Here is a 71705-nt window from a genome sequence, read left to right as displayed (position 1 = left end):
AGTCAGGAGATTGAAAACCTCACGAGAGGAGGACAATCAGGAGTCTGAAAACAGCACGAGAGGTGAGCCAGTCGGGAGATTGAAAACAGCACGGGAGGAGAGACAGTTGGGAGATTGAAAACAGCGCGAGAGGAGGACAATCAGGAGTCTGAAAACAGCGTGAGAGGAGAGACAGTCGGTGGATTGAAAACAGTGCGAGAGGTGCGACAGTCAGGAGACTGAAAACAGCGCGAGAGGATAGCCAGTCAGGAGACTGAAAGCAGAGCCAGAGGAGAGACAATCAGGAGACTGAAAACAGTGCGAGAGGAGAGCCAGTCAGGAGACTGAAAACAGCGCGAGAGGAGGACAATCAGGAGTCTGAAAACAGCGTGAGAGGAGAGACAGTCGGTGGATTGAGAACAGTGCGAGAGGCGCGACAGTCAGGAGACTGAAAACAGCGCGAGAGGATAGCCAGTCAGGAGACTGAAAGCAGTGCGAGAGGAGAGACAATCAGGAGACTGAAAACAGCGCGAGAGGAGAGCCAGTCAGGAGATTGAAAACATCACGAGAGGAGGACAATCAGGAGTCTGAAAACAGCGTGAGAGGAGAGACAGTCGGTGGATTGAAAACAGTGCGAGAGGCACGACAGTCAGGAGACTGAAAACAGCGCAAGAGGAGAGACAGTCAGAAGACTGAAAGCAGCACGAGAGGAGAGACAGTCAGGAGATTGAAAACATCACCAGAGGAGAGAAAATCAGGAGTCTGAAAACAGCACGAGAGGTGAGCAAGTCAGGAGATTGAAAACAGCGTGAGTGGAGGAACTGTCGGGATATTGAAAACAGCGCGAGAGGAGAGACAGTTAGGAGATTAAAAACAGCGTGAGTGGAGAGGCAGTCGGGACATTGAAAACAGCGCGAGTGGAGGAACAATCGGAAGATTGAAAACAGCACGAATGCAGAGACAGCCGGGAGATTGAAAACAGCGTGAGTGGAGAGGCAGTCAGGAGATTGAAAACATCATGAGAGGAGAGATAGTCAGGAGATTGAAAACAGTGCGAGAGGAGAGACGGTCAGGAGATTTAAAAAAGCGCGAGGGGAGAGCCAGTCAGGAGATTGAAAACATCACGAGAGGAGGACAATCAGGAATCTGAAAACAGCGCATGAGGAGAGACAATTGGCATGAATGGAGATGCAGTCGAGAGATTGAAAACAGCGCAATTGTATGGACAATCAGGAGATTAAAAACAGCGCGAGAGGAGAGACAGTCAGGAGTCTGAAAACAGCGCGAGTGGAGGAACTGTCAGGAGATTGAAAACAGCACGAATGGAGAGACAGTCGGGAGATTGAAAACAGCGTGAGATGAGAGGAAGTCAGGAGATTGAAAACATCATGAGAGGAGAGATAGTCAGGTGATTGAAAACAGTGCGAGAGGAGAGACGGTCAGGAGATTTAAAAAAGCGCGAGGGGAGAGCCAGTCAGGAGATTGAAAACATCACGAGAGGAGGACAATCAGGAATCTGAAAACAGCGCGTGAGGAGAGACAATTGGCATGAATGGAGATGCAGTCGAGAGATTGAAAACAGCGCAATTGTATGGACAATCAGGAGATTAAAAACAGCGCGAGAGGAGAGACAGTCAGGAGTCTGAAAACAGCGCGAGTGGAGGAACTGTCAGGAGATTGAAAACAGCACGAATGGAGAGACAGTCGGGAGATTGAAAACAGCGTGAGATGAGAGACAGTCAGGACATTGAAAACATCACGAGAGGAGAGACAGTCAGGAGATTGAAAACATCACGAGAGGAGGACAATCAGGAGTCTGAAAACAGCGCGAGAGGAGAGACAGTCGGTGGATTGAGAACAGTGCGAGAGGCGCGACAGTCAGGAGACTGAAAACAGCGCGAGAGGATAGCCAGTCAGGAGACTGAAAGCAGTGCGAGAGGAGAGACAATCAGGAGACTGAAAACAGCGCGAGAGGAGAGCCAGTCAGGAGATTGAAAACATCACGAGAGGAGGACAATCAGGAGTCTGAAAACAGCGTGAGAGGAGAGACAGTCGGTGGATTGAAAACAGTGCGAGAGGCACGACAGTCAGGAGACTGAAAACAGCGCAAGAGGAGAGACAGTCAGAAGACTGAAAGCAGCACGAGAGGAGAGACAGTCAGGAGATTGAAAACATCACCAGAGGAGAGAAAATCAGGAGTCTGAAAACAGCACGAGAGGTGAGCAAGTCAGGAGATTGAAAACAGCGTGAGTGGAGGAACTGTCGGGATATTGAAAACAGCGCGAGAGGAGAGACAGTTAGGAGATTAAAAACAGCGTGAGTGGAGAGGCAGTCGGGACATTGAAAACAGCGCGAGTGGAGGAACAATCGGAAGATTGAAAACAGCACGAATGCAGAGACAGCCGGGAGATTGAAAACAGCGTGAGTGGAGAGGCAGTCAGGAGATTGAAAACATCATGAGAGGAGAGATAGTCAGGAGATTGAAAACAGTGCGAGAGGAGAGACGGTCAGGAGATTTAAAAAAGCGCGAGGGGAGAGCCAGTCAGGAGATTGAAAACATCACGAGAGGAGGACAATCAGGAATCTGAAAACAGCGCGTGAGGAGAGACAATTGGCATGAATGGAGATGCAGTCGAGAGATTGAAAACAGCGCAATTGTATGGACAATCAGGAGATTAAAAACAGCGCGAGAGGAGAGACAGTCAGGAGTCTGAAAACAGCGCGAGTGGAGGAACTGTCAGGAGATTGAAAACAGCACGAATGGAGAGACAGTCGGGAGATTGAAAACAGCGTGAGATGAGAGGAAGTCAGGAGATTGAAAACATCATGAGAGGAGAGATAGTCAGGTGATTGAAAACAGTGCGAGAGGAGAGACGGTCAGGAGATTTAAAAAAGCGCGAGGGGAGAGCCAGTCAGGAGATTGAAAACATCACGAGAGGAGGACAATCAGGAATCTGAAAACAGCGCGTGAGGAGAGACAATTGGCATGAATGGAGATGCAGTCGAGAGATTGAAAACAGCGCAATTGTATGGACAATCAGGAGATTAAAAACAGCGCGAGAGGAGAGACAGTCAGGAGTCTGAAAACAGCGCGAGTGGAGGAACTGTCAGGAGATTGAAAACAGCACGAATGGAGAGACAGTCGGGAGATTGAAAACAGCGTGAGATGAGAGACAGTCAGGACATTGAAAACATCACGAGAGGAGAGACAGTCAGGAGATTGAAAACATCACGAGAGGAGAGACAGTCAGGAGATTGAAAACCTCACGAGAGGAGGACAATCAGGAGTCTGAAAACAGCACGAGAGGTGAGCCAGTCAGGAGATTGAAAACAGCGTGACTGGAGGAACAATCGGAAGATTGAAAACAGCACGAATGGAGAGACAGCCGGGAGATTGAAAACAGCGTGAGTGGAGAGGAAGTCAGGAGATTGAAAACATCATGAGAGGAGAGATAGTCAGGAGATTGAAAACAGTGCGAGAGGAGAGACGGTCAGGAGATTTAAAAAAGCGCGAGGGGAGAGCCAGTCAGGAGATTGAAAACATCACGAGAGGAGGACAATCAGGAATCTGAAAACAGCGCGTGAGGAGAGACAATTGGCATGAATGGAGATGCAGTCGAGAGATTGAAAACAGCGCAATTGTATGGACAATCAGGAGATTAAAAACAGCGCGAGAGGAGAGACAGTCAGGAGTCTGAAAACAGCGCGAGTGGAGGAACTGTCAGGAGATTGAAAACAGCACGAATGGAGAGACAGTCGGGAGATTGAAAACAGCGTGAGATGAGAGACAGTCAGGACATTGAAAACATCACGAGAGGAGAGACAGTCAGGAGATTGAAAACATCACGAGAGGAGAGACAGTCAGGAGTCTGAAAACAGCGCGAGAGGAGAGACAGTCAGGAGATTGAAAACCTCACGAGAGGAGGACAATCAGGAGTCTGAAAACAGCACGAGAGGTGAGCCAGTCAGGAGATTGAAAACAGCGTGACTGGAGGAACAATCGGAAGATTGAAAACAGCACGAATGGAGAGACAGCCGGGAGACTGAAAACAGCGTGAGAGGAGAGCCAGTCAGGAGATTGAAAACAGCACGAGAGGAGAGACAATCAGGAGACTGAAAAGAGCGCGAGAGGAGAGACAATCAGGAGATTGAAAACCGCACGAGAGGAGAGACAATCAGGAGACTGAAAACAGCGCGAGAGGATGGCCAGTCAGGAGACTGAAAACAGTGCGAGACGAGAGACAATCAGGAGACTGAAAACAGCGCGAGAGGAGAGCCAGTCAGGAGACTGAAAACAGTGCGAGAGGAGAGACAATCAGGAGACTGAAAACAGTGCGAGAGGAGAGACAATCAGGAGTCTGAAAACAGCGCGGGAGGAGAGGCAGTCGGGAGATTGAAAACAGCGCGAGAGGAGAGACAGTCAGGAGATTGAAAACATCACAAGAGGAGAGACAGTCAGGAGTCTGAAAACAGAGCGGGAGGAGGGGCAGTCGGGAGATTGAAAACATCACGAGAGGATAGCCAGTCAGGAGATTGAAAACATCAGGAGAGGAGAGACAATCAGGAGTCTGAAAACAGCACAAGAGGTGAGCCAGTCAGGAGATTGAAAACAGCGTGAGTGGAAGAACTGTCGGGATATTGAAAGCAGTGTGGGTGGAGAGGCAGTCAGGAGTCTGAATACAGCGCGAGTGGAGGAACAATCGGAAGATTGAAAACAGCACGAATGGAGAGCCAGTCAGGAGATTGAAAACAGCGTGAGTGGAGAGGAAGTCAGGAGATTGAAAACATCATGAGAGGAGAGATAGTCAGGAGATTGAAAACAGTGCGAGAGGAGAGACGGTCAGGAGATTTAAAACAGCGCAAGGGGAGAGCCAGTCAGGAGATTGAAAACATCACGAGAGGAGGACAATCAGGAATCTGAAAACAGCGCGTGAGGAGAGACAATTGGCATGAATGGAGATGCAGTCGAGAGATTGAAAACAGCGCAAGTGTATGGACAGTCAGGAGATTAAAAACAGTGCGAGAGGAGAGACAGTCAGGAGATTGAAAACAGCGTGAGTGGAGGAACGGTCGGGATATTGAAAACAGCGTGAGTGGAGGAACGGTCGGGATATTGAAAACAGCGCGAGTGGAGGAACAATCGGAAGATTGAAAACAGCGTGGGAGGAGAGACAGTCAGGAGATTGAAAACATCACGAGAGGCGATACAGTCAGGAGATTGAAAACAGTGCGAGAGGAGAGAAGGTCAGGAGATTTAAAACAGCGCGAGAGGAGAGGCAGTCAGGACACTGAAACAGCGCGAGAGGAGAGACAATTGGCGTGAATGGAGAGGCTGTCGGGAGATTGAAAACAGCGCGATTGGAGAGAGAGTCAGGAGATTGAAAACAGCGCGAGAGGAGAGACAGGCAGGAGATTGAAAACAGCGTGAGTGGAGGAACTGTCGGGATATTGAAAACAGCGCAAGTGGCGAGGCAGTCGGGACATTGAAAACAGCGTGAGTGGAGGAACTGTCGGGATATTGAAAACAGTGCGAGAGGTGAGACAGTCAGGAGATTGAAAACGGCGCGAGAGGAGAGACAGTCAGGAGATTGAAAACAGTGCGAGAGGAGAGGCAGTCAGTAGATTGAAAACAGTGCGAGAGGAGAGACAGTCAGGACACTGAAAACAGCGCGAGAGGAGAGACAATTGGCGTGAATGGAGATGCAGTCGGGAGATTGAAAACAGCGTGATTGGAGAGAGAGTCAGGAGATTGAAAACAGCGTGAGTGGAGGAACTGTCGGGATATTGAAAACAACACGAGTGGAGGAACAATCGGAAGATTGAAAACAGCGTGAGAGGAGAGACAGTCGGGAGATTGAAAACAGCGTGAGAGGAGGGACAGTCGGAAGATTGAAAACAGCACGAATGGAGAGACAGTCAGGAGATTGAAAACATCACAAGAGGAGAGACAATCAGGAGTCTGAACACAGCGTGAGAGGAGAGGCAGTTGGGAGATTGAAAACAGTGCGAGAGGAGAGACAGTCAGGAGATTGGAAACATCACGAGAGGAGAGACAATCAGGAGTCTGAAAACAGCGCGAGAGGAGAGGCAGTCGGTAGATTGAAAACAGCGCGATTGGAGAGGCAGTCGGGAGATTGAAAATAGCTTGAGAGGAGAGGCAGTCGGTAGATTGAACCAGTGCAAGAGGAGAGACAATAAGGAGTCTGAAAGCAGTGCGAGAGGAGAGACAGTCGGTAGATTGAAAACAGCGTGAGAGGAGAGGAAGTCGGGAGATTGAAAACAGCGCGAGGTGAGACAGTCAGGAGATTGAAAACATCACGAGAGGAGAGACAATCAGGACTCTGAAAACAGCGCGGGAGGAGAGACAGTCGGGAGATTGAAAACAGCGCGAGAGGAGAGACAGTCAGGAGATTGAAAACATCAGGAGAGGAGAGACAATCAGAAGTCTGAAAACACCGCGAGAGGAGAGACAGTCAGGAGATTGAAAACAGCGCGAGTGGAGGGACAGTCAGGAGACTGAAAGCGCAACAGGAGAGACAATAGGCAGATTGAAAACAGTGTGAGTGGATGAACAGTCGGGATATTGAAAACAGCGCGGGAGGAGAGACAGTCGGGAGATTGAAAACAGCGCGAGAGGAGAGGCAGTCGGGAGATTGAAAATAGCGCGAGAGGAGAGGCAGTCGGGAGATTGAAAACATCGCGAGAGGAGAGACAATCAGGAATCTGAAAACAGCGCGGGGGGAGAGGCAGTCGGTAGATTGAAAACAGTGCGAGAGGAGAGACTGTCAGGAATCTGAAAACAGCGCGATTGGAGAGAGAGTCGGGACATTGAAAACAGCGCGAGCGGAGGAACAATCGGAGGATTGAAAACAGCACAAATGGAGAGACAGTCGGGTGATTGAAAAGAGCGTGAGTGGAGAGACAATCAGGAGTCTGAAAACAGCACGAGAGGAGAGATAGGAGATGTAAAACACCGTGAGAGGAGAGACAGTCAGGAGATTGAAAACCTCACGAGAGGGAGGACAATCAGGAATCTGATAACAGCGCGTGATGAGAGACAATTGGCGTGAATGGAGGTGCAGTCGGGGAATTTGAAAACAGCGCTAGTGTATGGACAGTCAGGAGATTAAAAACAGCGCGAGAGGAGAGAGAGTCAGGAGATTGAATACAGCGCGAGTGGAGGAACTGTCGGGAGATTGAAAACAGCACGACTGGAGAGGCAGTCGGGACATTGAAAACAACACAAGAGTAGAGGCAGTCAGGAGATTGAAAACATCACGAGAGGAGAGACATTCAGGAGTCTGAAAACAGCGCAGGAGCAGAGGCAGTCAGGAGATTGAAAACAGTGCGAGTAGAGGGACAGTCAGGAGATTGAAAACAGCGCAAGAGGAGAGACAATAAGGAGTCCGTAAACAGTGCGAGAGGAGAGGCAGTCAGGACACTGAAAACAACGCGAGAGAAGAGACAATTGGCGTGAATGGAGAGGCAGTCGGGAGATTGAAAACAGCATGAGTGGAGGAACCGTCGGGAGATTGAAAACAGCGTGAATGGAGAGGCAGTCGGGAGATTATGTCAGGAGAGACAATCAGGAGTCTGAAAACAGCACGGGAGGAGAGGCAGTCGGTAGATTGAAAACAGTGCTAGAGGAGAGACAGTTGGGAGATTGAAAACAGCGCAAGAGGAGAGACAATTGGCGTGAATGGAGAAGCAATCGGGAGATTGAAAACAGCACGAGCGGAGGAACAGTCGGGAGATTGAAAACAGCGTGAGAGGAGAGACAATTGGGAGATTGAAAACAGCGTGAGAGGAGAGACAATTGGGAGATTGAAAACATCGTGAGAGGATAGACAATTGGCGTGAATGGAGAGGCAATCGGGTGATTGAAAACAGCGCGAGGATAGGCAGTTGGGAGATTGAAAACAATGTGAGAGGAGAGGCAGTCGGGAGATTGAAAACATCACGAGAGGAGAGACAATCAGGAATCTAAAAACAGCACGGGAGGAGAGACAGTTGGGAGATTGAAAACAGCGTGAGAGGAGAGACAGTCAGGAGATTGAAAACATCACGAGAGGAGGACAATCAGGAGTCTGAAAACAGCGCGAGAGGAGAGACAGTCGGTGGATTGAAAACAGTGCGAGAGGCGCGACAGTCAGGAGACTGAAAACAGCGCGAGAGGCGAGACAGTCAGGAGATTAAAAACAGCATGAGAGGAGAGACAATCAGGAGACTGAAAACAGCGCGAGAGGATAGCCAGTCAGGAGACTGAAAGCAGTGCGAGAGGAGAGACAATCAGGAGACTGAAAACAGCGCGAGAGGAGAGCCAGTCAGGAGATTGAAAACATCACGAGAGGAGAGACAATCAGGAGTCTGAAAACAGCGCGAGAGGAGAGACAGTCAGAAGACTGAAAGCAGCGTGAGAGGAGAGACAATCAGGAGACTGAAAACAGCGCGAGAGGAGAGCCAGTCAGGAGATTGAAAACATCACAAGAGGAGAGACAGTCAGGAGTCTGAAAACAGCGCGGGAGGAGAGGCAGTCGGGAGATTGAAAACAGCGCGAGAGGAGAGACAGTCAGGAGATTGAAAACATCACGAGAGGAGGACAATCATGAGTCTGAAAACAGCGCGAGAGGAGAGACAGTCGGTGGATTGAAAACAGTGCGAGAGGCGCGACAGTCAGGAAACTGAAAACAGCGCAAGAGGAGAAGGAGTCGGTAGATTGAAAACAGCGCGATTGGAGAGGCAGTCGGGAGATTGAAAACATCACGAGAGGAGAGACAATAAGAGTCTGAAAAGAGTGCGGGAGGAGAGACTGTCAGGAGATTGAAAACAGCACGAGAGGAGAGACAGTCATGAGATTGAAAACATCACGAGAGGAGAGACAATCAGGATCATGAAAACAGCGCGGGAGGAGAGCCAGTCAGTAGATTGAAAACAGCGCGAGAGGAGAGACAGTCAGGACACTGAAAACAGCGCAAGAGGAGAGACAATTGGTGTGAATGGAGAGGCAGTTGGGAGATTGAAAACAGCGCAAGTGGATGGACAGTCAGGAGATTAAAAACAGCGCGATTGGAGAGAGAGCCAGGAGATTGAAAACAGCGCGAGAGGAGAGACAGTCCGGAGTCTGAAAACAGCGCGAGAGGTGAGACAGTCAGGCGTCTGAAAGCAGCGCGAGAGGAGAGACAGTCAGGAGTCTGAAAACAGCGCGGGAGGTGAGGCAGTCGGTGGATTGAAAACAGCGTGAGTGGAGGGACAGTCGGGACATTGAAAACAGCGGGAGAGGCGAGACAGTCAGGAGATTGAAAACGGCGTGAGTGGAGAGACAGTCAGGAGATTGAAAACAGTGCGAGAGGAGAGGCAGTCAGGAGATTGAAAACAGCACGAGAGGAGGACAATCAGGAGTCTGAAAACAGCGCGAGAGGAGAGACAGTCGGTGGATTGAAAACAGTGCGAGAGGCGCGACAGTCAGGAGACTGAAAACAGCACGAGAGGATAGCCAGTCAGGAGACTGAAAGCAGTGCGATAGGAGAGACAATCAGGAGACTGAAAACAGCGCGAGAGGAGAGCCAGTCAGGAGATTGAAAACATCACGAGAGGAGAGACAATCAGGAGTCTGAAAACAGCGCGAGTGGAGAGACAGTCAGAAGACTGAAAGCAGCGTGAGAGGAGAGACAATCAGGAGACTGAAAACAGCGCGAGAGGAGAGCCAGTCAGGAGATTGAAAACATCACAAGAGGAGAGACAGTCAGGAGTCTGAAAACAGCGCGGGAGGAGAGGCAGTCGGGAGATTGAAAACAGCGCGAGAGGAGAGACAGTCAGGAGATTGAAAACATCACGAGAGGAGGACAATCATGAGTCTGAAAACAGCGCGAGAGGAGAGACAGTCGGTGGATTGAAAACAGTGCGAGAGGCGCGACAGTCAGGAAACTGAAAACAGCGCAAGAGGAGAAGGAGTCGGTAGATTGAAAACAGCGCGATTGGAGAGGCAGTCGGGAGATTGAAAACATCACGAGAGGAGAGACAATAAGAGTCTGAAAAGAGTGCGGGAGGAGAGACTGTCAGGAGATTGAAAACAGCACGAGAGGAGAGACAGTCATGAGATTGAAAACATCACGAGAGGAGAGACAATCAGGAACATGAAAACAGCGCGGGAGGAGAGGCAGTCAGTAGATTGAAAACAGCGCGAGAGGAGAGACAGTCAGGACACTGAAAACAGCGCAAGAGGAGAGACAATTGGTGTGAATGGAGAGGCAGTTGGGAGATTGAAAACAGCGCAAGTGGATGGACAGTCAGGAGATTAAAAACAGCGCGATTGGAGAGAGAGCCAGGAGATTGAAAACAGCGCGAGAGGAGAGACAGTCCGGAGTCTGAAAACAGCGCGAGAGGTGAGACAGTCAGGCGTCTGAAAGCAGCGCGAGAGGAGAGACAGTCAGGAGTCTGAAAACAGCGCGGGAGGTGAGGCAGTCGGTGGATTGAAAACAGCGTGAGTGGAGGGACAGTCGGGACATTGAAAACAGCGGGAGAGGCGAGACAGTCAGGAGATTGAAAACGGCGTGAGTGGAGAGACAGTCAGGAGATTGAAAACAGTGCGAGAGGAGAGGCAGTCAGGAGATTGAAAACAGCACGAGAGGAGGACAATCAGGAGTCTGAAAACAGCGCGAGAGGAGAGACAGTCGGTGGATTGAAAACAGTGCGAGAGGCGCGACAGTCAGGAGACTGAAAACAGCACGAGAGGATAGCCAGTCAGGAGACTGAAAGCAGTGCGATAGGAGAGACAATCAGGAGACTGAAAACAGCGCGAGAGGAGAGCCAGTCAGGAGATTGAAAACATCACGAGAGGAGAGACAATCAGGAGTCTGAAAACAGCGCGAGTGGAGAGACAGTCAGAAGACTGAAAGCAGCGCGAGAGGAGAGACAATCAGGAGACTGAAAACAGCGCGAGAGGAGAGACAATCAGGAGACTGAAAACAGCGCGAGAGGGGAGCCAGTCAGGAGATTGAAAACATCACGAGAGGAGTGACAGTCAGGAGTCTGAAAACAGCGCGGGAGGAGAGGCAGTCAGGAGATTGAAAACATCACGAGAGGAGAGACAGTCAGGAGTCTGAAAACAGTGCGGGAGGAGGGGCAGTCGGGAGATTGAAAACATCACGAGAGGAGAGACAATCAGGAGTCTGAAAACAGCACGAGCGGTGAGCCAGTCAGGAGATTGAAAACAGCGCGAGTGGAGGAACTGTTGGGATATTGAAAACAGTGTGGGTGGAGAAGCAGTCGGGAGATTGAAAACATCATGAGAGGAGGGATAGTCAGGAGATTGAAAACAGTGCGAGAGGAGAGACGGTCAGGTGATTTGAAACAGCGTGAGGGGAGAGCCAGTCAGGAGATTGAAAACATCACGAGAGGAGAGACAGTCAGGAGTCTGAAAACAGCGCGAGAGGAGAAACAGTCGGTGGATTGAAAACAGTGTGAGAGGTGCGACAGTCAGGAGACTGAAAACAGCGCGAGAGGAGAGCCAATCAAGAGATTGATAACAGCATGAGAGGAGAGACAATCAGGAGACTGAAAACAGCGGGAGAGAATATCCAGTCAGGAGACTGAAAGCAGTGCGAGAGGAGAGACAATCAAAAGACTGAAAACAGCGCGAGAGGAGAGACAGTCAGGAGATTGAAAACATCACGAGAGGAGAGACAATCAGGAGACTGATAACAGCGCGAGAGGAGAGACAGAAGACTGAAAGCAGCGCGAGAGGAGAGACAATCAGGAGACTGAAAACAGCGCGAGAGGAGAGCCAGTCAGGAGATTGAAAACATCACGAGAGGAGAGACAGTCAGGAGTCTGAAAACAGCGCAGGAGGAGAGGCAGTCGGGAGATTGAAAACAACACGAGAGGAGAGGCAGTCAGGAGATTGAAAACATCACGATAGGAGAGACAATCAGGAATCTGAAAGCAGTGAGAGAGGAGAGACAGTTGGGAGACTGAGAACATCACGAGAGGAGAGACAATCAGGAGTCTGAAAACAGCGCGAGAGGAGAGACAGTCAGAAGACTGAAAGCAGCGCGAGAGGAGAGACAATCAGGAGACTGAAAACAGCGCGAGAGGAGAGACAATCAGGAGACTGAAAACAGCGCGAGAGGAGAGCCAGTCAGGAGATTGAAAACATCACGAGAGGAGAGACAGTCAGGAGTCTGAAAACAGCACGAGAGGAGAGACAATCAGGAGTCTGAAAACAGAGCGGGAGGAGAGGCAGTCGGGAGATTGAAAACATCACGAGAGGAGAGACAGTCAGGAGATTGAAAACATCACCAGAGGAGAGACAATCAGGAGTCTGAAAACAGCACGAGAGGTGAGCCAGTCAAGAGATTGAAAACAGCGTGAGTGGAGGAACTGTCGGGATATTGAAAATAGTGTGAGTGGAGAGGCAGTCGGGAGTCTGAATAAAGCGCTAGTGGAGGAACAATCGGAAGATTGAAAACAGCACGAATGGAGAGACGGTCAGGTGATTTAAAACAGCGTGAGTGGAGAGATAGTCAGGAGATTGAAAACATCACGAGAGGAGGATAATCAGGAATCTGAAAACAGCGCGTGAGGAGAGACAATTGGCATGAATGGAGATGCAGTCGAGAGATTGAAAACAGCGCAAGTGTATGGACAGTCAGGAGATTAAAAACAGCGCGAGAGGAGAGACAGTCAGGAGTCTGAAAAAAGCGCGAGTGGAGGAATTGTCAGGAGATTGAAAACAGCACGAATGGAGAGACAGTCGGGAGATTGAAAACAGCGTGAGATGAGAGGCAGTCAGGAGATTGAAAACAGTGCGAGAGGAGAGACAGTCAGGAGATTGAAAACAGTGCAGGAGGAGAGACAATCAGCAGTCAGAAAACAACGCGGGAGGAGAGGCAGTCAGGAGATTGAAAACAGCGCGACAGGTGAGGCAGTCAGGAGATTGAAAACAACACGAGGGGAGAGGCAGTCAGGAGATTGAAAACATCACGATAGGAGAGACAATCAGGAATCTGAAAGCAGTGTTAGAGGAGAGACAGTCAGGAGATTGAAAACAGCGCGAGAGGAGAGACAGTCAGGAGATTGAAAACATCACGAGAGAAGAGACAATCAGGAACCTGAAAACAGCGCGGGAGGAGAGGCAGTCGGTAGGTTGAAAACAGCGCGAGAGGAGAGACAGTCAGAACACTGAAAACAGCGCAAGAGGAGAGACAATTGGTGTGAATGGAGAGGCAGTCGGGAGATTGAAAACAGTGCAAGTGTATGGACAGTCAGGAGATTAAAAACAGCGCGATTGGAGAGAGAGTCAGGAGATTGAATACAGTGCGAGAGGAGAGACAGTCGGGATATTGAAAACAGCGTGAATGGAGAGACAGTCGGGAGATTGAAAACAGCGCAAAAGGAGAGGAAGTCGGGAGATTCAAAACAGCGCGAGAGGAGAGGCAGTCAGAAGCTTGAAAACATCACGAGAGGAGAGACAATCAGGAGTCTGAAAACAGCGCGAGAGGAGAGGCCGTCGGTAGATTGAAAACAGCGCGATTGGAGAGGCAGTCGGGAGATTGAAAACATCACGAGAGGAGAGACAATAAGAGTCTGAAAACAATGCGAGAGGAGAGACTGTCAGGAGATTGAAAACAGCGCGAGTGGAGGACCTGTCAGGAGATTGAAAACAGCACGAATGGAGAGACAGTCAGGAGATTGAAAACATCACGAGAGGAGAGACAGTCAGGAGTCTGAAAACATTGCGAGAGGAGAGACAGTCAGGAGATTGAAAACCTCACGAGAGGAGGACAATCAGGAATCTGAAAACAGCACGAGAGGTGAGCCAGTCAGGAGATTGAAAACAGCGCGAATGGAGGAACAATCGGAAGATTGAAAACAGCACGAATGGAGAGACAGCCGGGAGATGGAAAACATCACGAGAGGAGATACAATCAGGAATCTGAAAACAGTGCGAGAGGAGAGACAGTCAGGAGATTGAAAAGAGCGCGAGAGGAGAGGCAGTCGGGAGATTGAAAACAGTGTGGGTGGAGAGGCAGTCAGGAGTCTGAATACAGCGCGAGTGGAGGAACAATCGGAAGATTGAAAACAGCACGAATGGAGAGACAGCCGGGAGATTTGAAAACAGCACAAGTGTATGGACAGTCAGCAGATTAAAAACAGTGCGATTGGAGAGAGAGTCAGGAGATTGAAAACCTCACGAGAGGAGGACAATCAGGAATCTGAAAACAGCACGAGAGGTGAGCCAGTCAGGAGATTGAAAACAGAGCGGGAGGAGGGGCAGTCGGGAGATTGAAAACATCACAAGAGGAGAGACAGTCAGGAGATTGAAAACATCACCAGAGGAGAGACAATCAGGAGTCTGAAAACAGCACAAGAGGTGAGCCAGTCAGGAGATTGAAAACAGCGTGAGTGGAGGAACTGTCGGGATATTGAAAACAGTGTGGGTGGAGAGGCAGTCAGGAGTCTGAATACAGCGCGAGTGGAGGAACAATCGGAAGATTGAAAACAGCACGAATGGAGAGACAGCCGGGAGATTTGAAAACAGCACAAGTGTATGGACAGTCAGCAGATTAAAAACAGTGCGATTGGAGAGAGAGTCAGGAGATTGAATACTGTGGGAGAGGAGAGACAGTCGGGAGATTTGAAAACAGCACAAGTGTATGGACAGTCAGCAGATTAAAAACAGTGCGATTGGAGAGAGAGTCAGGAGATTGAATACTGTGGGAGAGGAGAGACAGTCAGGAGATTGAAAACAGCACGAGTGTATGGACAGTCAGGAGATTGAAAACAGCATGAGTGGAGGAACAGTCGGGATATTGAAAACAGCGTGAATGGAGAGGCAGTCGGGAGATTATGTCAGGAGAGACAATCAGGAGTCTGAAAACAGCACGGGAGGAGAGGCAGTCGGTAGATTGAAAACAGTGCTAGAGGAGAGACAGTCAGGAGATTGAAAACATCACGAGAGGAGGACAATCAGGAGTCTGAAAACAGCGCGAGAGGAGAGGCCGTCAGGAGATTGAAAACATCACAAGAGGAGGACAATCAGGAGTCTGAAAACAGCGCGAGAGTAGAGACAATCAAAAGACTGAAAACATCGCGAGAGGAGAGCCAGTCAGGAGATTGAAAACATCACGAGAGGAGAGACAATCAGGAGTCTGAAAACAGTGCGAGAGGAGAGACATTCAGAAGACTGAAAGCAGCGCGAGAGGAGAGACAATCAGGAGTCTGAAAACAGCGCGAGAGGAGAGACAATCAGGAGACTGAAAACAGCACGAGAGGAGAGCCAATCAGGAGATTGAAAACATCACGAGAGGAGAGACAGTCAGGAGTCTGAAAACAGCACGGGAGGAGAGGCAGTCGGGAGTTTGAAAACAGCGCGAGAGGAGAGACAGTCAGGAGATTGAAAACATCACGAGAGGAGAGACAGTCAGGAGTCTGAAAACAGAGCGGGAGGAGGGGCAGTCGGGAGATTGAAAACATCACAAGAGGAGAGACAGTCAGGAGATTGAAAACATCACCAGAGGAGAGACAATCAGGAGTCTGAAAACAGCACAAGAGGTGAGCCAGTCAGGAGATTGAAAACAGCGTGAGTGGAGGAACTGTCGGGATATTGAAAACAGTGTGGGTGGAGAGGCAGTCAGGAGTCTGAATACAGCGCGAGTGGAGGAACAATCGGAAGATTGAAAACAGCACGAATGGAGAGACAGCCGGGAGATTTGAAAACAGCACAAGTGTATGGACAGTCAGCAGATTAAAAACAGTGCGATTGGAGAGAGAGTCAGGAGATTGAATACTGTGGGAGAGGAGAGACAGTCGGGAGATTTGAAAACAGCACAAGTGTATGGACAGTCAGCAGATTAAAAACAGTGCGATTGGAGAGAGAGTCAGGAGATTGAATACTGTGGGAGAGGAGAGACAGTCAGGAGATTGAAAACAGCACGAGTGTATGGACAGTCAGGAGATTGAAAACAGCATGAGTGGAGGAACAGTCGGGATATTGAAAACAGCGTGAATGGAGAGGCAGTCGGGAGATTATGTCAGGAGAGACAATCAGGAGTCTGAAAACAGCACGGGAGGAGAGGCAGTCGGTAGATTGAAAACAGTGCTAGAGGAGAGACAGTTGGGAGATTGAAAACAGCGCGAGAGGAGAGACAATTGGCGTCAATGGAGAGGCAATTGGGAGATTGAAAACAGCAGGAGTGGAGGAACAGTCGGGAGATTGAAAACGGCGTGAGAGGAGAGACAATTGGGAGATTGAAAACAGCGTGAGAGGAGAGACAATTGGGAGATTGAAAACATCGTGAGAGGATAGACAATTGGCGTGAATGGAGAGGCAATCGGGTGATTGAAAACAGCGCGAGGATAGGCAGTTGGGAGATTGAAAACAACGTGAGAGAAGAGGCAGTCGGGAGATTGAAAACATTACGAGAGGAGAGACAATCAGGAGTCTGAAAACAGCGCGAGAGGAGAGACAGTCGGTGGATTGAAAACAGTGCGAGAGGCGCGACAGTCAGGAGACTGAAAACAGCGCGAGAGGCGAGCCAGTCAGGAGATTAAAAACAGCATGAGAGGAGAGACAATCAGGAGACTGAAAACAGCGCGAGAGGATAGCCAGTCAGGAGACTGAAAGCAGTGCGAGAGGAGAGACAATCAGGAGACTGAAAACAGCGCGAGAGGAGAGCCAGTCAGGAGATTGAAAACATCACGAGAGGAGAGACAATCAGGAGTCTGAAAACAGCGCGAGAGGAGAGACAGTCAGAAGACTGTAAGCAGCGTGAGAGGAGAGACAATCAGGAGACTGAAAACAGCGCGAGAGGAGAGCCAGTCAGGAGATTGAAAACATCACAAGAGGAGAGACAGTCAGGAGTCTGAAAACAGCGCGGGAGGAGAGGCAGTCGGGAGATTGAAAACAGCGCGAGAGGAGAGACAGTCAGGAGATTGAAAACATCACGAGAGGAGGACAATCAGGAGTCTGAAAACAGCGCGAGAGGAGAGACAGTCGGTGGATTGAAAACAGTGCGAGAGGCGCGACAGTCAGGAAACTGAAAACAGCGCAAGAGGAGAGGCAGTCGGGAGATTGAAAACATCACGAGAGGAGAGACAATAAGAGTCTGAAAAGATTTCGGGAGGAGAGACTGTCAGGAGATTGAAAACAGCACGAGAGGAGAGACAGTCAGGAGATTGAAAACATCACGAGAGGAGAGACTATCAGGAACATGAAAATAGCGCGGGAGGAGAGGCAGTCGGTAGATTGAAAACAGCGCGAGAGGAGAGACAGTCAGGACACTGAAAACAGCGCAAGAGGAGAGACAATTGGTGTGAATGGAGAGGCAGTTGGGAGATTGAAAACAGCGCAAGTGGATGGACAGTCAGGAGATTAAAAACAGCGCGATTGGAGAGAGAGCCAGGAGATTGAAAACAGCGCGAGAGGAGAGACAGTCAGGAGTCTGAAAACAGCGCGAGAGGTGAGACAGTCAGGCGTCTGAAAGCAGCGCGAGAGGAGAGACAGTCAGGAGTCTGAAAACAGCGCGGGAGGTGAGGCAGTCGGTGGATTGAAAACAGCGTGAGTGGAGGGACAGTCGGGACATTGAAAACAGCGGGAGAGGCGAGAAAGTCAGGAGATTGAAAACGGCGTGAGTGGAGGAACAGTCGGGAGATTGAAAAGAGCACGAATGGAGAGACAGTCAGGAGATTGAAAACAGTGCGAGAGGAGAGGCAGTCAGGAGATTGAAAACAGCACGAGAGGAGGACAATCAGGAGTCTGAAAACAGCGCGAGAGGAGAGACAGTCGGTGGATTGAAAACAGTGCGAGAGGCGCGACAGTCAGGAGACTGAAAACAGCGCGAGAGGATAGCCAGTCAGGAGACTGAAAGCAGTGCGAGAGGAGAGACAATCAGGAGACTGAAAACAGCGCGAGAGGAGAGACAGTCAGGAGATTGAAAACATCACAAGAGGAGAGACAATCAGGAGTCTGAAAACAGCGCGAGTGGAGTGACAGTCAGGAGTCTGAAAACAGCGCGGGAGGAGAGGCAGTCAGGAGATTGAAAACATCACAAGAGGAGAGACAGTCAGGAGTCTGAAAACAGTGCGGGAGGAGGGGCAGTCGGGAGATTGAAAACATCATGAGAGGAGAGACAATCAGGAGTCTGAAAACAGCACGAGAGGTGAGCCAGTCAGGAGATTGAAAACAGCGCGAGTGGAGGAACTGTTGGGATATTGAAAACAGTGTGGGTGGAGAAGCAGTCGGGAGATTGAAAACATCATGAGAGGATGGACAGTCAGGAGATTGAAAACAGTGCGAGAGGACAGACGGTCAGGTGATTTGAAACAGCGCGAGGGGAGAGCCAGTCAGGAGATTGAAAACATCACGAGAGGAGAGACAGTCAGGAGTCTGAAAACAGCGCGAGAGGAGAGACAGTCGGTGGATTGCAAACAGTGTGAGAGGTGCGACAGTCAGGAGACTGAAAACAGCGCGAGAGGAGAGCCAATCAGGAGATTGAAAACAGCATGAGAGGAGAGACAATCAGGAGACTGAAAACAGCGGGAGAGAATATCCAGTCAGGAGACTGAAAGCAGTGCGAGAGGAGAGACAATCAAAAGACTGAAAACAGCGCGAGAGGAGAGCCAGTCAGGAGATTGAAAACATCACGAGAGGAGAGACAATCAGGAGACTGAAAACAGCGCGAGAGGAGAGACAATCAGAAGACTGAAAGCAGCGCAAGAGGAGAGACAATCAGGAGATTGAAAACATCACGAGAGGAGAGACAGTCAGGTGTCTGAAAACAGCGCAGGAGGAGAGGCAGTCGGGAGTTTGAAAACAGCGCGAGAGGAGAGACAGTCAGGAGATTGAAAACATCACGAGAGGAGAGACAATCAGGAGTCTGAAAACAGCACGAGAGGAGAGGCAGTTGGGAGATTGAAAACAGTGCGAGAGGAGAGGCAGTCGGTAGATTGAAAACAGTGCGACAGGTGAGGCAGTCAGGAGATTGAAAACAACACGAGAGGAGAGGCAGTCAGGAGATTGAAAACATCACGATAGGAGAGACAATCAGGAATCTGAAAGCAGTGAGAGAGGAGAGACAGTTGGGAGACTGAGAACATCACGAGAGGAGAGACAATCAGGAGTCTGAAAACAGCGCGAGAGGAGAGACAGTCAGAAGACTGAAAGCAGCGCGAGAGGAGAGACAATCAGGAGTCTGAAAACAGCGCGAGAGGAGAGACAATCAGGAGACTGAAAACAGTGCGAGACGAGAGCCAGTCAGGAGATTGAAAACATCACGAGAGGAGAGACAGTCAGGAGATTGAAAACATCACGAGAGGAGAGACAGTCAGGAGTCTGAAAACAGCACGAATGGAGAGCCAGTCAGGAGATTGAAAACATCATGAGAGGAGAGATAGTCAGGAGATTGAAAACAGTGCGAGAGGAGAGACGGTCAGGAGATTTAAAACAGCACGAGGGGAGAGCCAGTCAGGAGATTGAAAACATCACGAGAGGAGGACAATCAGGAATCTGAAAACAGCGCGTGAGGAGAGACAATTGGCATGAATGGAGATGCAGTCGAGAGATTGAAAACAGCGCAAGTGTATGGACAGTCAGGAGATTAAAAACAGCGCGAGAGGAGAGACATTCAGGAGTCTGAAAACAGTGCGAGTGGAGGAACTGTAAGGAGATTGAAAACAGCACGAATGGAGAGACAGTCGGGAGATGGAAAACATCACGAGAGGAGAGACAATCAGGAATCTGAAAACAGTGCGAGAGGAGAGACAGTCAGGAGATTGAAAAGAGCGCGAGAGGAGAGGCAGTCGGGAGATTGAAAATATCACGAGAGGAGAGATAATCAGGAATCTAAAAACAGCACGGGAGGAGAGACAGTTGGGAGATTGAAAACAGCGTGAGAGGAGAGACAGTCAGGAGATTGAAAACATCACGAGAGGAGGACAATCAGGAGTCTGAAAACAGCGCGAGAGGAGAGGCCGTCAGGAGATTGAAAACATCACAAGAGGAGGACAATCAGGAGTCTGAAAACAGCGCGAGAGTAGAGACAATCAAAAGACTGAAAACATCGCGAGAGGAGAGCCAGTCAGGAGATTGAAAACATCACGAGAGGAGAGACAATCAGGAGTCTGAAAACAGTGCGAGAGGAGAGACATTCAGAAGACTGAAAGCAGCGCGAGAGGAGAGACAATCAGGAGTCTGAAAACAGCGCGAGAGGAGAGACAATCAGGAGACTGAAAACAGCGCGAGAGGAGAGCCAATCAGGAGATTGAAAACATCACGAGAGGAGAGACAGTCAGGAGTCTGAAAACAGCGCGGGAGGAGAGGCAGTCGGGAGATTGAAAACAGCGCGAGAGGAGAGACAGTCAGGAGATTGAAAACATCATGAGAGGAGAGACAGTCAGGAGTCTGAAAACAGAGCGGGAGGAGGGGCAGTCGGGTGATTGAAAACATCACGAGAGGAGAGACAGTCAGGAGATTGAAAACATCACCAGAGGAGAGACAATCAGGAGTCTGAAAACAGCACAAGAGGTGAGCCAGTCAGGAGATTGAAAACAGCGTGAGTGGAGGAACTGTCGGGATATTGAAAACAGTGTGGGTGGAGAGGCAGTCAGGAGTCTGAATACAGCGCGAGTGGAGGAACAATCGGAAGATTGAAAACAGCACGAATGGAGAGACAGCCGGGAGATTTGAAAACAGCACAAGTGTATGGACAGTCAGCAGATTAAAAACAGTGCGATTGGAGAGAGAGTCAGGAGATTGAATACTGTGGGAGAGGAGAGACAGTCGGGAGATTTGAAAACAGCACAAGTGTATGGACAGTCAGCAGATTAAAAACAGTGCGATTGGAGAGAGAGTCAGGAGATTGAATACTGTGGGAGAGGAGAGACAGTCAGGAGATTGAAAACAGCACGAGTGTATGGACAGTCAGGAGATTGAAAACAGCATGAGTGGAGGAACAGTCGGGATATTGAAAACAGCGTGAATGGAGAGGCAGTCGGGAGATTATGTCAGGAGAGACAATCAGGAGTCTGAAAACAGCGCGAGAGGAGAGACAATTGGCGTCAATGGAGAGGCAATTGGGAGATTGAAAACAGCACGAGTGGAGGAACAGTCGGGAGATTGAAAACAGCGTGAGAGGAGAGACAATTGGGAGATTGAAAACAGCGTGAGAGGAGAGACAATTGGGAGATTGAAAACAGCGTGAGAGGAGAGACAATTGGGAGATTGAAAACATCGTGAGAGGATAGACAATTGGCGTGAATGGAGAGGCAATCGGGTGATTGAAAACAGCGCGAGGATAGGCAGTTGGGAGATTGAAAACAACGTGAGAGAAGAGGCAGTCGGGAGATTGAAAACATCACGAGAGGAGAGACAATCAGGAGTCTGAAAACAGCGCGAGAGGAGAGACAGTCGGTGGATTGAAAACAGTGCGAGAGGCGCGACAGTCAGGAGACTGAAAACAGCGCGAGAGGAGAGCCAGTCAGGAGATTAAAAACAGCATGAGAGGAGAGACAATCAGGAGACTGAAAACAGCGCGAGAGGATAGCCAGTCAGGAGACTGAAAGCAGTGCGAGAGGAGAGACAATCAGGAGACTGAAAACAGCGCGAGAGGAGAGCCAGTCAGGAGATTGAAAACATCACGAGAGGAGAGACAATCAGGAGTCTGAAAACAGCGCGAGAGGAGAGACAGTCAGAAGACTGTAAGCAGCGTGAGAGGAGAGACAATCAGGAGACTGAAAACAGCGCGAGAGGAGAGCCAGTCAGGAGATTGAAAACATCACAAGAGGAGAGACAGTCAGGAGTCTGAAAACAGCGCGGGAGGAGAGGCAGTCGGGAGATTGAAAACAGCGCGAGAGGAGAGACAGTCAGGAGATTGAAAACATCACGAGAGGAGGACAATCAGGAGTCTGAAAACAGCGCGAGAGGAGAGACAGTCGGTGGATTGAAAACAGTGCGAGAGGCGCGACAGTCAGGAAACTGAAAACAGCGCAAGAGGAGAGGCAGTCGGGAGATTGAAAACATCACGAGAGGAGAGACAATAAGAGTCTGAAAAGATTTCGGGAGGAGAGACTGTCAGGAGATTGAAAACAGCACGAGAGGAGAGACAGTCAGGAGATTGAAAACATCACGAGAGGAGAGACTATCAGGAACATGAAAATAGCACGGGAGGAGAGGCAGTCGGTAGATTGAAAACAGCGCGAGAGGAGAGACAGTCAGGACACTGAAAACAGCGCAAGAGGAGAGACAATTGGTGTGAATGGAGAGGCAGTTGGGAGATTGAAAACAGCGCAAGTGGATGGACAGTCAGGAGATTAAAAACAGCGCGATTGGAGAGAGAGCCAGGAGATTGAAAACAGCACGAGAGGAGAGACAGTCAGGAGTCTGAAAACAGCGCGAGAGGTGAGACAGTCAGGCGTCTGAAAGCAGCGCGAGAGGAGAGACAGTCAGGAGTCTGAAAACAGCGCGGGAGGTGAGGCAGTCGGTGGATTGAAAACAGCGTGAGTGGAGGGACAGTCGGGACATTGAAAACAGCGGGAGAGGCGAGAAAGTCAGGAGATTGAAAACGGCGTGAGTGGAGGAACAGTCGGGAGATTGAAAAGAGCACGAATGGAGAGACAGTCAGGAGATTGAAAACAGTGCGAGAGGAGAGGCAGTCAGGAGATTGAAAACAGCACGAGAGGAGGACAATCAGGAGTCTGAAAACAGCGCGAGAGGAGAGACAGTCGGTGGATTGAAAACAGTGCGAGAGGCGCGACAGTCAGGAGACTGAAAACAGCGCGAGAGGATAGCCAGTCAGGAGACTGAAAGCAGTGCGAGAGGAGAGACAATCAGGAGACTGAAAACAGTGCGAGAGGAGAGCCAGTCAGGAGATTGAAAACATCACAAGAGGAGAGACAATCAGGAGTCTGAAAACAGCGCGAGTGGAGTGACAGTCAGGAGTCTGAAAACAGCGCGGGAGGAGAGGCAGTCAGGAGATTGAAAACATCACAAGAGGAGAGACAGTCAGGAGTCTGAAAACAGTGCGGGAGGAGGGGCAGTCGGGAGATTGAAAACATCATGAGAGGAGAGACAATCAGGAGTCTGAAAACAGCACGAGAGGTGAGCCAGTCAGGAGATTGAAAACAGCGCGAGTGGAGGAACTGTTGGGATATTGAAAACAGTGTGGGTGGAGAAGCAGTCGGGAGATTGAAAACATCATGAGAGGAGGGACAGTCAGGAGATTGAAAACAGTGCGAGAGGACAGATGGTCAGGTGATTTGAAACAGCGCGAGGGGAGAGCCAGTCAGGAGATTGAAAACATCACGAGAGGAGAGACAGTCAGGAGTCTGAAAACAGCGCGAGAGGAGAGACAGTCGGTGGATTGCAAACAGTGTGAGAGGTGCGACAGTCAGGAGACTGAAAACAGCGCGAGAGGAGAGCCAATCAGGAGATTGAAAACAGCATGAGAGGAGAGACAATCAGAAGACTGAAAACAGCGGGAGAGAATATCCAGTCAGGAGACTGAAAGCAGTGCGAGAGGAGAGACAATCAAAAGACTGAAAACAGCGCGAGAGGAGAGCCAGTCAGGAGATTGAAAACATCACGAGAGGAGAGACAATCAGGAGACTGAAAACAGCGCGAGAGGAGAGACAATCAGAAGACTGAAAGCAGCGCAAGAGGAGAGACAATCAGGAGATTGAAAACATCACGAGAGGAGAGACAGTCAGGTGTCTGAAAACAGCGCAGGAGGAGAGGCAGTCGGGAGTTTGAAAACAGCGCGAGAGGAGAGACAGTCAGGAGATTGAAAACATCACGAGAGGAGAGACAATCAGGAGTCTGAAAACAGCACGAGAGGAGAGGCAGTTGGGAGATTGAAAACAGCGCGAGTGGAGGAACTGTTGGGATATTGAAAACAGTGTGGGTGGAGAAGCAGTCGGGAGATTGAAAACATCATGAGAGGAGGGACAGTCAGGAGATTGAAAACAGTGCGAGAGGACAGACGGTCAGGTGATTTGAAACAGCGCGAGGGGAGAGCCAGTCAGGAGATTGAAAACATCACGAGAGGAGAGACAGTCAGGAGTCTGAAAACAGCGCGAGAGGAGAGACAGTCGGTGGATTGCAAACAGTGTGAGAGGTGCGACAGTCAGGAGACTGAAAACAGCGCGAGAGGAGAGCCAATCAGGAGATTGAAAACAGCATGAGAGGAGAGACAATCAGGAGACTGAAAACAGCGGGAGAGAATATCCAGTCAGGAGACTGAAAGCAGTGCGAGAGGAGAGACAATCAAAAGACTGAAAACAGCGCGAGAGGAGAGCCAGTCAGGAGATTGAAAACATCACGAGAGGAGAGACAATCAGGAGACTGAAAACAGCGCGAGAGGAGAGACAATCAGAAGACTGAAAGCAGCGCAAGAGGAGAGACAATCAGGAGATTGAAAACATCACGAGAGGAGAGACAGTCAGGTGTCTGAAAACAGCGCAGGAGGAGAGGCAGTCGGGAGTTTGAAAACAGCGCGAGAGGAGAGACAGTCAGGAGATTGAAAACATCACGAGAGGAGAGACAATCAGGAGTCTGAAAACAGCACGAGAGGAGAGGCAGTTGGGAGATTGAAAACAGTGCGAGAGGAGAGGCAGTCGGTAGATTGAAAACAGTGCGACAGGTGAGGCAGTCAGGAGATTGAAAACAACACGAGAGGAGAGGCAGTCAGGAGATTGAAAACATCACGATAGGAGAGACAATCAGGAATCTGAAAGCAGTGAGAGAGGAGAGACAGTTGGGAGACTGAGAACATCACGAGAGGAGAGACAATCAGGAGTCTGAAAACAGCGCGAGAGGAGAGACAGTCAGAAGACTGAAAGCAGCGCGAGAGGAGAGACAATCAGGAGACTGAAAACAGCGCGAGAGGAGAGACAATCAGGAGACTGAAAACAGTGCGAGACGAGAGCCAGTCAGGAGATTGAAAACATCACGAGAGGAGAGACAGTCAGGAGATTGAAAACACCACGAGAGGAGAGACAGTCAGGAGTCTGAAAACAGCACGAGAGGAGAGACATTCAGGAGTCTGAAAACAGAGCGGGAGGAGAGGCAGTCGGGAGATTGAAAACAGCGCGAGGGGAGAGACAGTCAGGAGATTGAAAACATCACGAGAGGAGAGACAGTCAGGAGTCTGAAAACAGAGCGGGAGGAGGGGCAGTCGGGAGATTAAAACATCACGAGAGGAGAGACAGTCAGGAGATTGAAAACATCACGAGAGGAGAGACAATCAGGAGTCTGAAAACAGCACGAGAGGTGAGCCAGTCAAGAGATTGAAAACAGCGTGAGTGGAGGAACTGTTGGGATATTGAAAATAGTGTGAGTGGAGAGGCAGTCGGGAGTCTGAATAAAGCGCGAGTGGAGGAACAATCGGAAGATTGAAAACAGCACGAATGGAGAGACAGCCAGGAGATTGAAAACAGCGTGAGTGGAGAGATAGTCAGGAGATTGAAAACAGTGCGAGAGGAGAGACGGTCAGGTGATTTAAAACAGCGCAAGGGGAGAGCCAGTCAGGAGATTGAAAACATCACGAGAGGAGGATAATCAGGAATCTGAAAACAGCGCGTGAGGAGAGACAATTGGCATGAATGGAGATGCAGTCGAGAGATTGAAAACAGCGCAAGTGTATGGACAGTCAGGAGATTAAAAACAGCGCGAGAGGAGACACAGTCAGGAGTCTGAAAAAAGCGCAAGTGGAGGAATTGTCAGGAGATTGAAAACAGCACGAATGGAGAGACAGTCGGGAGATTGAAAACAGCGTGAGATGAGAGGCAGTCAGGAGATTGAAAACAGTGCGAGAGGAGAGACAGTCAGGAGATTGAAAACAGCGCGACAGGTGAGGCAGTCAGGAGATTGAAAACAACACGAGGGGAGAGGCAGTCAGGAGATTGAAAACATCACGATAGGAGAGACAATCAGGAATCTGAAAGCAGTGTTAGAGGAGAGACAGTCAGGAGATTGAAAACAGCGCGAGAGGAGAGACAGTCAGGAGATTGAAAACATCACGAGAGGAGAGACAATCAGGAACCTGAAAACAGCGCGGGAGGAGAGGCAGTCGGTAGGTTGAAAACAGCGCGAGAGGAGAGACAGTCAGAACACTGAAAACAGCACAAGAGGAGAGACAATTGGTGTGAATGGAGAGGCAGTCGGGAGATTGAAAACAGCGCAAGTGTATGGACAGTCAGGAGATTAAAAACAGCGCGATTGGAGAGAGAGTCAGGAGATTGAATACAGTGCAAGAGGAGAGACAGTCGGGATATTGAAAACAGCGTGAATGGAGAGACAGTCGGGAGATTGAAAACAGCGCAAAAGGAGAGGAAGTCGGGATATTCAAAACAGCGCGAGAGGAGAGGCAGTCGGAAGCTTGAAAACATCACGAGAGGAGAGACAATCAGGAGTCTGAAAACAGCGCGAGAGGAGAGGCAGTCAGTAGATTGAAAAGAGCGCGATTGGAGAGGCAGTCGGGAGATTGAAAACATCACGAGAGGAGAGACAATAAGAGTCTGAAAACAATGCGGGAGGAGAGACTGTCAGGAGATTGAAAACAGCGCGAGTGGAGGAACTGTCAGGAGATTGAAAACAGCACGAATGGAGAGACAGTCGGGAGATTGAAAACAGCGTGAGATGAGAGACAGTCAGGAGATTGAAAACATCACGAGAGGAGAGACAGTCAGGAGATTGAAAACATCACGAGAGGAGAGACAGTCAGGAGTCTGAAAACAGCGCAAGAGGAGAGACAGTCAGGAGATTGAAAACCTCACGAGAGGAGGACAATCAGGAGTCTGAAAACAGCACGAGAGGTGAGCCAGTCAGGAGATTGAAAGCAGCGCGAGTGGAGGAACAATCGGAAGATTGAAAACAGCACGAATGGAGAGACAACCGGGAGACTGAAAACAGCGCGAGAGGAGAGCCAGTCAGGAGATTGAAAACAGCACGAGAGGAGAGACAATCAGGAGACTGAAAACAGCGCGAGAGGATAGCCAGTCAGGAGACTGAAAACAGTGCGAGAGGAGAGACAATCAGGAGACTGAAAACAGCGCGAGAGGAGAGCCAGTCAGGAGACTGAAAACAGTGCGAGAGGAGAAACAATCAGGAGACTGAAAACAGTGCGAGAGGAGAGACTATCAGGAGTCTGAAAACAGCGCCGGAGGAGAGGCAGTCGGGAGATTGAAAACAGCGCGATTGGAGGAACAATCGGAAGATTGAAAACAGCACGAATGGAGAGACAGCCGGGAGATTGAAAACAGCGTGAGTGGAGAGGAAGTCAGGAGATTGAAAACATCATGAGAGGAGAGATAGTCAGGAGATTGAAAACAGTGCGAGAGGAGAGACGGTCAGGAGATTAAAAACAGCACGAGGGGAGAGCCAGTCAGGAGATTGAAAACATCACGAGAGGAGGACAATCAGGAATCTGAAAACAGCGCGTGAGGAGAGACAATTGGCATGAATGGAGATGCAGTCGAGAGATTGAAAACAGCGCAATTGTATGGACAATCAGGAGATTAAAAACAGCGCGAGAGGAGAGACAGTCAGGAGTCTGAAAACAGCGCGAGTGGAGGAACTGTCAGGAGATTGAAAACAGCACGAATGGAGAGACAGTCGGGAGATTGAAAACAGCGTGAGATGAGAGACAGTCAGGAGATTGAAAACATCACGAGAGGAGAGACAGTCAGGAGATTGAAAACATCACGAGAGGAGAGACAGTCAGGAGTCTGAAAACAGCGCGAGAGGAGAGACAGTCAGGAGATTGAAAACATTACGTGAGGAGGACAATCAGGAGTCTGAAAACAGCACGAGAGGTGAGCCAGTCAGGAGATTGAAAACAGCGCGAGTGGAGGAACAATCGGAAGATTGAAAACAGCACGAATGGAGAGACAACCGGCAGACTGAAAACAGCGCGAGAGGATAGCCAGTCAGGAGACTGAAAACAGTGCGAGAGGAGAGACAATCAGGAGACTGAAAACAGCGCGAGAGGAGAGCCAGTCAGGAGACTGAAAACAGTGCGAGAGGAGAAACAATCAGGAGACTGAAAACAGTGCGAGAGGAGAGACTATCAGGAGTCTGAAAACAGCGCCGGAGGAGAGGCAGTCGGGAGATTGAAAACAGCGCGATTGGAGGAACAATCGGAAGATTGAAAACAGCACGAATGGAGAGACAGCCGGGAGATTGAAAACAGCGTGAGTGGAGAGGAAGTCAGGAGATTGAAAACATCATGAGAGGAGAGATAGTCAGGAGATTGAAAACAGTGCGAGAGGAGAGACGGTCAGGAGATTAAAAACAGCACGAGGGGAGAGCCAGTCAGGAGATTGAAAACATCACGAGAGGAGGACAATCAGGAATCTGAAAACAGCGCGTGAGGAGAGACAATTGGCATGAATGGAGATGCAGTCGAGAGATTGAAAACAGCGCAATTGTATGGACAATCAGGAGATTAAAAACAGCGCGAGAGGAGAGCCAGTCAGGAGACTGAAAACAGTGCAATCGGAGAGACAATCAGGAGACTGAAAACAGTGCGAGAGGAGAGACAATCAGGAGTCTGAAAACAGCGCGGGAGGAGAGGCAGTCGGGAGATTGAAAACAGCGCGAGAGGAGAGACAGTCAGGAGATTGAAAACATCACAAGAGGAGAGATAGTCAGGTGTCTGAAAACAGAGCGGGAGGAGGGGCAGTCGGGAGATTGAAAACATCACGAAAGGATAGCCAGTCAGGAGATTGAAAACATCAGGAGAGGAGAGACAATCAGGAGTCTGAAAACAGCGCGAGAGGAGAGACAGTCAGGAGATTGAAAACAGCGTGAGTGGAAGAACTGTCGGGATATTGAAAACAGTGTGGGTGGAGAGGCAGTCAGGAGTCTGAATACAGCACGAGTGGAGGAACAATCGGAAGATTGAAAACAGCACGAATGGAGAGACAGTCGGGAGATTGAAAACAGCGTGAGTGGAGAGGAAGTCAGGAGATTGAAAACATCATGAGAGGAGAGATAGTCAGGAAATTGAAAACAGCGCAAGAGGAGAAGCAGTCGGTAGATTGAAAACAGCGCGATTGGAGAGGCAGTCGGGAGATTGAAAACATCACGAGAGGAGAGACAATCAGGAGTCTGAAAACAGCACGAGAGGTGAGCCAGTCAGGAGATTGAAAACAGCGCGAGTGGAGGAACTGTTGGGATATTGAAAACAGTGTGGGTGGGGAAGCAGTCGGGAGATTGAAAACATCATGAGAGGAGCGATAGTCAGGAGATTGAAAACAGTGCGAGAGGAGAGACGGTCAGGTGATTTGAAACAGCGCGAGGGGAGAGCCAGTCAGGAGATTGAAAACATCACGAGAGGAGAGACAGTCAGGAGTCTGAAAACAGCGCGAGAGGAGAGACAGTCGGTGGATTGAAAACAGTGTGAGAGGTGCGACAGTCAGGAGACTGAAAACAGCGCGAGAGGAGAGCCAATCAGGAGATTGAAAACAGCATGAGAGGAGAGACAATCAGGAGACTGAAAACAACGGGAGAGAATATCCAGTCAGGAGACTGAAAGCAGTGCGAGAGGAGAGACAATCAAAAGACTGAAAACAGCGTGAGAGGAGAGCCAGTCAGGAGATTGAAAACATCACGAGAGGAGAGACAATCAGGAGATTGAAAACAGCGCGAGAGGAGAGACAGTCAGAAGACTGAAAGCAGCGCGAGAGGAGAGACAATCAGGAGACTGAAAACAGCGCGAGAGGAGAGCCAGTCAGGAGACTGAAAACAGTGCAATCGGAGAGACAATCAGGAGACTGAAAACAGTGCGAGAGGAGAGACAATCAGGAGTCTGAAAACAGCGCGGGAGGAGAGGCAGTCGGGAGATTGAAAACAGCGCGAGAGGAGAGACAGTCAGGAGATTGAAAACATCACAAGAGGAGAGATAGTCAGGTGTCTGAAAACAGAGCGGGAGGAGGGGCAGTCGGGAGATTGAAAACATCACGAAAGGATAGCCAGTCAGGAGATTGAAAACATCAGGAGAGGAGAGACAATCAGGAGTCTGAAAACAGCGCGAGAGGAGAGACAGTCAGGAGATTGAAAACAGCGTGAGTGGAAGAACTGTCGGGATATTGAAAACAGTGTGGGTGGAGAGGCAGTCAGGAGTCTGAATACAGCACGAGTGGAGGAACAATCGGAAGATTGAAAACAGCACGAATGGAGAGACAGTCGGGAGATTGAAAACATCACGAGAGGAGAGACAATCAGGAGATTGAAAACAGCGCGAGAGGAGAGACAGTCAGAAGACTGAAAGCAGCGCGAGAGGAGAGACAATCAGGAGACTGAAAACAGCGCGAGAGGAGAGCCAGTCAGGAGATTGAAAACATCACGAGAGGAGAGACAGTCAGGAGTCTGAAAACAGCGCAGGAGGAGAGGCAGTCGGGAGATTGAAAACAGCGCGAGAGGAGAGACAGTCGGTAGATTGAAAACAGCGCGATTGGAGAGGCAGTCGGGAGATTGAAAACATCACGAGAGGAGAGACAATCAGGAGTCTGAAAACAGCACGAGAGGTGAGCCAGTCAGGAGATTGAAAACAGCGCGAGTGGAGGAACTGTTGGGATATTGAAAACAGTGTGGGTGGAGAAGCAGTCGGGAGATTGAAAACATCATGAGAGGAGCGATAGTCAGGAGATTGAAAACAGTGCGAGAGGAGAGACGGTCAGGTGATTTGAAACAGCGCGAGGGGAGAGCCAGTCAGGAGATTGAAAACATCACGAGAGGAGAGACAGTCAGGAGTCTGAAAACAGCGCGAGAGGAGAGACAGTCGGTGGATTGAAAACAGTGTGAGAGGTGCGACAGTCAGGAGACTGAAAACAGCGCGAGAGGAGAGCCAATCAGGAGATTGAAAACAGCATGAGAGGAGAGACAATCAGGAGACTGAAAACAACGGGAGAGAATATCCAGTCAGGAGACTGAAAGCAGTGCGAGAGGAGAGACAATCAAAAGACTGAAAACAGCGTGAGAGGAGAGCCAGTCAGGAGATTGAAAACATCACGAGAGGAGAGACAATCAGGAGACTGAAAACAGCGCGAGAGGAGAGACAGTCAGAAGACTGAAAACAGCGCGAGTGGAGAGCCAGTCAGGAGATTGAAAACATCACGAGAGGAGAGACAGTCAGGAGTCTGAAAACAGCGCAGGAGGAGAGGCAGTCGGGAGATTGAAAACAGCGCGAGAGGAGAGACAGTCAGGAGATTGAAAACATCACGAGAGGAGAGACAATCAGGAGTCTGAAAACAGCACGAGAGGAGAGGCAGTTGGGAGATTGAAAACAGTGCGAGAGGAGAGACAGTCAGGAGATTGAAAACATCCCGAGAGGAGAGACAATCAGGAGTCTGAAAACAGCGCGAGAGGAGAGGCAGTCGCTAGATTGAAAACAGTGCGACAGGAGAGACAATCAGGAGTCTGAAAACAGTGCGAGAGGAGAGACAGTCAGAAGACTGAAAGCAGCGCGAGAGGAGAGACAATCAGGAGACTGAAAACAGCGCGAGAGGAGAGACAATCAGGAGTCTGAAAACAGCGCGAGAGGAGAGACAATCAGGAGAATGAAAACAGCGCGAGAGGAGAGCCAATCAGGAGATTGAAAACATCACGAGAGGAGAGACAGTCAGGAGTCTGAAAACAGCGCAGGAGGAGAGGCAGTCGGGAGATTGAAAACAGCGCGAGAGGAGAGACAGTCAGGAGATTGAAAACATCACGAGAGGAGAGACAATCAGGAGTCTGAAAACAGCACGAGACGAGAGGCAGTTGGGAGATTGAAAACAGTGCGAGAGGAGAGACAGTCAGGAGATTGAAAACATCCCGAGAGGAGAGACAATCAGGAGTCTGAAAACAGCGCGAGAGGAGAGGCAGTCGCTAGATTGAAAACAGTGCGACAGGAGAGACAATCAGGAGTCTGAAAACAGTGCGAGAGGAGAGACAATCAGGAGACTGAAAACAGCGCGAGAGGAGAGACAATCAGGAGTCTGAAAGCAGCGCGAGAGGAGAGACAATCAGGAGACTGAAAACAGCGCGAGAGGAGAGACAATCAGGAGTCTGAAAACAGCGCGAGAGGAGAGACAATCAGGAGAATGAAAACAGCGCGAGAGGTTAGCCAATCAGGAGATTGAAAACATCACGAGAGGAGAGACAGTCAGGAGTCTGAAAACAGCGCGGGAGGAGAGGCAGTCGGGAGTTTGAAAACAGCGCGAGAGGAGAGACAGTCAGGAGATTGAAAACATCACGAGAGGAGGACAATCAGGAGTCTGAAAACAGCGCGAGAGGAGAGACAGTCGGTGGATTGAAAACAGTGCGAGAGGCGCGACAGTCAGGAAACTGAAAACAGCGCAAGACGAGAGACAATCAGGAGTCTGAAAACAGCACAAGAGGTGAGCCAGTCAGGAGATTGAAAACAGCGTGAGTGGAGGAACTGTCGGGATATTGAAAACAGTGTGGGTGGAGAGGCAGTTAGGAGTCTGAATTCAGCGCGAGTGGAGGAACAATCGGAAGATTGAAAACAGCACGAATGGAGAGACAGCCGGGAGATTTGAAAACAGCACAAGTGTATGGACAGTCAGCAGATTAAAAACAGTGCGATTGGAGAGAGAGTCAGGAGATTGAATACTGTGGGAGAGGTGAGACAGTCAGGAGATTGAGAACATCACGAGAGGAGAGACAATCAGGAGTCTGAAAACAGCGCGAGAGGAGAGGCAGTCAGAAGACTGAAAGCAGCGCGAGAGGAGAGACAGTCAGGAGATTGAAAACATCCCGAGAGGAGAGACAATCAGGAGTCTGAAAACAGCGCGAGAGGAGAGGCAATCGGGAGATTGAAAATATCACGAGAGGAGAGATAATCAGGAATCTAAAAACAGCACGGGAGGAGAGACAGTTGGGAGATTGAAAACAGCGTGAGAGGAGAGACAGTCAGGAGATTGAAAACATCACGAGAGGAGGACAATCAGGAGTCTGAAAACAGCGCGAGAGGAGAGGCCGTCAGGAGATTGAAAACATCACAAGAGGAGGACAATCAGGAGTCTGAAAACAGCGCGAGAGTAGAGACAATCAGGAGACTGAAAACATCGCGAGAGGAAAGCCAGTCAGGCGATTGAAAACATCACGAGAGGAGAGACAATCAGGAGTCTGAAAACAGTGCGAGAGGAGAGACAGTCAGAAGACTGAAAGCAGCGCGAGAGGAGAGACAATCAGGAGACTGAAAACAGCGCGAGAGGAGAGACAATCAGGAGTCTGAAAACAGCGCGAGAGGATAGACAATCAGGAGACTGAAAACAGCGCGAGAGGAGAGCCAATCAGGAGATTGAAAACATCACGAGAGGAGAGACAGTCAGGAGTTTGAAAACAGCGCGGGAGGAGAGGCAGTCGGGAGTTTGAAAACAGCGCGAGAGGAGAGACAGTCAGGAGATTGAAAACATCACGAGAGGAGAGACAGTCAGGAGTCTGAAAACAGAGCGGGAGGAGGGGCAGTCGGGAGATTGAAAACATCACGAGAGGAGAGACAGTCAGGAGATTGAAAACATCACCAGAGGAGAGACAATCAGGAGTCTGAAAACAGCACAAGAGGTGAGCCAGTCAGGAGATTGAAAACAGCGTGAGTGGAGGAACTGTCGGGATATTGAAAACAGTGTGGGTGGAGAGGCAGTTAGGAGTCTGAATTCAGCGCGAGTGGAGGAACAATCGGAAGATTGAAAACAGCACGAATGGAGAGACAGCCGGGAGATTTGAAAACAGCACAAGTGTATGGACAGTCAGCAGATTAAAAACAGTGCGATTGGAGAGAGAGTCAGGAGATTGAATACTGTGGGAGAGGAGAGACAGTCGGGAGATTTGAAAACAGCACAAGTGTATGGACAGTCAGCAGATTAAAAACAGTGCGATTGGAGAGAGAGTCAGGAGATTGAATACTGTGGGAGAGGAGAGACAGTCAGGAGATTGAAAACAGCACGAGTGTATGGACAGTCAGGAGACTGAAAACAGCATGAGTGGAGGAACAGTCGGGATATTGAAAACAGCGTGAATGGAGAGGCAGTCGGGAGATTATGTCAGGAGAGACAATCAGGAGTCTGAAAACAGCACGGGAGGAGAGGCAGTCGGTAGATTGAAAACAGTGCTAGAGGAGAGACAGTTGGGAGATTGAAAACAGCGCGAGAGGAGAGACAATTGGCGTCAATGGAGAGGCAATTGGGAGATTGAAAACAGCACGAGTGGAGGAACAGTCGGGAGATTGAAAACAGCGTGAGAGGAGAGACAATTGGGAGATTGAAAACAGCGTGAGAGGAGAGACAATTGGGAGATTGAAAACAGCGTGAGAGGAGAGACAACTGGGAGATTGAAAACATCGTGAGAGGATAGACAATTGGCGTGAATGGAAGGGCAATCGGGTGATTGAAAGCAGCGCGAGGATAGGCAGTTGGGAGATTGAAAACAACGTGAGAGGAGAGGCAGTCGGGAGATTGAAAACATCACGAGAGGAGAGACAATCAGGAATCTAAAACAGCACGGGAGGAGAGACAGTTGGGAGATTGAAAACAGCGTGAGAGGAGAGACAGTCAGGAGATTGAAAACATCACGAGAGGAGGACAATCAGGAGTCTGAAAACAGCGCGAGAGGAGAGACAGTCGGTGGATTGAAAACAGTGCGAGAGGCGCGACAGTCAGGAGACTGAAAACAGCGCGAGAGGCGAGCCAGTCAGGAGATTAAAAACAGCATGAGAGGAGAGACAATCAGGAGACTGAAAACAGCGCGAGAGGATAGCCAGTCAGGAGACTGAAAGCAGTGCGAGAGGAGAGACAATCAGGAGACTGAAAACAGCGCGAGAGGAGAGCCAGTCAGCAGATTGAAAACATCACGAGAGGAGAGACAATCAGGAGTCTGAAAACAGTGCGAGAGGAGAGACAGTCAGAAGACTGAAAGCAGCGTGAGAGGAGAGACAATCAGGAGACTGAAAACAGCGCGAGAGGAGAGACAATCAGGAGACTGAAAACAGCGCGAGAGGAGAGCCAGTCAGGAGATTGAAAACATCACAAGAGGAGAGACAGTCAGGAGTCTGAAAACAGCGCGGGAGGAGAGGCAGTCGGGAGATTGAAAACAGCGCGAGAGGAGAGACAGTCAGGAGATTGAAAACATCACGAGAGGAGGACAATCAGGAGTCTGAAAACAGCGCGAGAGGAGAGACAGTCGGTGGATTGAAAACAGTGCGAGAGGCGCGACAGTCAGGAAACTGAAAACAGCGCAAGAGGAGAGGAAGTCGGGAGATTGAAAACAGCGCGATTGGAGAGGCAGTCGGGAGATTGAAAACATCACGAGAGGAGAGACAATAAGAGTCTGAAAACAGTGCGGGAGGAGAGACTGTCAGGAGATTGAAAACAGCACGAGAGGAGAGACAGTCAGGAGATTGAAAACATCACGAGAGGAGAGACAATCAGGAACATGAAAACAGCGCGGGAGGAGAGGCAGTCGGTAGATTGAAAACAGCGCGAGAGGAGAGACAGTCAGGAGTCTGAAAAAAGCGCGAGTGGAGGAATTGTCAGGAGATTGAAAACAGCACGAATGGAGAGACAATTGGCATGAATGGAGATGCAGTCGAGAGATTGAAAACAGCACAAGTGTATGGACAGTCAGGAGATTAAAAACAGCGCGAGAGGAGAGACAGTCAGGAGATTGAAAACATCACGAGAGGAGAGACAGTCAGGAGTCTGAAAACAGCGCGAGAGGAGAGACAGTCGGTGGATTGAAAACAGTGTGAGAGGTGCGACAGTCAGGAGACTGAAAACAGCGCGAGAGGAGAGCCAATCAGGAGATTGAAAACAGCATGAGAGGAGAGACAATCAGGAGACTGAAAACAACGGGAGAGAATATCCAGTCAGGAGACTGAAAGCAGTGCGAGAGGAGAGACAATCAAAAGACTGAAAACAGCGTGAGAGGAGAGCCAGTCAGGAGATTGAAAACATCACGAGAGGAGAGACAATCAGGAGACTGAAAACAGCGCGAGAGGAGAGACAGTCAGAAGACTGAAAACAGCGCGAGAGGAGAGTCAGTCAGGAGATTGAAAACATCACGAGAGGAGAGACAGTCAGGAGTCTGAAAACAGCGCAGGAGGAGAGGCAGTCGGGAGATTGAAAACAGCGCGAGAGGAGAGACAGTCAGGAGATTGAAAACATCACGAGAGGAGAGACAATCAGGAGTCTGAAAACAGCACGAGAGGAGAGGCAGTTGGGAGATTGAAAACAGTGCGAGAGGAGAGACAGTCAGGAGATTGAAAACATCCCGAGAGGAGAGACAATCAGGAGTCTGAAAACAGCGCGAGAGGAGAGGCAGTCGCTAGATTGAAAACAGTGCGACAGGAGAGACAATCAGGAGTCTGAAAACAGTGCGAGAGGAGAGACAGTCAGAAGACTGAAAGCAGCGCGAGAGGAGAGACAATCAGGAGACTGAAAACAGCGCGAGAGGAGAGACAATCAGGAGTCTGAAAACAGCGCGAGAGGAGAGACAATCAGGAGAATGAAAACAGCGCGAGAGGAGAGCCAATCAGGAGATTGAAAACATCACGAGAGGAGAGACAGTCAGGAGTCTGAAAACAGCGCAGGAGGAGAGGCAGTCGGGAGATTGAAAACAGCGCGAGAGGAGAGACAGTCAGGAGATTGAAAACATCACGAGAGGAGAGACAATCAGGAGTCTGAAAACAGCACGAGACGAGAGGCAGTTGGGAGATTGAAAACAGTGCGAGAGGAGAGACAGTCAGGAGATTGAAAACATCCCGAGAGGAGAGACAATCAGGAGTCTGAAAACAGCGCGAGAGGAGAGGCAGTCGCTAGATTGAAAACAGTGCGACAGGAGAGACAATCAGGAGTCTGAAAACAGTGCGAGAGGAGAGACAATCAGGAGACTGAAAACAGCGCGAGAGGAGAGACAATCAGGAGTCTGAAAGCAGCGCGAGAGGAGAGACAATCAGGAGACTGAAAACAGCGCGAGAGGAGAGACAATCAGGAGTCTGAAAACAGCGCGAGAGGAGAGACAATCAGGAGAATGAAAACAGCGCGAGAGGTTAGCCAATCAGGAGATTGAAAACATCACGAGAGGAGAGACAGTCAGGAGTCTGAAAACAGCGCGGGAGGAGAGGCAGTCGGGAGTTTGAAAACAGCGCGAGAGGAGAGACAGTCAGGAGATTGAAAACATCACGAGAGGAGGACAATCAGGAGTCTGAAAACAGCGCGAGAGGAGAGACAGTCGGTGGATTGAAAACAGTGCGAGAGGCGCGACAGTCAGGAAACTGAAAACAGCGCAAGACGAGAGACAATCAGGAGTCTGAAAACAGCACAAGAGGTGAGCCAGTCAGGAGATTGAAAACAGCGTGAGTGGAGGAACTGTCGGGATATTGAAAACAGTGTGGGTGGAGAGGCAGTTAGGAGTCTGAATTCAGCGCGAGTGGAGGAACAATCGGAAGATTGAAAACAGCACGAATGGAGAGACAGCCGGGAGATTTGAAAACAGCACAAGTGTATGGACAGTCAGCAGATTAAAAACAGTGCGATTGGAGAGAGAGTCAGGAGATTGAATACTGTGGGAGAGGTGAGACAGTCAGGAGATTGAGAACATCACGAGAGGAGAGACAATCAGGAGTCTGAAAACAGCGCGAGAGGAGAGGCAGTCAGAAGACTGAAAGCAGCGCGAGAGGAGAGACAGTCAGGAGATTGAAAACATCCCGAGAGGAGAGACAATCAGGAGTCTGAAAACAGCGCGAGAGGAGAGGCAATCGGGAGATTGAAAATATCACGAGAGGAGAGATAATCAGGAATCTAAAAACAGCACGGGAGGAGAGACAGTTGGGAGATTGAAAACAGCGTGAGAGGAGAGACAGTCAGGAGATTGAAAACATCACGAGAGGAGGACAATCAGGAGTCTGAAAACAGCGCGAGAGGAGAGGCCGTCAGGAGATTGAAAACATCACAAGAGGAGGACAATCAGGAGTCTGAAAACAGCGCGAGAGTAGAGACAATCAGGAGACTGAAAACATCGCGAGAGGAAAGCCAGTCAGGCGATTGAAAACATCACGAGAGGAGAGACAATCAGGAGTCTGAAAACAGTGCGAGAGGAGAGACAGTCAGAAGACTGAAAGCAGCGCGAGAGGAGAGACAATCAGGAGACTGAAAACAGCGCGAGAGGAGAGACAATCAGGAGTCTGAAAACAGCGCGAGAGGATAGACAATCAGGAGACTGAAAACAGCGCGAGAGGAGAGCCAATCAGGAGATTGAAAACATCACGAGAGGAGAGACAGTCAGGAGTTTGAAAACAGCGCGGGAGGAGAGGCAGTCGGGAGTTTGAAAACAGCGCGAGAGGAGAGACAGTCAGGAGATTGAAAACATCACGAGAGGAGAGACAGTCAGGAGTCTGAAAACAGAGCGGGAGGAGGGGCAGTCGGGAGATTGAAAACATCACGAGAGGAGAGACAGTCAGGAGATTGAAAACATCACCAGAGGAGAGACAATCAGGAGTCTGAAAACAGCACAAGAGGTGAGCCAGTCAGGAGATTGAAAACAGCGTGAGTGGAGGAACTGTCGGGATATTGAAAACAGTGTGGGTGGAGAGGCAGTTAGGAGTCTGAATTCAGCGCGAGTGGAGGAACAATCGGAAGATTGAAAACAGCACGAATGGAGAGACAGCCGGGAGATTTGAAAACAGCACAAGTGTATGGACAGTCAGCAGATTAAAAACAGTGCGATTGGAGAGAGAGTCAGGAGATTGAATACTGTGGGAGAGGAGAGACAGTCGGGAGATTTGAAAACAGCACAAGTGTATGGACAGTCAGCAGATTAAAAACAGTGCGATTGGAGAGAGAGTCAGGAGATTGAATACTGTGGGAGAGGAGAGACAGTCAGGAGATTGAAAACAGCACGAGTGTATGGACAGTCAGGAGACTGAAAACAGCATGAGTGGAGGAACAGTCGGGATATTGAAAACAGCGTGAATGGAGAGGCAGTCGGGAGATTATGTCAGGAGAGACAATCAGGAGTCTGAAAACAGCACGGGAGGAGAGGCAGTCGGTAGATTGAAAACAGTGCTAGAGGAGAGACAGTTGGGAGATTGAAAACAGCGCGAGAGGAGAGACAATTGGCGTCAATGGAGAGGCAATTGGGAGATTGAAAACAGCACGAGTGGAGGAACAGTCGGGAGATTGAAAACAGCGTGAGAGGAGAGACAATTGGGAGATTGAAAACAGCGTGAGAGGAGAGACAATTGGGAGATTGAAAACAGCGTGAGAGGAGAGACAACTGGGAGATTGAAAACATCGTGAGAGGATAGACAATTGGCGTGAATGGAAGGGCAATCGGGTGATTGAAAGCAGCGCGAGGATAGGCAGTTGGGAGATTGAAAACAACGTGAGAGGAGAGGCAGTCGGGAGATTGAAAACATCACGAGAGGAGAGACAATCAGGAATCTAAAACAGCACGGGAGGAGAGACAGTTGGGAGATTGAAAACAGCGTGAGAGGAGAGACAGTCAGGAGATTGAAAACATCACGAGAGGAGGACAATCAGGAGTCTGAAAACAGCGCGAGAGGAGAGACAGTCGGTGGATTGAAAACAGTGCGAGAGGCGCGACAGTCAGGAGACTGAAAACAGCGCGAGAGGCGAGCCAGTCAGGAGATTAAAAACAGCATGAGAGGAGAGACAATCAGGAGACTGAAAACAGCGCGAGAGGATAGCCAGTCAGGAGACTGAAAGCAGTGCGAGAGGAGAGACAATCAGGAGACTGAAAACAGCGCGAGAGGAGAGCCAGTCAGCAGATTGAAAACATCACGAGAGGAGAGACAATCAGGAGTCTGAAAACAGTGCGAGAGGAGAGACAGTCAGAAGACTGAAAGCAGCGTGAGAGGAGAGACAATCAGGAGACTGAAAACAGCGCGAGAGGAGAGACAATCAGGAGACTGAAAACAGCGCGAGAGGAGAGCCAGTCAGGAGATTGAAAACATCACAAGAGGAGAGACAGTCAGGAGTCTGAAAACAGCGCGGGAGGAGAGGCAGTCGGGAGATTGAAAACAGCGCGAGAGGAGAGACAGTCAGGAGATTGAAAACATCACGAGAGGAGGACAATCAGGAGTCTGAAAACAGCGCGAGAGGAGAGACAGTCGGTGGATTGAAAACAGTGCGAGAGGCGCGACAGTCAGGAAACTGAAAACAGCGCAAGAGGAGAGGAAGTCGGGAGATTGAAAACAGCGCGATTGGAGAGGCAGTCGGGAGATTGAAAACATCACGAGAGGAGAGACAATAAGAGTCTGAAAACAGTGCGGGAGGAGAGACTGTCAGGAGATTGAAAACAGCACGAGAGGAGAGACAGTCAGGAGATTGAAAACATCACGAGAGGAGAGACAATCAGGAACATGAAAACAGCGCGGGAGGAGAGGCAGTCGGTAGATTGAAAACAGCGCGAGAGGAGAGACAGTCAGGAGTCTGAAAAAAGCGCGAGTGGAGGAATTGTCAGGAGATTGAAAACAGCACGAATGGAGAGACAATTGGCATGAATGGAGATGCAGTCGAGAGATTGAAAACAGCGCAAGTGTATGGACAGTCAGGAGATTAAAAACAGCGCGAGAGGAGAGACAGTCAGGAGTCTGAAAAAAGCGCGAGTGGAGGAATTGTCAGGAGATTGAAAACAGCACGAATGGAGAGACAGTCGGGAGATTGAAAACAGCGTGAGATGAGAGGCAGTCAGGAGATTGAAAACAGTGCGAGGGGAGAGACAGTCAGGAGATTGAAAACAGTGCAGGAGGAGAGACAATCAGCAGTCAGAAAACAACGCGGGAGGAGAGGCAGTCAGGAGATTGAAAACAGCGCGACAGGTGAGGCAGTCAGGAGATTGAAAACAACACGAGGGGAGAGGCAGTCAGGAGAATGAAAACATCACGATAAGAGAGACAATCAGGAATCTGAAAGATGTGTTAGAGGAGAGACAATCAGGAACCTGAAAACAGCGCGGGAGGAGAGGCAGTCGGTAGGTTGAAAACAGCGCGAGAGGAGAGACAGTCAGAACACTGAAAACAGCGCAAGAGGAGAGACAATTGGTGTGAATGGAGAGGCAGTCGGGAGATTGAAAACAGCGCAAGTGTATGGACAGTCAGCAGATTAAAAACAGTGCGATTGGAGAGAGAGTCAGGAGATTGAATACTGTGGGAGAGGAGAGACAGCCGGGAGATTTGAAAACAGCACAAGTGTATGGACAGTCAGCAGATTAAAAACAGTGCGATTGGAGAGAGAGTCAGGAGATTGAATACTGTGGGAGAGGAGAGACAGTCGGGAGATTTGAAAACAGCACAAGTGTATGGACAGTCAGCAGATTAAAAACAGTGCGATTGGAGAGAGAGTCAGGAGATTGAATACTGTGGGAGAGGAGAGACAGTCAGGAGATTGAAAACAGCACGAGTGTATGGACAATCAGGAGACTGAAAACAGCATGAGTGGAGGAACAGTCGGGATATTGAAAACAGCGTGAATGGAGAGGCAGTCGGGAGATTATGTCAGGAGAGACAATCAGGAGTCTGAAAACAGCACGGGAGGAGAGGCAGTCGGTAGATTGAAAACAGTGCTAGAGGAGAGACAGTTGGGAGATTGAAAACAGCGCGAGAGGAGAGACAATTGGCGTCAATGGAGAGGCAATTGGGAGATTGAAAACAGCACGAGTGGAGGAACAGTCGGGAGATTGAAAACAGCGTGAGAGGATAGACAATTGGGAGATTGAAAACAGCGTGAGAGGAGAGACAATTGGGAGATTGAAAACAGCGTGAGAGGAGAGACAACTGGGAGATTGAAAACATCGTGAGAGGATAGACAATTGGCGTGAATGGAAGGGCAATCGGGTGATTGAAAACAGCGCGAGGATAGGCAGTTGGGAGATTGAAAACAACGTGAGAGATGAGGCAGTCGGGAGATTGAAAACATCACGAGAGGAGAGACAATCAGGAATCTAAAACAGCACGGGAGGAGAGACAGTTGGGAGATTGAAAACAGCGTGAGAGGAGAGACAGTCAGGAGATTGAAAACATCACGAGAGGAGGACAATCAGGAGTCTGAAAACAGCGCGAGAGGAGAGACAGTCGGTGGATTGAAAACAGTGCGAGAGGCGCGACAGTCAGGAGACTGAAAACAGCGCGAGAGGCGAGCCAGTCAGGAGATTGAAAACATCACAAGAGGAGAGACAGTCAGGAGTCTGAAAACAGCGCGGGAGGAGAGGCAGTCGGGAGATTGAAAACAGCGCGAGAGGAGAGACAGTCAGGAGATTGAAAACATCACGAGAGGAGGACAATCAGGAGTCTGAAAACAGCGCGAGAGGAGAGACAGTCGGTGGATTGAAAACAGTGCGAGAGGCGCGACAGTCAGGAAACTGAAAACAGCGCAAGAGGAGAGGAAGTCGGGAGATTGAAAACAGCGCGATTGGAGAGGCAGTCGGGAGATTGAAAACATCACGAGAGGAGAGACAATAAGAGTCTGAAAACAGTGCGGGAGGAGAGCCAGTCAGGAGATTGAAAACAGCACGAGAGGAGAGACAGTCAGGAGATTGAAAACATCACGAGAGGAGAGACAATCAGGAACATGAAAACAGCGCGGGAGGAGAGGCAGTCGGTAGATTGAAAACAGCGCGAGAGGAGAGACAGTCAGGAGTCTGAAAAAAGCGCGAGTGGAGGAATTGTCAGGAGATTGAAAACAGCACGAATGGAGAGACAGTCGGGAGATTGAAAACAGCGTGAGATGAGAGGCAGTCAGGAGATTGAAAACAGTGCGAGGGGAGAGACAGTCAGGAGATTGAAAACAGTGCAGGAGGAGAGACAATCAGCAGTCAGAAAACAACGCGGGAGGAGAGGCAGTCAGGAGATTGAAAACAGCGCGACAGGTGAGGCAGTCAGGAGATTGAAAACAACACGAGGGGAGAGGCAGTCAGGAGAATGAAAACATCACGATAAGAGAGACAATCAGGAATCTGAAAGCAGTGTTAGAGGAGAGACAGTCAGGAGATTGAAAACAGCGCGAGAGGAGAGACAGTCAGGAGATTGAAAACATCACGAGAGGAGAGACAATCAGGAACCTGAAAACAGCGCGGGAGGAGAGGCAGTCGGTAGGTTGAAAACAGCGTGAGTGGAGGAACCGTCGGGATATTGAAAACAGCGCGAGTGGAGGAACAATCGGAAGATTGAAAACAGCGCGGGAGGAGAGACTTTCAGGAGATTAAAAACAGCGTGAGAGGAGAGACAATCAGGCGTCTGAAAACAGCGTGGGAGGAGAGGCAGTCGGGAGATTGAAAACATCAGGAGAGGAGAGACAATCAGAAGTCTGAAAACACCGCGGGAGGAGAGATTGTCAGGAGATTGAAAACAGCGTGAGAGGAGAGACAGTCAGGAGATTGAAAACAGCGCGAGTGGAGGGACAGTCAGGAGACTGAAAGCGCAACAGGAGAGACAATAGGCAGATTGAAAACAGCGTGAGTGGATGAACAGTCGGGATATTGAAAACAGCGCGTGAGGAGAGACAGTCAGGAGATTGAAAACAGCGCGAGTGGAGGGACAGTCAGGAGACTGAAAGCGCAACAGGAGAGACAATAGGCAGATTGAAAACAGCGTGAGTGGATGAACAGTCGGGATATTGAAAACAGCGCGAGAGGAGAGAAAATCGGGAGATTGAAAACAGCACTGGAGGAGAGTCAGTCAGGAGATTGAAAACAGCACGAGAGGAGAGACAGTCAGGAATCTGAAAACAGCGCGATTGGAGAGAGAGTCAGGATTTTGAAAACAGCATGAGTGGAGGAACAGTCGGGATATTGAAAACAGCGCGAGAGGAGAGAAAATCGGGAGATTGAAAACAGCACTGGAGGAGAGTCAGTCAGGAGATTGAAAACAGCACGAGAGGAGAGACAGTCAGGAATCTGAAAACAGCGCGATTGGAGAGAGAGTCAGGATTTTGAAAACAGCATGAGTGGAGGAACAGTCGGGACATTGAAAACAGCGCGAGCGGAGGAAAAATCGGAAGATTGAAAACAGCACGAATGAAGAGACAGTCGGGAGATTGAAAAAAGCTTGAGTGGAGAGACAATCAGGAGTCTGAAAACAGTGTGAGAGGAGAGGCAGTCAGGAGATTGAAAACAGCGCGAGAGGAGAGGCAGTCGGGAGACTGAAAACATCACGAGAGGAGAGACAATAAGGAGTCTGAAAACAGTGCGGAAGGAGAGACGGTCAGGTGATTTGAAACAGCGCGAGGGGAGAGGCAGTCAGGAGATTGAAAACATCACGAGAGGAGAGACAGTCAGGAGTCTGAAAACAGCGCGAGAGGAGAGACAGTCGGTGGATTGAAAACAGTGTGAGAGGTGCGACAGTCAGGAGACTGAAAACAGCGCGAGAGGAGAGCCAGTCAGGAGTCTGAAAAAAGCGCGAGTGGAGGAATTGTCAGGAGATTGAAAACAGCACGAATGGAGAGACAGTCGGGAGATTGAAAACAGCGTGAGATGAGAGGCAGTCAGGAGATTGAAAACAGTGCGAGGGGAGAGACAGTCAGGAGATTGAAAACAGTGCAGGAGGAGAGACAATCAGCAGTCAGAAAACAACGCGGGAGGAGAGGCAGTCAGGAGATTGAAAACAGCGCGACAGGTGAGGCAGTCAGGAGATTGAAAACAACACGAGGGGAGAGGCAGTCAGGAGAATGAAAACATCACGATAAGAGAGACAATCAGGAATCTGAAAGCAGTGTTAGAGGAGAGACAGTCAGGAGATTGAAAACAGCGCGAGAGGAGAGACAGTCAGGAGATTGAAAACATCACGAGAGGAGAGACAATCAGGAACCTGAAAACAGCGCGGGAGGAGAGGCAGTCGGTAGGTTGAAAACAGCGTGAGAGGAGAGACAGAACACTGAAAACAGCGCAAGAGGAGAGACAATTGGTGTGAATGGAGAGGCAGTCGGGAGATTGAAAACAGCGCAAGTGTATGGACAGTCAGGAGATTAAAAAAAAAGCGATTGGAGAGAGAGTCAGGAGATTGAATACAGTGCGAGAGGAGAGACAGTCGGGATATTGAAAACAGCGTGAATGGAGAGACAGTCGGGAGATTGAAAACAGCGCAAAAGGAGAGGATGTCGGGAGATTCAAAACAGCGCGAGTGGAGAGGCAGTCGGAAGCTTGAAAACATCACGAGAGGAGAGACAATCAGGAGTCTGAAAACAGCGCGAGAGGAGAGGCAGTCGGTAGATTGAAAACAGCGCGATTGGAGAGGCAGTCGGGAGATTGAAAAAATCACGAGAGGAGAGACAATAAGAGTCTGAAAACAATGCGGGAGGAGAGACTGTCAGGAGATTGAAAACATCACGAGAGGAGAGACAATCAGGAACATGAAAACAGCGCGGGAGGAGAGGCAGTCGGTAGATTGAAAACAGCGCGAGAGGAGAAACAGTCAGGACACTGAAAACAGCGCAAGAGGAGAGATAATTGGTGTGAATGGAGAGGCAGTTGGGAGATTGAAAACAGCGCAAGTGGATGGACAGTCAGGAGAGTAAAAACAGCGCGATTGGAGATAGAGCCGGGAGATTGAAAACAGCGCGAGAGGAGAGACAGTCAGGAGTCTGAAAACAGCGCGAGAGGAGAGACAGTCAGGAGTCTGAAAACAGCGCGAGAGGAGAGACAGTCAGGAGTCTGAAAACAGCGCGGGAGTTGTGGCAGTCGGTGGATTGAAAACAGCGCGATTGGAGAGGCATTCAGGAGATTGAAAACATCACGAGAGGAGAGACAATAAGAGTCTGAAAAGAGTGCGGGAGGAGAGACTGTCAGGAGATTGAAAACATCACGAGAGGAGAGACAATCAGGAACATGAAAACAGCGCGGGAGGAGAGGCAGTCGGTAGATTGAAAACAGCGCGAGAGGAGAAACAGTCAGGACACTGATAACAGCGCAAGAGGAGAGATAATTGGTGTGAATGGAGAGGCATGTGGGAGATTGAAAACAGCGCAAGTGGATGGACAGTCAGGAGATTAAAAACAGCGCAATTGGAGAGAGAGCCAGGAGATTGAAAACAGCACGAGAGGAGAGACAGTCAGGAGTCTGAAAACAGCGCGAGAGGAGAGACAGTCAGGAGTCTGAAAACAGCGCGAGAGGAGAGACAGTCAGGAGTCTGAAAACAGCGCGGGAGTTGTGGCAGTCGGTGGATTGAAAACAGCGTGAGTGGATGGACAGTCGGGACATTGAAAACAGCGCAAGAGACGAGACAGTCAGGAGATTGAAAACGGCGTGAGTGGAGGGACAGTCGGAAGATTGAAAACAGCACGAATGGAGAGACAGTCAGGAGATTGAAAACATCACGAGAGGAGAGACAATCAGGAGTCTGAAAACAGTGCGAGAGGAGAGACATTCAGGAGCTTGAAAACAGCACGAGAGGAGAGGTAGTCAGGAGATTGAAAACATCACGATAGGAGAGACAATCAGGAGTCTGAAAACAGTGCGAGAGGAGAGACATTCAGGAGATTGAAAACAGCACGAGAGGAGAGGTAGTCAGGAGATTGAAAACATCACGAGAGGAGAGACAATCAGGAGTCTGAAAACAGCGCGAGAGGAGAGGCAGTTGGGTGATTGAAAACAGTGCGAGAGGAGAGACAGTCAGGAGATTGAAAACATCACGAGAGGAGAGACAATCAGGAGTCTGAAAACAGCGTGAGAGGAGAGGCAGTCGGTAGATTGAAAACAGAGCGATTGGAGATGCAGTCGGTAGATTGAAAACAGCGCGATTGGAGAGGCAGTCGGGAGATTCAACACAGCGCGAGAGGAGAGGCAGTCGGAAGATTGAAAACAGCGCGAGAGGAGAGACAGTCAGGACACTGAAAACAGCGCAACAGGAGGGACAATTGGCAGATTGAAAACAGCGTGAGTGGATGAACAGTCGGGACATTGAAAACAGCGCGATTGGAGAGAGAGTCAGGAGATTGAAAACAGTGTCAGAGGAGAGACAGTCAGGAGATTGAAAACAGCGCGGGAGGAGAGACAGTCGGGAGATTGAAAACAGCGTGAGAGGAGAGGCTGTCAGGACACTGAAAACATCACGAGAGGAGAGACAATCAGGAGTCTGAAAACAGCACGGGAGGAGAGGCAGTAAGGAGATTGAAAACAGCGTGAGTGGAGGAACTGTCGGGATATTGAAAACAGCGCGAGTGGAGGAACAATCGGAAGATTGAAAACAGCGCGGGAGGAGAGACTTTCAGGAGATTAAAAACAGCGTGAGAGGAGAGACAATCAGGCGTCTGAAAACAGCGTGGGAGGAGAGGCAGTCGGGAGATTGAAAACATCAGGAGAGGAGAGACAATCAGAAGTCTGAAAACACCGCGGGAGGAGAGATTGTCAGGAGATTGAAAACAGCGTGAGAGGAGAGACAGTCAGGAGATTGAAAACAGCGCGAGTGGAGGGACAGTCAGGAGACTGAAAGCGCAACAGGAGAGACAATAGGCAGATTGAAAACAGCGTGAGTGGATGAACAGTCGGGATATTGAAAACAGCGCGTGAGGAGAGACAGTCAGGAGATTGAAAACAGCGCGAGTGGAGGGACAGTCAGGAGACTGAAAGCGCAACAGGAGAGACAATAGGCAGATTGAAAACAGCGTGAGTGGATGAACAGTCGGGATATTGAAAACAGCGCGAGAGGAGAGAAAATCGGGAGATTGAAAACAGCACTGGAGGAGAGTCAGTCAGGAGATTGAAAACAGCACGAGAGGAGAGACAGTCAGGAATCTGAAAACAGTGCGATTGGAGAGAGAGTCAGGATTTTGAAAACAGCATGAGTGGAGGAACAGTCGGGACATTGAAAACAGCGCGAGCGGAGGAAAAATCGGAAGATTGAAAACAGCACGAATGAAGAGACAGTCGGGAGATTGAAAAAAGCTTGAGTGGAGAGACAATCAGGAGTCTGAAAACAGTGTGAGAGGAGAGGCAGTCAGGAGATTGAAAACAGCGCGAGAGGAGAGGCAGTCGGGAGACTGAAAACATCACGAGAGGAGAGACAATAAGGAGTCTGAAAACAGTGCGGAAGGAGAGACGGTCAGGTGATTTGAAACAGCGCGAGGGGAGAGGCAGTCAGGAGATTGAAAACATCACGAGAGGAGAGACAGTCAGGAGTCTGAAAACAGCGCGAGAGGAGAGACAGTCGGTGGATTGAAAACAGTGTGAGAGGTGCGACAGTCAGGAGACTGAAAACAGCGCGAGAGGAGAGCCAGTCAGGAGTCTGAAAAAAGCGCGAGTGGAGGAATTGTCAGGAGATTGAAAACAGCACGAATGGAGAGACAGTCGGGAGATTGAAAACAGCGTGAGATGAGAGGCAGTCAGGAGATTGAAAACAGTGCGAGGGGAGAGACAGTCAGGAGATTGAAAACAGTGCAGGAGGAGAGACAATCAGCAGTCAGAAAACAACGCGGGAGGAGAGGCAGTCAGGAGATTGAAAACAGCGCGACAGGTGAGGCAGTCAGGAGATTGAAAACAACACGAGGGGAGAGGCAGTCAGGAGAATGAAAACATCACGATAAGAGAGACAATCAGGAATCTGAAAGCAGTGTTAGAGGAGAGACAGTCAGGAGATTGAAAACAGCGCGAGAGGAGAGACAGTCAGGAGATTGAAAACATCACGAGAGGAGAGACAATCAGGAACCTGAAAACAGCGCGGGAGGAGAGGCAGTCGGTAGGTTGAAAACAGCGTGAGAGGAGAGACAGAACACTGAAAACAGCGCAAGAGGAGAGACAATTGGTGTGAATGGAGAGGCAGTCGGGAGATTGAAAACAGCGCAAGTGTATGGACAGTCAGGAGATTAAAAAAAAAGCGATTGGAGAGAGAGTCAGGAGATTGAATACAGTGCGAGAGGAGAGACAGTCGGGATATTGAAAACAGCGTGAATGGAGAGACAGTCGGGAGATTGAAAACAGCGCAAAAGGAGAGGATGTCGGGAGATTCAAAACAGCGCGAGTGGAGAGGCAGTCGGGAGACTGAAAACATCACGAGAGGAGAGACAATAAGGAGTCTGAAAACAGTGCGGAAGGAGAGACGGTCAGGTGATTTGAAACAGCGCGAGGGGAGAGGCAGTCAGGAGATTGAAAACATCACGAGAGGAGAGACAGTCAGGAGTCTGAAAACAGCGCGAGAGGAGAGACAGTCGGTGGATTGAAAACAGTGTGAGAGGTGCGACAGTCAGGAGACTGAAAACAGCGCGAGAGGAGAGACAGTCAGGAGTCTGAAAAAAGCGCGAGTGGAGGAATTGTCAGGAGATTGAAAACAGCACGAATGGAGAGACAGTCGGGAGATTGAAAACAGCGTGAGATGAGAGGCAGTCAGGAGATTGAAAACAGTGCGAGGGGAGAGACAGTCAGGAGATTGAAAACAGTGCAGGAGGAGAGACAATCAGCAGTCAGAAAACAACGCGGGAGGAGAGGCAGTCAGGAGATTGAAAACAGCGCGACAGGTGAGGCAGTCAGGAGATTGAAAACAACACGAGGGGAGAGGCAGTCAGGAGAATGAAAACATCACGATAAGAGAGACAATCAGGAATCTGAAAGCAGTGTTAGAGGAGAGACAGTCAGGAGATTGAAAACAGCGCGAGAGGAGAGACAGTCAGGAGACTGAAAACATCACGAGAGGAGAGACAATCAGGAACCTGAAAACAGCGCGGGAGGAGAGGCAGTCGGTAGGTTGAAAACAGCGTGAGAGGAGAGACAGAACACTGAAAACAGCGCAAGAGGAGAGACAATTGGTGTGAATGGAGAGGCAGTCGGGAGATTGAAAACAGCGCAAGTGTATGGACAGTCAGGAGATTAAAAAAAAAGCGATTGGAGAGAGAGTCAGGAGATTGAATACAGTGCGAGAGGAGAGACAGTCGGGATATTGAAAACAGCGTGAATGGAGAGACAGTCGGGAGATTGAAAACAGCGCAAAAGGAGAGGATGTCGGGAGATTCAAAACAGCGCGAGTGGAGAGGCAGTCGGAAGCTTGAAAACATCACGAGAGGAGAGACAATCAGGAGTCTGAAAACAGCGCGAGAGGAGAGGCAGTCGGTAGATTGAAAACAGCGCGATTGGAGAGGCAGTCGGGAGATTGAAAAAATCACGAGAGGAGAGACAATAAGAGTCTGAAAACAATGCGGGAGGAGAGACTGTCAGGAGATTGAAAACATCACGAGAGGAGAGACAATCAGGAACATGAAAACAGCGCGGGAGGAGAGGCAGTCGGTAGATTGAAAACAGCGCGAGAGGAGAAACAGTCAGGACACTGAAAACAGCGCAAGAGGAGAGATAATTGGTGTGAATGGAGAGGCAGTTGGGAGATTGAAAACAGCGCAAGTGGATGGACAGTCAGGAGAGTAAAAACAGCGCGATTGGAGATAGAGCCGGGAGATTGAAAACAGCGCGAGAGGAGAGACAGTCAGGAGTCTGAAAACAGCGCGAGAGGAGAGACAGTCAGGAGTCTGAAAACAGCGCGAGAGGAGAGACAGTCAGGAGTCTGAAAACAGCGCGGGAGTTGTGGCAGTCGGTGGATTGAAAACAGCGCGATTGGAGAGGCATTCAGGAGATTGAAAACATCACGAGAGGAGAGACAATAAGAGTCTGAAAAGAGTGCGGGAGGAGAGACTGTCAGGAGATTGAAAACATCACGAGAGGAGAGACAATCAGGAACATGAAAACAGCGCGGGAGGAGAGGCAGTCGGTAGATTGAAAACAGCGCGAGAGGAGAAACAGTCAGGACACTGATAACAGCGCAAGAGGAGAGATAATTGGTGTGAATGGAGAGGCATGTGGGAGATTGAAAACAGCGCAAGTGGATGGACAGTCAGGAGATTAAAAACAGCGCAATTGGAGAGAGAGCCAGGAGATTGAAAACAGCACGAGAGGAGAGACAGTCAGGAGTCTGAAAACAGCGCGAGAGGAGAGACAGTCAGGAGTCTGAAAACAGCGCGAGAGGAGAGACAGTCAGGAGTCTGAAAACAGCGCGGGAGTTGTGGCAGTCGGTGGATTGAAAACAGCGTGAGTGGATGGACAGTCGGGACATTGAAAACAGCGCAAGAGACGAGACAGTCAGGAGATTGAAAACGGCGTGAGTGGAGGGACAGTCGGATGATTGAAAACAGCACGAATGGAGAGACAGTCAGGAGATTGAAAACATCACGAGAGGAGAGACAATCAGGAGTCTGAAAACAGTGCGAGAGGAGAGACATTCAGGAGCTTGAAAACAGCACGAGAGGAGAGGTAGTCAGGAGATTGAAAACATCACGATAGGAGAGACAATCAGGAGTCTGAAAACAGTGCGAGAGGAGAGACATTCAGGAGATTGAAAACAGCACGAGAGGAGAGGTAGTCAGGAGATTGAAAACATCACGAGAGGAGAGACAATCAGGAGTCTGAAAACAGCGCGAGAGGAGAGGCAGTTGGGGGATTGAAAACAGTGCGAGAGGAGAGACAGTCAGGAGATTGAAAACATCACGAGAGGAGAGACAATCAGGAGTCTGAAAACAGCGTGAGAGGAGAGGCAGTCGGTAGATTGAAAACAGAGCGATTGGAGATGCAGTCGGTAGATTGAAAACAGCGCGATTGGAGAGGCAGTCGGGAGATTCAACACAGCGCGAGAGGAGAGGCAGTCGGAAGATTGAAAACAGCGCGAGAGGAGAGACAGTCAGGACACTGAAAACAGCGCAACAGGAGGGACAATTGGCAGATTGAAAACAGCGTGAGTGGATGAACAGTCGGGACATTGAAAACAGCGCGATTGGAGAGAGAGTCAGGAGATTGAAAACAGTGTCAGAGGAGAGACAGTCAGGAGATTGAAAACAGCGCGGGAGGAGAGACAGTCGGGAGATTGAAAACAGCGTGAGAGGAGAGGCTGTCAGGACACTGAAAACATCACGAGAGGAGAGACAATCAGGAGTCTGAAAACAGCACGGGAGGAGAGGCAGTAAGGAGATTGAAAACAGCGTGAGTGGAGGAACTGTCGGGATATTGAAAACAGCGCGAGTGGAGGAACAATCGGAAGATTGAAAACAGCGCGGGAGGAGAGACTTTCAGGAGATTAAAAACAGCGTGAGAGGAGAGACAATCAGGCGTCTGAAAACAGCGTGGGAGGAGAGGCAGTCGGGAGATTGAAAACATCAGGAGAGGAGAGACAATCAGAAGTCTGAAAACACCGCGGGAGGAGAGATTGTCAGGAGATTGAAAACAGCGTGAGAGGAGAGACAGTCAGGAGATTGAAAACAGCGCGAGTGGAGGGACAGTCAGGAGACTGAAAGCGCAACAGGAGAGACAATAGGCAGATTGAAAACAGCGTGAGTGGATGAACAGTCGGGATATTGAAAACAGCGCGTGAGGAGAGACAGTCAGGAGATTGAAAACAGCGCGAGTGGAGGGACAGTCAGGAGACTGAAAGCGCAACAGGAGAGACAATAGGCAGATTGAAAACAGCGTGAGTGGATGAACAGTCGGGATATTGAAAACAGCGCGAGAGGAGAGAAAATCGGGAGATTGAAAACAGCACTGGAGGAGAGTCAGTCAGGAGATTGAAAACAGCACGAGAGGAGAGACAGTCAGGAATCTGAAAACAGCGCGATTGGAGAGAGAGTCAGGATTTTGAAAACAGCATGAGTGGAGGAACAGTCGGGACATTGAAAACAGCGCGAGCGGAGGAAAAATCGGAAGATTGAAAACAGCACGAATGAAGAGACAGTCGGGAGATTGAAAAAAGCTTGAGTGGAGAGACAATCAGGAGTCTGAAAACAGTGTGAGAGGAGAGGCAGTCAGGAGATTGAAAACAGCGCGAGAGGAGAGGCAGTCGGGAGACTGAAAACATCACGAGAGGAGAGACAATAAGGAGTCTGAAAACAGTGCGGAAGGAGAGACGGTCAGGTGATTTGAAACAGCGCGAGGGGAGAGGCAGTCAGGAGATTGAAAACATCACGAGAGGAGAGACAGTCAGGAGTCTGAAAACAGCGCGAGAGGAGAGACAGTCGGTGGATTGAAAACAGTGTGAGAGGTGCGACAGTCAGGAGACTGAAAACAGCGCGAGAGGAGAGCCAGTCAGGAGTCTGAAAAAAGCGCGAGTGGAGGAATTGTCAGGAGATTGAAAACAGCACGAATGGAGAGACAGTCGGGAGATTGAAAACAGCGTGAGATGAGAGGCAGTCAGGAGATTGAAAACAGTGCGAGGGGAGAGACAGTCAGGAGATTGAAAACAGTGCAGGAGGAGAGACAATCAGCAGTCAGAAAACAACGCGGGAGGAGAGGCAGTCAGGAGATTGAAAACAGCGCGACAGGTGAGGCAGTCAGGAGATTGAAAACAACACGAGGGGAGAGGCAGTCAGGAGAATGAAAACATCACGATAAGAGAGACAATCAGGAATCTGAAAGCAGTGTTAGAGGAGAGACAGTCAGGAGATTGAAAACAGCGCGAGAGGAGAGACAGTCAGGAGATTGAAAACATCACGAGAGGAGAGACAATCAGGAACCTGAAAACAGCGCGGGAGGAGAGGCAGTCGGTAGGTTGAAAACAGCGTGAGAGGAGAGACAGAACACTGAAAACAGCGCAAGAGGAGAGACAATTGGTGTGAATGGAGAGGCAGTCGGGAGATTGAAAACAGCGCAAGTGTATGGACAGTCAGGAGATTAAAAAAAAAGCGATTGGAGAGAGAGTCAGGAGATTGAATACAGTGCGAGAGGAGAGACAGTCGGGATATTGAAAACAGCGTGAATGGAGAGACAGTCGGGAGATTGAAAACAGCGCAAAAGGAGAGGATGTCGGGAGATTCAAAACAGCGCGAGTGGAGAGGCAGTCGGAAGCTTGAAAACATCACGAGAGGAGAGACAATCAGGAGTCTGAAAACAGCGCGAGAGGAGAGGCAGTCGGTAGATTGAAAACAGCGCGATTGGAGAGGCAGTCGGGAGATTGAAAAAATCACGAGAGGAGAGACAATAAGAGTCTGAAAACAATGCGGGAGGAGAGACTGTCAGGAGATTGAAAACATCACGAGAGGAGAGACAATCAGGAACATGAAAACAGCGCGGGAGGAGAGGCAGTCGGTAGATTGAAAACAGCGCGAGAGGAGAAACAGTCAGGACACTGAAAACAGCGCAAGAGGAGAGATAATTGGTGTGAATGGAGAGGCAGTTGGGAGATTGAAAACAGCGCAAGTGGATGGACAGTCAGGAGAGTAAAAACAGCGCGATTGGAGATAGAGCCGGGAGATTGAAAACAGCGCGAGAGGAGAGACAGTCAGGAGTCTGAAAACAGCGCGAGAGGAGAGACAGTCAGGAGTCTGAAAACAGCGCGAGAGGAGAGACAGTCAGGAGTCTGAAAACAGCGCGGGAGTTGTGGCAGTCGGTGGATTGAAAACAGCGCGATTGGAGAGGCATTCAGGAGATTGAAAACATCACGAGAGGAGAGACAATAAGAGTCTGAAAAGAGTGCGGGAGGAGAGACTGTCAGGAGATTGAAAACATCACGAGAGGAGAGACAATCAGGAACATGAAAACAGCGCGGGAGGAGAGGCAGTCGGTAGATTGAAAACAGCGCGAGAGGAGAAAGAGTCAGGACACTGATAACAGCGCAAAAGGAGAGATAATTGGTGTGAATGGAGAGGCATGTGGGAGATTGAAAACAGCGCAAGTGGATGGACAGTCAGGAGATTAAAAACAGCGCAATTGGAGAGAGAGCCAGGAGATTGAAAACAGCACGAGAGGAGAGACAGTCAGGAGTCTGAAAACAGCGCGAGAGGAGAGACAGTCAGGAGTCTGAAAACAGCGCGAGAGGAGAGACAGTCAGGAGTCTGAAAACAGCGCGGGAGTTGTGGCAGTCGGTGGATTGAAAACAGCGTGAGTGGATGGACAGTCGGGACATTGAAAACAGCGCAAGAGACGAGACAGTCAGGAGATTGAAAACGGCGTGAGTGGAGGGACAGTCGGAAGATTGAAAACAGCACGAATGGAGAGACAGTCAGGAGATTGAAAACATCACGAGAGGAGAGACAATCAGGAGTCTGAAAACAGTGCGAGAGGAGAGACATTCAGGAGCTTGAAAACAGCACGAGAGGAGAGGTAGTCAGGAGATTGAAAACATCACGATAGGAGAGACAATCAGGAGTCTGAAAACAGTGCGAGAGGAGAGACATTCAGGAGATTGAAAACAGCACGAGAGGAGAGGTAGTCAGGAGATTGAAAACATCACGAGAGGAGAGACAATCAGGAGTCTGAAAACAGCGCGAGAGGAGAGGCAGTTGGGGGATTGAAAACAGTGCGAGAGGAGAGACAGTCAGGAGATTGAAAACATCATGAGAGGAGAGACAATCAGGAGTCTGAAAACAGCGTGAGAGGAGAGGCAGTCGGTAGATTGAAAACAGAGCGATTGGAGATGCAGTCGGTAGATTGAAAACAGCGCGATTGGAGAGGCAGTCGGGAGATTCAACACAGCGCGAGAGGAGAGGCAGTCGGAAGATTGAAAACAGCGCGAGAGGAGAGACAGTCAGGACACTGAAAACAGCGCAACAGGAGGGACAATTGGCAGATTGAAAACAGCGTGAGTGGATGAACAGTCGGGACATTGAAAGCAGCGCGATTGGAGAGAGAGTCAGGAGATTGAAAACAGTGTCAGAGGAGAGACAGTCAGGAGATTGAAAACAGCGCGGGAGGAGAGACAGTCGGGAGATTGAAAACAGCGTGAGAGGAGAGGCTGTCAGGACACTGAAAACATCACGAGAGGAGAGACAATCAGGAGTCTGAAAACAGCACGGGAGGAGAGGCAGTAAGGAGATTGAAAACAGCGTGAGTGGAGGAACCGTCGGGATATTGAAAACAGCGCGAGTGGAGGAACAATCGGAAGATTGAAAACAGCGCGGGAGGAGAGACTTTCAGGAGATTAAAAACAGCGTGAGAGGAGAGACAATCAGGCGTCTGAAAACAGCGTGGGAGGAGAGGCAGTCGGGAGATTGAAAACATCAGGAGAGGAGAGACAATCAGAAGTCTGAAAACACCGCGGGAGGAGAGATTGTCAGGAGATTGAAAACAGCGTGAGAGGAGAGACAGTCAGGAGATTGAAAACAGCGCGAGTGGAGGGACAGTCAGGAGACTGAAAGCGCAACAGGAGAGACAATAGGCAGATTGAAAACAGCGTGAGTGGATGAACAGTCGGGATATTGAAAACAGCGCGTGAGGAGAGACAGTCAGGAGATTGAAAACAGCGCGAGTGGAGGGACAGTCAGGAGACTGAAAGCGCAACAGGAGAGACAATAGGCAGATTGAAAACAGCGTGAGTGGATGAACAGTCGGTATATTGAAAACAGCGCGAGAGGAGAGAAAATCGGGAGATTGAAAACAGCACTGGAGGAGAGTCAGTCAGGAGATTGAAAACAGCACGAGAGGAGAGACAGTCAGGAATCTGAAAACAGCGCGATTGGAGAGAGAGTCAGGATTTTGAAAACAGCATGAGTGGAGGAACAGTCGGGATATTGAAAACAGCGCGAGAGGAGAGAAAATCGGGAGATTGAAAACAGCACTGGAGGAGAGTCAGTCAGGAGATTGAAAACAGCACGAGAGGAGAGACAGTCAGGAATCTGAAAACAGCGCGATTGGAGAGAGAGTCAGGATTTTGAAAACAGCATGAGTGGAGGAACAGTCGGGACATTGAAAACAGCGCGAGCGGAGGAAAAATCGGAAGATTGAAAACAGCACGAATGAAGAGACAGTCGGGAGATTGAAAAAAGCTTGAGTGGAGAGACAATCAGGAGTCTGAAAACAGTGTGAGAGGAGAGGCAGTCAGGAGATTGAAAACAGCGCGAGAGGAGAGGCAGTCGGGAGACTGAAAACATCACGAGAGGAGAGACAATAAGGAGTCTGAAAACAGTGCGGAAGGAGAGACGGTCAGGTGATTTGAAACAGCGCGAGGGGAGAGGCAGTCAGGAGATTGAAAACATCACGAGAGGAGAGACAGTCAGGAGTCTGAAAACAGCGTGAGAGGAGAGACAGTCGGTGGATTGAAAACAGTGTGAGAGGTGCGACAGTCAGGAGACTGAAAACAGCGCGAGAGGAGAGCCAGTCAGGAGTCTGAAAAAAGCGCGAGTGGAGGAATTGTCAGGAGATTGAAAACAGCACGAATGGAGAGACAGTCGGGAGATTGAAAACAGCGTGAGATGAGAGGCAGTCAGGAGATTGAAAACAGTGCGAGGGGAGAGACAGTCAGGAGATTGAAAACAGTGCAGGAGGAGAGACAATCAGCAGTCAGAAAACAACGCGGGAGGAGAGGCAGTCAGGAGATTGAAAACAGCGCGACAGGTGAGGCAGTCAGGAGATTGAAAACAACACGAGGGGAGAGGCAGTCAGGAGAATGAAAACATCACGATAAGAGAGACAATCAGGAATCTGAAAGCAGTGTTAGAGGAGAGACAGTCAGGAGATTGAAAACAGCGCGAGAGGAGAGACAGTCAGGAGATTGAAAACATCACGAGAGGAGAGACAATCAGGAACCTGAAAACAGCGCGGGAGGAGAGGCAGTCGGTAGGTTGAAAACAGCGTGAGAGGAGAGACAGAACACTGAAAACAGCGCAAGAGGAGAGACAATTGGTGTGAATGGAGAGGCAGTCGGGAGATTGAAAACAGCGCAAGTGTATGGACAGTCAGGAGATTAAAAAAAACGCGATTGGAGAGAGAGTCAGGAGATTGAATACAGTGCGAGAGGAGAGACAGTCGGGATATTGAAAACAGCGTGAATGGAGAGACAGTCGGGAGATTGAAAACAGCGCAAAAGGAGAGGATGTCGGGAGATTCAAAACAGCGCGAGTGGAGAGGCAGTCGGAAGCTTGAAAACATCACGAGAGGAGAGACAATCAGGAGTCTGAAAACAGCGCGAGAGGAGAGGCAGTCGGTAGATTGAAAACAGCGCGATTGGAGAGGCAGTCGGGAGATTGAAAAAATCACGAGAGGAGAGACAATAAGAGTCTGAAAACAATGCGGGAGGAGAGACTGTCAGGAGATTGAAAACATCACGAGAGGAGAGACAATCAGGAACATGAAAACAGCGCGATTGGAGAGGCAGTCGGTAGATTGAAAACAGCGCGATTGGAGAGGCAGTCGGAAGATTGAAAACAGCGCGAGAGGAGAGACAGTCAGGACACTGAAAACAGCGCAACAGGAGGGACAATTGGCAGATTGAAAACAGCGTGAGTGGATGAACAGTCGGGACATTGAAAACAGCGCGATTGGAGCGAGAGTCAGGAGATTGAAAACAGTATCAGAGGAGAGACAGTCAGGAGATTGAAAACAGCGCGGGAGGAGAGACAGTCGGGAGATTGAAAACAGCGTGAGAGGAAAGGCTGTCAGGACACTGAAAACATCACGAGAGGAGAGACAATCAGGAGTCTGAAAACAGCACGGGAGGAGAGGCAGTAAGGAGATTGAAAACAGCGTGAGTGGAGGAACTGTCGGGATATTGAAAACAGCGCGAGTGGAGGAACAATCGGAAGATTGAAAACAGCGCGGGAGGAGAGACTTTCAGGAGATTAAAAACAGCGTGAGAGGAGAGACAATCAGGCGTCTGAAAACAGCGTGGGAGGAGAGGCAGTCGGGAGATTGAAAACATCAGGAGAGGAGAGACAATCAGAAGTCTGAAAACACCGCGGGAGGAGAGATTGTCAGGAGATTGAAAACAGCGTGAGAGGAGAGACAGTCAGGAGATTGAAAACAGCGCGAGTGGAGGGACAGTCAGGAGACTGAAAGCGCAACAGGAGAGACAATAGGCAGATTGAAAACAGCGTGAGTGGATGAACAGTCGGGATATTGAAAACAGCGCGTGAGGAGAGACAGTCAGGAGATTGAAAACAGCGCGAGTGGAGGGACAGTCAGGAGACTGAAAGCGCAACAGGAGAGACAATAGGCAGATTGAAAACAGCGTGAGTGGATGAACAGTCGGGATAATGAAAACAGCGCGAGAGGAGAGAAAATCGGGAGATTGAAAACAGCACTGGAGGAGAGTCAGTCAGGAGATTGAAAACAGCACGAGAGGAGAGACAGTCAGGAATCTGAAAACAGCGCGATTGGAGAGAGAGTCAGGATTTTGAAAACAGCATGAGTGGAGGAACAGTCGGGACATTGAAAACAGCGCGAGCGGAGGAAAAATCGGAAGATTGAAAACAGCACGAATGAAGAGACAGTCGGGAGATTGAAAAAAGCTTGAGTGGAGAGACAATCAGGAGTCTGAAAACAGTGTGAGAGGAGAGGCAGTCAGGAGATTGAAAACAGCGCGAGAGGAGAGGCAGTCGGGAGACTGAAAACATCACGAGAGGAGAGACAATAAGGAGTCTGAAAACAGTGCGGAAGGAGAGACGGTCAGGTGATTTGAAACAGCGCGAGGGGAGAGCCAGTCAGGAGATTGAAAACATCACGAGAGGAGAGACAGTCAGGAGTCTGAAAACAGCGCGAGAGGAGAGACAGTCGGTGGATTGAAAACAGTGTGAAAGGTGCGACAGTCAGGAGACTGAAAACAGCGCGAGAGGAGAGCCAGTCAGGAGATTGAAAACAGCATGAGAGGAGAGACAATCAGGAGACTGAAAACAGCGGGAGAGGATATCCAGTCAGGAGACTGAAAGCAGTGCGAGAGGAGAGACAATCAAAAGACTGAAAACAGCGCGAGAGGAGAGCCAGTCAGGAGATTGAAAACATCACGAGAGGAGAGACAATCAGGAGACTGAAAACAGTGCGAGAGGAGAGACAGTCAGAAGACTGAAAGCAGCGCGAGAGGAGAGACAATCAGGAGACTGAAAACAGCGCGAGAGGAGAGCCAGTCAGGAGATTGAAAACATCACGAGAGGAGAGACAGTCAGGAGTCTGAAAACAGCGCAGGAGGAGAGGCAGTCGGGAGATTGAAAACAGCGCGAGAGGAGAGACAGTCAGGAGATTGAAAACATCACAAGAGGAGAGACAATCAGGAGTCTGAAAACAGCACGAGAGGAGAGGCAGTTGGGAGTTTGAAAACAGTGCGAGAGGAGAGACAGTCAGGAGATTGAAAACATCCCGAGAGGAGAGACAATCAGGAGTCTGAAAACAGCTCGAGAGGAGAGGCAGTCGGTAGATTGAAAACAGTGCGACAGGTGAGGCAGTCAGGAGATTGAAAACAACACGAGAGGAGAGGCAGTCAGGAGATTAAAAACATCACGATAGGAGAGACAATCAGGAATCTGAAAGCAGTGAGAGAGGAGAGACAGTTGGGAGACTGAGAACATCACGAGAGGAGAGACAATCAGGAGTCTGAAAACAGCGCGAGAGGAGAGACAGTCAGAAGACTGAAAGCAGCGCGAGAGGAGAGACAATCAGGAGACTGAAAACAGCGCGAGAGGAGAGACAATCAGGAGACTGAAAACAGCGTGAGAGGAGAGCCAGTCAGGAGATTGAAAACATCACGAGAGGAGAGACAGTCAGGAGTCTGAAAACAGCACGAGAGGAGATACAGTCAGGAGTCTGAAAACAGAGCGGGAGGAGAGGCACTCGGGAGATTGAAAACAGCGCGATGGGAGAGACAGTCAGGAGATTGAAAACATCATGAGAGGAGAGACACTCAGGAGTCTGAAAACAGAGCGGGAGGAGGGGCAGTCGGGAGATTGAAAACATCACGAGAGGAGAGACAGTCAGGAGATTGAAAACATCACGAGAGGAGAGACAATCAGGAGTCTGAAAACAGCACGAGAGGTGAGCCAGTCAAGAGATTGAAAACAGCGTGAGTGGAGGAACTGTCGGGATATTGAAAACAGTGTAAGTGGAGAGGCAGTCGGGAGTCTGAATAAAGTGCGAGTGAAGGAACAATCGGAAGATTGAAAACAGCACGAATGGAGAGACAGTCGGGAGATTGAAAACAGCGTGAGTGGAGAGGAAGTCAGGAGATTGAAAACATCATGAGAGGAGAGATAGTCAGGAGATTGAAAACAGTGCGAGAGGAGAGACGGTCAGGAGATTTAAAAGAGCGCAAGGGGAGAGCCAGTCAGGAGATTGAAAACATCACGAGAGGAGGACAATCAGGAATCTGAAAACAGCGCGTGAGGAGAGACAATTGGCATGAATGGAGATGCAGTCGAGAGATTGAAAACAGCGCAAGTGTATGGACAGTCAGGAGATTAAAAACAGCGCGAGAGGAGAGACAGTCAGGAGTCTGAAAAAAGCGCGAGTGGAGGATTTGTCAGGAGATTGAAAACAGACGAATGGAGAGACAGTCGGGAGATTGAAAACAGCTTGAGATGAGAGGCAGTCAGGAGATTGAAAACAGTGCGAGAAGAGAGACAGTCAGGAGATTGAAAACAGTGCAGGAGGAGAGACAATCAGCAGTCAGAAAACAACGCAGGAGGAGAGGCAGTCAGGAGATTGAAAACAGCGCGACAGGTGAGGCAGTCAGGAGATTGAAAACAACACGAGGGGAGAGGCAGTCAGGAGATTGAAAACATCACGAGAGGAGAGACAATCAGGAACCTGAAAACAGCGCGGGAGCAGAGGCAGTCGGTCGGTTGAAAACAGCGCGAGAGGAGAGACAGTCAGAACACTGAAAACAGCGCAAGAGGAGAGACAATTGGTGTGAATGGAGAGGCAGTCGGGAGATTGAAAACAGTGCGAGAGGAGAGACAGTCAGGAGATTGAAAACAGTGCAGGAGGAGAGACAATCAGCAGTCAGAAAACAACGCGGGAGGAGAGGCAGTCAGGAGATTGAAAACAGCGCGACAGGTGAGGCAGTCAGGAGATTGAAAACAACACGAGGGGAGAGGCAGTCAGGAGATTGAAAACATCACGATAGGAGAGACAATCAGGAATCTGAAAGCAGTGTTAGAGGAGAGACAGTCAGGAGATTGAAAACAGCGCGAGAGGAGAGACAGTCAGGAGATTGAAAACATCACGAGAGGAGAGACAATCAGGAACCTGAAAACAGCGCGGGAGGAGAGGCAGTCGGTAGGTTGAAAACAGCGCGAGAGGAGAGACAGTCAGAACACTGAAAACAGCGCAAGAGGAGAGACAATTGGTGTGAATGGAGAGGCAGTCGGGAGATTGAAAACAGCGCAAGTGTATGGACAGTCAGGAGATTAAAAACAGCGCGATTGGAGAGAGAGTCAGGAGATTGAATACAGTGCGAGAGGAGAGACAGTCGGGATATTGAAAACAGCGTGAATGGAGAGACAGTCGGGAGATTGAAAACAGCGCAAAAGGAGAGGAAGTCGGGAGATTCAAAACAGCGCGAGTGGAGAGGCAGTCGGAAGCTTGAAAACATCACGAGAGGAGAGACAATCAGGAGTCTGAAAACAGCGCGAGAGGAGAGGCAGTCGGTAGATTGAAAACAGTGTGAGAGGTGCGACAGTCAGGAGACTGAAAACAGCGCGAGAGGAGAGCCAATCAGGAGATTGAAAACAGCATGAGAGGAGAGACAATCAGGAGACTGAAAAAAGCGGGAGAGAATATCCAGTCAGGAGACTGAAAGCAGTGCGAGAGGAGAGACAATCAAAAGACTGAAAACAGCGCGAGAGGAGAGCCAGTCAGGAGATTGAAAACATCACGAGAGGAGAGACAATCAGGAGACTGAAAACAGCGCGAGAGGAGAGACAGTCAGAAGACAGAAAGCAGCGCGAGAGGAGAGACAATCAGGAGACTGAAAACAGCGCGAGAGGAGGATAATCAGGAATATGAAAACAGCGCGTGAGGAGAGACAATTGGCATGAATGGAGATGCAGTCGAGAGATTGAAAACAGCGCAAGTGTATGGACAGTCAGGAGATTAAAAACAGCGCGAGAGGAGAGACAGTCAAGAGTCTGAAAAAAGCGCGAGTGGAGGAATTGTCAGGAGATTGAAAACAGCACGAATGGAGAGACAGTCGGGAGATTGAAAACAGCGTGAGATGAGAGGCAGTCAGGAGATTGAAAACAGTGCGAGAGGAGAGACAGTCAGGAGATTGAAAACAGTGCAGGAGGAGAGACAATCAGCAGTCAGAGAACAACGTGGGAGGAGAGGCAGTCAGGAGATTGAAAACAGCGCGACAGGTGAGGCAGTCAGGAGATTGAAAACAACACGAGGGGAGAGGCAGTCAGGAGATTGAAAACATCACGATAGGAGAGACAATCAGGAATCTGAAAGCAGTGTTAGAGGAGAGACAGTCAGGAGATTGAAAACAGCGCGAGAGGAGAGACAGTCAGGAGATTGAAAACATCACGAGAGGAGAGACAATCAGGAACCTGAAAACAGCGCGGGAGGAGAGGCAGTCGGTAGGTTGAAAACAGCGCGAGAGGAGAGACAGTCAGAACACTGAAAACAGCGCAAGAGGAGAGACAATTGGTGTGAATGGAGAGGCAGTCGGGAGATTGAAAACAGCGCAAGTGTATGGACAGTCAGGAGATTAAAAACAGCACGATTGGAGAGAGAGTCAGGAGATTGAATACAGTGCGAGAGGAGAGACAGTCGGGATATTGAAAACAGCGTGAATGGAGAGACAGTCGGGAGATTGAAAACAGCGCAAAAGGAGAGGAAGTCGGCAGATTCAAAACAGCGCGAGTGGAGAGGCAGTCGGAAGCTTGAAAACATCACGAGAGGAGAGACAATCAGGAGTCTGAAAACAGCGCGAGAGGAGAGGCAGTCGGTAGATTGAAAACAGTGTGAGAGGTGCGACAGTCAGGAGACTGAAAACAGCGCGAGAGGAGACACAGTCAGGAGATTGAAAACAGCATGAGAGGAGAGACAATCAGGAGACTGAAAACAGCGGGAGAGAATATCCAGTCAGGAGACTGAAAGCAGTGCGAGAGGAGAGACAATCAAAAGACTGAAAACAGCGCGACAGGAGAGCCAGTCAGGAGATTGAAAACATCACGAGAGGAGAGACAATCAGGAGACTGAAAACAGCGCGAGAGGAGAGACAGTCAGAAGACTGAAAGCAGCGCGAGAGGAGAGACAATCAGGAGACTGAAAACAGCGCGAGAGTAGGATAATCAGGAATCTGAAAACAGCTCGTGAGGAGAGACAATTGGCATGAATGGAGATGCAGTCGAGAGATTGAAAACAGCGCAAGTGTATGGACAGTCAGGAGATTAAAAACAACGCGAGAGGAGAGACAGTCAGGAGTCTGAAAAAAGCGCGAGTGGAGGAATTGTCAGGAGATTGAAAACAGCACGAATGGAGAGACAGTCGGGAGATTGAAAACAGCGTGAGATGAGAGGCAGTCGGGAGATTGAAAACATCACGAGAGGAGAGACAGTCAGGAGATTGAAAACATCACGAGAGGAGAGACAATCAGGAGTCTGAAAACAGCACGAGAGGTGAGCCAGTCAAGAGATTGAAAACAGCGTGAGTGGAGGAACTGTCGGGATATTGAAAACAGTGTAAGTGGAGAGGCAGTCGGGAGTCTGAATAAAGCGCGAGTGAAGGAACAATCGGAAGATTGAAAACAGCACGAATGGAGAGACAGTCGGGAGATTGAAAACAGCGTGAGTGGAGAGGAAGTCAGGAGATTGAAAACATCATGAGAGGAGAGATAGTCAGGAGATTGAAAACAGTGCGAGAGGAGAGACGGTCAGGAGATTTAAAAGAGCGCAAGGGGAGAGCCAGTCAGGAGATTGAAAACATCACGAGAGGAGGACAATCAGGAAACTGAAAACAGCGCGTGAGGAGAGACAATTGGCATGAATGGAGATGCAGTCGAGAGATTGAAAACAGCGCAAGTGTATGGACAGTCAGGAGATTAAAAACAGCGCGAGAGGAGAGACAGTCAGGAGTCTGAAAAAAGCGCGAGTGGAGGATTTGTCAGGAGATTGAAAACAGACGAATGGAGAGACAGTCGGGAGATTGAAAACAGCGTGAGATGAGAGGCAGTCAGGAGATTGAAAACAGTGCGAGAAGAGAGACAGTCAGGAGATTGAAAACAGTGCAGGAGGAGAGACAATCAGCAGTCAGAAAACAACGCAGGAGGAGAGGCAGTCAGGAGATTGAAAACAGCGCGACAGGTGAGGCAGTCAGGAGATTGAAAACAACACGAGGGGAGAGGCAGTCAGGAGATTGAAAACATCACGAGAGGAGAGACAATCAGGAACCTGAAAACAGCGCGGGAGCAGAGGCAGTCGGTCGGTTGAAAACAGCGCGAGAGGAGAGACAGTCAGAACACTGAAAACAGCGCAAGAGGAGAGACAATTGGTGTGAATGGAGAGGCAGTCGGGAGATTGAAAACAGTGCGAGAGGAGAGACAGTCAGGAGATTGAAAACAGTGCAGGAGGAGAGACAATCAGCAGTCAGAAAACAACGCGGGAGGAGAGGCAGTCAGGAGATTGAAAACAGCGCGACAGGTGAGGCAGTCAGGAGATTGAAAACAACACGAGGGGAGAGGCAGTCAGGAGATTGAAAACATCACGATAGGAGAGACAATCAGGAATCTGAAAGCAGTGTTAGAGGAGAGACAGTCAGGAGATTGAAAACAGCGCGAGAGGAGAGACAGTCAGGAGATTGAAAACATCACGAGAGGAGAGACAATCAGGAACCTGAAAACAGCGCGGGAGGAGAGGCAGTCGGTAGGTTGAAAACAGCGCGAGAGGAGAGACAGTCAGAACACTGAAAACAGCGCAAGAGGAGAGACAATTGGTGTGAATGGAGAGGCAGTCGGGAGATTGAAAACAGCGCAAGTGTATGGACAGTCAGGAGATTAAAAACAGCGCGATTGGAGAGAGAGTCAGGAGATTGAATACAGTGCGAGAGGAGAGACAGTCGGGATATTGAAAACAGCGTGAATGGAGAGACAGTCGGGAGATTGAAAACAGCGCAAAAGGAGAGGAAGTCGGGAGATTCAAAACAGCGCGAGTGGAGAGGCAGTCGGAAGCTTGAAAACATCACGAGAGGAGAGACAATCAGGAGTCTGAAAACAGCGCGAGAGGAGAGGCAGTCGGTAGATTGAAAACAGTGTGAGAGGTGCGACAGTCAGGAGACTGAAAACAGCGCGAGAGGAGAGCCAATCAGGAGATTGAAAACAGCATGAGAGGAGAGACAATCAGGAGACTGAAAAAAGCGGGAGAGAATATCCAGTCAGGAGACTGAAAGCAGTGCGAGAGGAGAGACAATCAAAAGACTGAAAACAGCGCGAGAGGAGAGCCAGTCAGGAGATTGAAAACATCACGAGAGGAGAGACAATCAGGAGACTGAAAACAGCGCGAGAGGAGAGACAGTCAGAAGACAGAAAGCAGCGCGAGAGGAGAGACAATCAGGAGACTGAAAACAGCGCGAGAGGAGGATAATCAGGAATATGAAAACAGCGCGTGAGGAGAGACAATTGGCATGAATGGAGATGCAGTCGAGAGATTAGATTGAAAACAACACGAGGGGAGAGGCAGTCAGGAGATTGAAAACATCACGATAGGAGAGACAATCAGGAATCTGAAAGATGTGTTAGAGGAGAGACAGTCAGGAGATTGAAACAGCGCGAGAGGAGAGACAGTCAGGAGATTGAAAACATCACGAGAGGAGAGACAATCAGGAACCTGAAAACAGCGCGGGAGGAGAGGCAGTCGGTAGGTTGAAAACAGCGCGAGAGGAGAGACAGTCAGAACACTGAAAACAGCGCAAGAGGAGAGACAATTGGTGTGAATGGAGAGGCAGTCGTGAGATTGAAAACAGCGCAAGTGTATGGACAGTCAGGAGATTAAAAACAGCACGATTGGAGAGAGAGTCAGGAGATTGAATACAGTGCGAGAGGAGAGACAGTCGGGATATTGAAAACAGCGTGAATGGAGAGACAGTCGGGAGATTGAAAACAGCGCAAAAGGAGAGGAAGTCGGCAGATTCAAAACAGCGCGAGTGGAGAGGCAGTCGGAAGCTTGAAAACATCACGAGAGGAGAGACAATCAGGAGTCTGAAAACAGCGCGAGAGGAGAGGCAGTCGGTAGATTGAAAACAGTGTGAGAGGTGCGACAGTCAGGAGACTGAAAACAGCGCGAGAGGAGAGCCAATCAGGAGATTGAAAACAGCATGAGAGGAGAGACAATCAGGAGACTGAAAACAGCGGGAGAGAATATCCAGTCAGGAGACTGAAAGCAGTGCGAGAGGAGAGACAATCAAAAGACTGAAAACAGCGCGACAGGAGAGCCAGTCAGGAGATTGAAAACATCACGAGAGGAGAGACAATCAGGAGACTGAAAACAGCGCGAGAGGAGAGACAGTCAGAAGACTGAAAGCAGCGCGAGAGGAGAGACAATCAGGAGACTGAAAACAGCGCGAGAGGAGGATAATCAGGAATCTGAAAACAGCGCGTGAGGAGAGACAATTGGCATGAATGGAGATGCAGTCGAGAGATTGAAAACAGCGCAAGTGTATGGACAGTCAGGAGATTAAAAACAACGCGAGAGGAGAGACAGTCAGGAGTCTGAAAAAAGCGCGAGTGGAGGAATTGTCAGGAGATTGAAAACAGCACGAATGGAGAGACAGTCGGGAGATTGAAAACAGCGTGAGATGAGAGGCAGTCGGGAGATTGAAAACATCACGAGAGGAGAGACAGTCAGGAGATTGAAAACATCACGAGAGGAGAGACAATCAGGAGTCTGAAAACAGCACGAGAGGTGAGCCAGTCAAGAGATTGAAAACAGCGTGAGTGGAGGAACTGTCGGGATATTGAAAACAGTGTAAGTGGAGAGGCAGTCGGGAGTCTGAATAAAGCGCGAGTGAAGGAACAATCGGAAGATTGAAAACAGCACGAATGGAGAGACAGTCGGGAGATTGAAAACAGCGTGAGTGGAGAGGAAGTCAGGAGATTGAAAACATCATGAGAGGAGAGATAGTCAGGAGATTGAAAACAGTGCGAGAGGAGAGACGGTCAGGAGATTTAAAAGAGCGCAAGGGGAGAGCCAGTCAGGAGATTGAAAACATCACGAGAGGAGGACAATCAGGAAACTGAAAACAGCGCGTGAGGAGAGAAAATTGGCATGAATGGAGATGCAGTCGAGAGATTGAAAACAGCGCAAGTGTATGGACAGTCAGGAGATTAAAAACAGCGCGAGAGGAGAGACAGTCAGGAGTCTGAAAAAAGCGCGAGTGGAGGATTTGTCAGGAGATTGAAAACAGACGAATGGAGAGACAGTCGGGAGATTGAAAACAGCGTGAGATGAGAGGCAGTCAGGAGATTGAAAACAGTGCGAGAAGAGAGACAGTCAGGAGATTGAAAACAGTGCAGGAGGAGAGACAATCAGCAGTCAGAAAACAACGCAGGAGGAGAGGCAGTCAGGAGATTGAAAACAGCGCGACAGGTGAGGCAGTCAGGAGATTGAAAACAACACGAGGGGAGAGGCAGTCAGGAGATTGAAAACATCACGAGAGGAGAGACAATCAGGAACCTGAAAACAGCGCGGGAGCAGAGGCAGTCGGTCGGTTGAAAACAGCGCGAGAGGAGAGACAGTCAGAACACTGAAAACAGCGCAAGAGGAGAGACAATTGGTGTGAATGGAGAGGCAGTCGGGAGATTGAAAACAGTGCGAGAGGAGAGACAGTCAGGAGATTGAAAACAGTGCAGGAGGAGAGACAATCAGCAGTCAGAAAACAACGCGGGAGGAGAGGCAGTCAGGAGATTGAAAACAGCGCGACAGGTGAGGCAGTCAGGAGATTGAAAACAACACGAGGGGAGAGGCAGTCAGGAGATTGAAAACATCACGATAGGAGAGACAATCAGGAATCTGAAAGCAGTGTTAGAGGAGAGACAGTCAGGAGATTGAAAACAGCGCGAGAGGAGAGACAGTCAGGAGATTGAAAACATCACGAGAGGAGAGACAATCAGGAACCTGAAAACAGCGCGGGAGGAGAGGCAGTCGGTAGGTTGAAAACAGCGCGAGAGGAGAGACAGTCAGAACACTGAAAACAGCACAAGAGGAGAGACAATTGGTGTGAATGGAGAGGCAGTCGGGAGATTGAAAACAGCGCAAGTGTATGGACAGTCAGGAGATTAAAAACAGCGCGATTGGAGAGAGAGTCAGGAGATTGAATACAGTGCGAGAGGAGAGACAGTCGGGATATTGAAAACAGCGTGAATGGAGAGACGATCGGGAGATTGAAAACAGCGCAAAAGGAGAGGAAGTCGGGAGATTCAAAACAGCGCGAGTGGAGAGGCAGTCGGAAGCTTGAAAACATCACGAGAGGAGAGACAATCAGGAGTCTGAAAACAGCGCGAGAGGAGAGGCAGTCGGTAGATTGAAAACAGTGTGAGAGGTGCGACAGTCAGGAGACTGAAAACAGCGCGAGAGGAGAGCCAATCAGGAGATTGAAAACAGCATGAGAGGAGAGACAATCAGGAGACTGAAAAAAGCGGGAGAGAATATCCAGTCAGGAGACTGAAAGCAGTGCGAGAGGAGAGACAATCAGGAGACTGAAAACAGCGCGAGAGGAGAGACAGTCAGAAGACAGAAAGCAGCGCGAGAGGAGAGACAATCAGGAGACTGAAAACAGCGCGAGAGGAGGATAATCAGGAATATGAAAACAGCGCGTGAGGAGAGACAATTGGCTTGAATGGAGATGCAGTCGAGAGATTGAAAACAGCGCAAGTGTATGGACAGTCAGGAGATTAAAAACAGCGCGAGAGGAGAGACAGTCAGGAGTCTGAAAAAAGCGCGAGTGGAGGAATTGTCAGGAGATTGAAAACAGCACGAATGGAGAGACAGTCGGGAGATTGAAAACAGCGTGAGATGAGAGGCAGTCAGGAGATTGAAAACAGTGCGAGAGGAGAGACAGTCAGGAGATTGAAAACAGTGCAGGAGGAGAGACAATCAGCAGTCAGAAAACAACGCGGGAGGAGAGGCAGTCAGGAGATTGAAAACAGCGCGACAGGTGAGGCAGTCAGGAGATTGAAAACAACACGAGGGGAGAGGCAGTCAGGAGATTGAAAACATCACGATAGGAGAGACAATCAGGAATCTGAAATCAGTGTTAGAGGAGAGACAGTCAGGAGATTGAAAACAGCGCGAGAGGAGAGACAGTCAGGAGATTGAAAACATCACGAGAGGAGAGACAATCAGGAACCTGAAAACAGCGCGGGAGGAGAGGCAGTCGGTAGGTTGAAAACAGCGCGAGAGGAGAGACAGTCAGAACACTGAAAACAGCGCAAGAGGAGAGACAATTGGTGTGAATGGAGAGGCAGTCGGGAGATTGAAAACAGCGCAAGTGTATGGACAGTCAGGAGATTAAAAACAGCACGATTGGAGAGAGAGTCAGGAGTTTGAATACAGTGCGAGAGGAGAGACAGTCGAATTATTGAAAACAGCGTGAATGGAGAGACAGTCGGGAGATTGAAAACAGCGCAAAAGGAGAGGAAGTCGGGAGATTCAAAACAGCGCGAGTGGAGAGGCAGTCGGAAGCTTGAAAACATCACGAGAGGAGAGACAATCAGGAGTCTGAAAACAGCGCGAGAGGAGAGGCAGTCGGTGGATTGAAAACAGTGTGAGAGGTGCGACAGTCAGGAGACTGAAAACAGCGCGAGAGGAGAGCCAATCAGGAGATTGAAAACAGCATGAGAGGAGAGACAATCAGGAGACTGAAAACAGCGGGAGAGAATATCCAGTCAGGAGACTGAAAGCAGTGCGAGAGGAGAGACAATCAAAAGACTGAAAACAGCGCGACAGGAGAGCCAGTCAGGAGATTGAAAACATCACGAGAGGAGAGACAATCAGGAGACTGAAAACAGCGCGAGAGGAGAGACAGTCAGAAGACTGAAAGCAGCGCGAGAGGAGAGACAATCAGGAGACTGAAAACAGCGCGAGAGGAGGATAATCAGGAATCTGAAAACAGCGCGTGAGGAGAGACAATTGGCATGAATGGAGATGCAGTCGAGAGATTGAAAACAGCGCAAGTGTATGGACAGTCAGGAGATTAAAAACAGCGCGAGAGGAGAGACAGTCAGGAGTCTGAAAAAAGCGCGAGTGGAGGAATTGTCAGGAGATTGAAAACAGCACGAATGGAGAGACAGTCGGGAGATTGAAAACAGCGTGAGATGAGAGGCAGTCAGGAGATTGAAAACAGTGCGAGAGGAGAGACAGTCAGGAGATTGAAAACAGTGCAGGAGGAGAGACAATCAGCAGTCAGAAAACAACGCGGGAGGAGAGGCAGTCAGGAGATTGAAAACAGCGCGACAGGTGAGGCAGTCAGGAGATTGAAAACATCACGATAGGAGAGACAATCAGGAATCTGAAAGCAGTGTTAGAGGAGAGACAGTCAGGAGATTGAAAACAGCGCGAGAGGAGAGACAGTCAGGAGATTGAAAACATCACGAGAGGAGAGACAATCAGGAACCTGAAAACAGCGCGGGAGCAGAGGCAGTCGGTAGGTTGAAAACAGCGCGAGAGGAGAGACAGTCAGAACACTGAAAACAGCGCAAGAGGAGAGACAATTGGTGTGAATGGAGAGGCAGTCGGGAGATTGAAAACAGCGCAAGTGTATGGACAGTCAGGAGATTAAAAACAGCACGATTGGAGAGAGAGTCAGGAGATTGAATACAGTGCGAGAGGAGAGACAGTCGGGATATTGAAAACAGCGTGAATGGAGAGACAGTCGGGAGATTGAAAACAGCGCAAAAGGAGAGGAAGTCGGCAGATTCAAAACAGCGCGAGTGGAGAGGCAGTCGGAAGCTTGAAAACATCACGAGAGGAGAGACAATCAGGAGTCTGAAAACAGCGCGAGAGGAGAGGCAGTCGGTAGATTGAAAACAGTGTGAGAGGTGCGACAGTCAGGAGACTGAAAACAGCGCGAGAGG

The sequence above is a fragment of the Carcharodon carcharias genome, chromosome 11 (assembly GCF_017639515.1).
Source record: "Carcharodon carcharias isolate sCarCar2 chromosome 11, sCarCar2.pri, whole genome shotgun sequence".
Lineage (NCBI taxonomy): Eukaryota > Metazoa > Chordata > Chondrichthyes > Lamniformes > Lamnidae > Carcharodon > Carcharodon carcharias.
This window is presented reverse-complemented; position numbering follows the sequence as displayed.